Here is a 52,586-nt window from a genome sequence, read left to right on the forward strand (position 1 = left end):
AGACCATAGATCTTCGCTCAGATGAATGAAGAAATATGTATACCCTGCTAGACAGGGTTTAAAGACACTACTTGGGCAAGCCACCGCTGCTGCGTTTGCATATTAGGAGACATATGATTTTGTTGATTTTCTTTAAGCCGGTCACATGGATATGGTTGGATGTTGTTTTTCAAAGTCATTTTGCTTAAGTTCATATTAAATTAATTATATTATATCAAACGCATAAACGAGAATCTGGTGCCTTGATTCATGTTGTCCGTCTCATCTCATTGCTCCATCTGTTGCCACAAAAAAAATCAATTACAATCAACGAATCAATTAAATATATAAAAAAATTAAATTGTCTCAAAATGGAAAAATTCAACCAAAATAATTAAACAAATTAAAATCAATTAAATATGAAAAAATTAAAATAATCTGATACAACCCAAAATGAAGCTCAAAAGCCACCTACCACAGAATCAGAACCAATCGGAAAGCCCTAATCACAAAATAAACCCTAATCAATGTGGGATGTATTTCTGGAAATCCTACCCTACTCACTAAGCACCTACTCACTAAGCACCCACAAAAGCATAAGCTTGCAAACCTTAGATGATACAAATGAGGGGCGGAGATCCTTTTATACACTAAAGACTCTATCAGAACCTAGAATATTCTAGGTGTTATCAAAGGATCCATAGCGTTTTACAACCTTCCATAAAGATTTTAGAATATTCTTAGAAAGATTCTCGAATATTCAGTTTTTTCAGAGGGTTAAAAGAGATTTATAATTTTTATTTATTTATTTATTTATATTGTAAATTTATTCTAAATTATTCTTTAATTTTTTTATTATTATTATCTAATGGGTTTAGTTATTTTGTTACTATATTTATATTATTAAATTATTTCTTTATGTATCTTTGATTACTTTATTAATTATATTTTATATATTTTATTTTATTAATATTTATATGTATGTTTGTTAAGTACGAAATTTAGAATTAGGTTAAAAGCCCAAGGTAAAAAGAAGAATGGGTCTGGCAATAGAGTTGATTGAACTGGCTGAAGGATACCGTGGAGTAATCAAGGAAAAATAGATTTATTTCTAAGGAAAAATATAAGACGGAAAGTCCCCAGGACGGAAAGACCTCAGGTCGGAAAGGTTTTTAGGCCGGGAGGTCCTCAAGACGGAAAGTCCCCAGGACGGAAAGACCTCAGGTCGGAAGGTTTTTAGGTCGGGAGGTCCTCAAGACGGAAAGTCATCAGGACGGGAAGTCCGCAGGTCGGGAGGCCCTCAGGTCGGGAAGTCCTCAGGACCAAAAGACTAAAGGGCGGAAGGTCTTCAGGTCGGTAGGTCCTCAAGACGGAAAGCCATCAGGATAGGAAGTCTGCAGGTCGGGAGGCCTTCAGGTCGGGAAAAGGAAGAAAGTTAAGATCTCAAGAATTGATCCAAATCCAGACCGAAGTCGGGCAGACGCGGAGGTCTGTCGAGAGGAAGGTCGGGCAAGGAAGAGGTACGGACAGACGCGGAGGTCTTCGGTCAAAGACGGAGGGCGGCTGATACAGAGGTCGGCCCAAGTGAGGTCGGGCGAAGAAGCAGGTCGGGCGAAGGACGAAGTCGGGCCAAAAGGGCGGAAGGTCTGTGGCCGGCTCAGAGAGGGAAATATAAGGATAATTTTGGTCTGCTGAGGACACGTGTCAGCAGGAGAAGGGTTGGAAGACGGTTGGGAAGGAGACGTTGTAACCGTTCGGGCGACGGTTTTCAGTACAGTTTCCTAGAGAATATTTAAGGATTTGGATCATCATTTGGCAAGGTATCTTCAATCAACTTCAACAAAGCAAAGTCAGATTTGGGGATCACCACTTTAAATTTCAGTCTTTTATTTTCCAGTTTATTTTCTGTACCATACAGTGTTTAGAGATTCCTAATCTCAGGCACTAATTAATCAAGTTTAAGGATATTTTCTATATCTTTGAATTTTACTTTATTTTTGTTGAAAAATTACATCAACAAATTGGCGACCACAGTGGGAGCAAGCCAAAATTGCTCATTCCAATTCCGGCGATAATTTCATACGTCTAAGATCCGGCCGTATCATCGGAAGGGTCCATATGGCAGGTTCACAACCTCAATCATCTTCGGCACCGGTGGGAGAATCCGTTCCACCACCTATTGTGCCAAATGCCGGGGAAATCCCACAACCACCAACTGATTGGTGGTCTTATGTTCAACAAATCAACAACCAGCACACTTTGGTTATGCAGAATATGTTGCGTGAGCAACAAACGAACATGTTGCGTGAGCAACAGAGTCTGATGCAGAACATGATAGATCAAGCACTGTCAAGGGTTAGTCTTCAACCCACTCAGACTCCACCAGGAGTATCACCGTCCAGACCACAGGCAAATTTCGCAGGGCCATCATTCGTGGATAGTACATTCCCAAGTGCCACAAATCCCAACCGAATGGATAGGGGAAAATCTCCTCTGACTTTTCCCAACACTGTTCCACTGGGACCAAGGGTTACCAATCCGCAGCCGAACAATACAAGGGAGGACAGGCCTGAAGGATATATACATGATCCTCTTCATATTCCTGTGCAGGATCCGTTCCATGTTCCTGATCATCAACGCTTTCATGTAGATCCTGATGAGATTGCACATATATTAAGGGATCAGTATGGATTAACTCCTCAGATGGCTAACCGCCCTGCATATCAGAGACCTTTCCCAGAAAGGATCATTAATGAACACCCCCTCCCAAGGAATTATCGACCACCCGATTTTCATGCATTCTCAGGGGAGGACGGATCTTCCACCATAGAACATGTTGGTCGGTTCACAGCACAATTAGGAGAAGTTGGCAATAACCCTTTTTATAAGTTGCAGCTGTTTGGTTTATCTCTTACTAGAACAGCATTTTCGTGGTTTGCAAGTCTGCCTCCTGGACAAATTCAGACATGGGAAGGACTGGAGATGGCATTTCATGCTAGATTCTTCAATCCTTTACCAACTGTTTCTTTAACTGATCTACTAGAATTGAGACAGTATCCAGAAGAATCTGCTTCACAGTTTATAGAAAGGGTGCGATTGATGAAGGGACGATGTCCTACGGTAATCAGTGAGAAAGAAATGACCAATTTAGTGGTCCGGAATATGCATACTCGCTTAAGAAAGGCACTCACTGCCTTGGACGTTGAGGATTTGGCAAGTCTTGCGTCTAAGGCAGGACGTTTAGAGTCTTTGTTCAGAGAGGAAGATCAGCATAACAGGCGTAATAGAGGCCAACATATGGCGAGTATGGGAACAGAAACATGTGACTTTGATTTTAATTAGTCAGAAGAGATGGCAGCCGAAATCCTTTCTGGGAAACCTTATGTATGCCCCAAATTGAAGCCAGTACCAGGGTCTGAAGGAAAGGATCAACCGATGTTTGATAGTTCGAAAGCTGATGAAATCTTTGATATCCTATTGACTGATGGCCAGATCCGTATTCCAAAGGGGCAAAGATTGGCCACTAAAGAAGAAATTAAAGGGAGACCATATTGTAAGTGGCATAACTCTTTCACACACAATACAAGTCAGTGTACTCATTTCAGGAAGGAAATTCAAAAGGCCATCAAGACAGGTCGGCTCAAATACATCACTCTAGGTGTAGACCAGCAACCGTTTCCGAAAGTAACAACGGCAATGGTTGACATCCAACCAAGTTCGGAAACAGGGAAAAGTTCGGCCAATGATGGACAAACAGGGGAACGAACTCAGGCAAGCCCCGGAACAAAAAAAGGAAGTCAGTCAAACAGTGGCCGACCGGAAGAACGACTCAAAGTTGTTGAAAGGCCAGTCGCTGAAAAATGGGACCGTCCAGACGGTTCTTTTAATGTGGAGTTGAAAGAAAAGGTTTTAGTGCGTGACCACCCGACCAGAAAAACAGGTTCAGTCGGGAACAATTGGGCTCGAAATAAAAAGCCTTTACCCGTTGATATAGATCCTCGTTTCCCAGGTATGAATCGTACACAGATTCGCAATGCCAAACGCAGGTATGCTGCAAAGTATGGGAAACAAGTTCCTTCAGTAAAACAACGAACCGACGAACAAAAAGCAGCCGACCACTTGGCAGGAGATCAGTCCATTAGAGTCTTTACAGAACAAACGACCAACGAGCAGGGAGCAGCCATTCAGTCTCCAAAAAGTCGGTCCAGTCGGGTCTGTTCAAGAAAGCAACCGAACGACAGATTAGGCGCTTCCGACTATATCAAAGGAAGTTCGTCGGGACAGGGGAAAGGTAAAGGAATGGCAGATGAAATAATTAGAGGTTTTCGATGCCAACATTGTGAACGGATCAACATTAATCCATCTCCTGAGGAATTCCGTATAGAATCTTTGACGGTTCAATCTCGAGATAAGACAAAGGAAGAAGTTGTAACTACAGAGGAAAGTTCAAGATCTGTTAAATCTCGTCTGGGACCACGAATCCCTTGTCGAATGACAGAGATTAATCAGATTAGAGATGAACCGATGTGGGCGAGTCTGGTAGATGATACTATGGACGAACCTTTATGGGCATTCTTGGCAGATGACGAATTAGAGGAAACAGAGTGGGCAAAGACTTCAGAGTCCGAGCCTCAGCCGGAGGCACCTTCGATTGTTTTTCCTCCTATTCCAGAGGGTGCGATCTCCCATTTGAAACCTCTGTATGTTAATGCTCACATTTGTGGGAAACCAATCACAAAGGTTTTCGTGGATAATGGAGCAGTCTTTAATGTTATGCCATTGAAGACTCTCAAGAAGCTAGGGAAAGGAATTCATGATCTGTCTCCTGTGGAATTCGAAATGACAAGTTTTACAGGGCAGCCGACTAAGCCTGAAGGCATGATGGTTGCCACAATCGAGGTCGGACCAAAGAAGATCTCCACTGTTTTCTTTATTGTGGACGCAGATACTACATACTCTCTCTTGCTGGGAAGAGACTGGATTCATGCCTCTCAATGTGTGCCATCAACCTTGCACCAACAATTAATGTTCTGGGAAGGAAATCAGGTCTTCAAAATGGAAGCGAATGACAACCCATTCGATGTAACAGAACAAGTTGAAGAGTCAGTGTTTTATTCCAGTCATTTGGCTCCGATGTCTCAGTTGTATATGGCCAGGGAATACCCAAACAAGGGTTATAAAGTCACTGGCCAGAACTCGATGTTCTATTAAAAGAACACCTTTATTGTATGGCTCATGATAAAGCCACACCCATTCCCATATAATTTGTTTGTTATGGATGATACAAGTTTAGAAGTATGTAGTTCTCTTATTAATAAGTTCTATTTAAAGCAGTTATTACATAAAGCAGAAAATAGTAAAGAGATTCTGGATGTTCACCTCCAAGAAGATGAACAATTTCGTTGGCCCGATTTATTAGAAAAAACAGAACCAACAGCTTCATCACAAGACCCATTATTGGAGTTTAATTTAGGAACCGAATTGGTTCCAAAAGTGATCAGGTTAAGTGGTTATTTGTCTAAAGAGCAACAAACAATGATGCTCGAAGTTATTAGAAACAACATTGATTGTTTAGCATGGGATTATTCAGAGATGCCTGGTTTGACAAGAAGTCTAATAGAGCATCGATTGCCTATCAAAGAAGGTTGTAAACCTTACAAACAACCTCCAAGGCGAATGAGCCCGGATCTGATGCCTCAAATCAAGGAAGAGATCCAAAAACTTCTCAAAGTGGGTTTCATTCAACCTTGCCGTTACGCGGAGTGGCTGGCTAACATTGTGCCAGTGGTCAAGAAAAATGGTAAGATAAGGATATGCATTGATTTCAGGGATTTGAATCTAGCTACCCCTAAGGACGAATATGTGATGCCTATGGCCGACATGTTGATAGATGCAGCAGCAGGGCATAAAATCCTTAGTCTGATGGATGGTTATGCAGGTTATAACCAAATATTTCTGGCAGAAGAAGACATTCCTAAGACAGCATTTAGGTGCCCAGGGGCTTTAGGTATCTATGAATGGACAGTCATGCCATTCGGGTTAAAGAATGCAGGGGCAACTTACCAAAGAGCCATGAATTCAATCTTTCATGATTTAATTGGCAGATCTATGGAAGTTTATATTGATGATGTTATTGTTAAATCTGCCAGTTTTGACGAACATTTGAGAAATCTTGAAGAGGCATTCGAAAGAATGAAGAAGTACAAGTTGAAGATGAATCCAACCAAATGTGCTTTTGGAATATCAGCCGGGAGCTTTTTAGGATTTTTAGTTCATGAGAGAGGAATTGAAATCGATGCCAATAAGGCTAAAGCCATTCTTGACAGTCGGCCACCCAAGACGGTTAAAGAAATCCAAAGTCTTTTGGGTAAGGTGAACTATTTGAGGCGTTTCATTTCTAATGCTGCTGGCAAGGTCAGACCCATTACTAAATTGTTGAAAGCTGGAAAAAATGCTTTCGAATGGGGTCCCGATCAACAGACGGCTTTAGATGCTATTAAGCAGGCATTGGTTCACCCTCCAGTCTTGATGCCTCCTAAACAAGGTCGGCCACTCAAACTTTATTTGGCAAATACATATGAAGTGGTTAGCTGTTTATTGGCACAGGATGGTGAAGACGGGAAGGAAAGGGCAATCTACTATCTCAGTAGAACCCTTACAGGACCAGAACTGAATTACACTATGCCAGAGAAAATGTGTTATTCATTGGTCTTCGCTTGTACTAAACTCGAGCATTATTTGTTGCCCAGAAAGATTGAGGTCATATCAAAGGTGGATCTCATCAAATTGATTTTGCAGAGACCTACTATGAAGGGCAGACTCATGAAGTGGGCCATCAAATTGGCTCCTTTTGATCTTCAACATTCCCCTTTGAGGGCAGTCAAGGGACAAGCAGTAGCCGACTTCTTAGCAGAATTTTCACAAGTCGGGTATTCTCTTTGTGATAGCGTCCGACCACTTGGTTGTTCATCATATTTGAATAATCTACAGGTCGGATGTGTACCTTATATAAGTACCAGAACATGGTTGATGTTCTTTGATGGTTCTACCTCTGGAAACAAATCAGGGGCAGGGGTCTTTTTGCAAGGACCTGACGGTCAAAAGATCAACTTACAACTACGATTGGAAGCAATGACCCATAATTCGGCAGAATATGAAGCTTTAATTTTGGGTTTGGAGGCTTTAATAGCCAGGAAGGTCCAGTCTGTAATCATAAGGGGGGACTCTCAATTAGTAGTCAACCAGGTAAACAATCAATATGTTTGCAATTACCCTCATCTTCGCAGATACAGGGATATTGTGGGTCGGTTACTGACAAAAATCTCAGAAGTAATAATTGAGTTCATTCCGAGGAAAGAAAACCAACGTGCTGATGAGTTGGCTCAAAGGGCCTGTAAAGGAATTCTGGAGGATATGTGGTCGGAGGTCAAGTCGGGCATAGAAGAAAAGACAGACCCAATATGTGATCGAATGGTCGGGCAGGAGACTGTCGGACAGGAGTCCGACTGCGAAGTTACGGTCGGGCAGGAGATTGTCGGACAGGAGCCCGACTGCGAAGTGGTCGGGCAGGGGACTGTCGGACAGAAGCCCGACTGCGAAGTTACTGTCGGACAGAAGCCCGACTGCGAAGTTACTGTCGGACAGAAGCCCGACTGCGAAGTTACTGTCGGTCAGGAGCCCGACTGCGAAGTTATTGTCGGACAGGAGCCCGACTGCGTAGTTACTATCGGGCAGGAGTCCGACGGCGAAACAGTGCCCGATTGGAGAACAGAGCTTATCATGTATTTACAGAATCCAGGTGCGAGTGTTTCAATTGCGACACGATTGAAGGCTTTACGTTTTCAATTGATAAATGGAATTTTGTATAAGAGATCATTTGAAGGTTTACTTTTGAAATGTTTGGGGTCTAAAGAAGCTCTAGAGGTAATGACAGAAGTACATGGTGGGATATGTGGAGCTCATCGGGCAGGTCTGAATATGAGATGGGCCATTCATCGTTTGGGTTTTTTCTGGCCAAAGATTTTTGAAGATTGCATACAATTTGCCAAAGGCTGCCAGGAATGTCAGAGACATGGAAACTTAAACCATTTGCCAGTAACCGAATTGCAATTTTTGGCAAAACCATGGCCTTTTAAATCATGGGCTATGGATATTATTGGTAAGATACATCCTGCGTCATCGAAACATCATTGTTTCATATTGGTCGCGACTGATTACTTTACCAAATGGGTAGAAGCGGTTGCTTTGAAAAATGTGGATCAGAAAGAAGTGATAGACTTCGTTTTGAACCAAATTATTTACAGATATGGTATTCCTCAGTCTATAACAACCGACCAAGGCCTGGTTTTCACAGGGGAAAAGTTCTCTAGTTTCTTGGCAGAATTCGGTGTTCGATTACATCATTCGTCGCCTTATTATCCCCAAGCCAATGGACAAGCGGAAGCAGCAAATAAGATTATTATTGGGATTATAAAGAAGATAGTTGAAGGGAACCCAAGAAAGTGGCATTTGTTATTGTCTCAGGCTTTATGGGCACATAGGAATACCAGAAATACGGCCACAGGGTTCTCACCTTACCAACTCACGTTTGGCCAAGATGCTGTTTTACCAGCCGAAATCTGAGTATCATCTGGCCGAACAGAGTTTGCTGATGGTGATCTTACAAAAGAATACCAACAACTTATGATGCAACAGTTGGAGGATTTAGATGTTAACCGACTTCATGCAATAAGTCGAAGTGTGAAACAGAGTGAAATCAGAGCAAGGAATTACGGAAAGAAAGTTCTTCACAGGACATTCCAAAAAGGAGACCTAGTCTGGAAGACCATCCTTCCTACATATAAGAAAACTGACCAATTGGGAAAGTGGTCACCGAATTGGGAAGGACCATACATTGTTCAAAAAGATATTGGGAATGGCGCTTTCATTATTGTAAATCATGAAGGTAGAAGAGTACATGATTGTATTAATGCTAAATATCTGAAGAGGTATTATCCTGCCTTTTCAGATAACAAAACTGCCTGAAACAAAATATTATTCAGAACCCATTTGTGGGGTTCGAACCTATTTAAAGGTTCCTTTCTGTTAGTCATCATGTATTTGTGAGAAATTTTCTGCCTCTGAATCAGAATGTTCATCCCAGTGAGTGGATATTAGTTCTGGTTCCTCTTCAATAAGATCTTCCAAATCTGGTCGGTACCTTTCCCATTGGCTTTGCATTTCGTCTAAATCTTGATTGGTACGTGCTTGCATGTCTGTTATGGCTTGATATTCACGATCAACAATGGTACGCAATCTTGAAAAGACTTTTCGTTGATTGGAAAAGATATTATCCCAACCAAGATCTGGAAGTATGGTGGCTGCGTGATTTTCGATCATTTCCATGTGATGATGGAGGTCAGGAATGCGACCAAGGATGTCACGAAGAGGTTCATACCCCTCAATGATTTTTTCCATTAGGCGGATGACGCGATGAATGGTTCTTCTACCTCGTTGGGAGAATCGGAATTTGAAGTCTAGTTGCTTGAGTATATGTAACAAGTCTTCTGCATGGCCTCCAATAGGGTGATTACCTACAAAGAAGGGTTGAAGAACACCCTCCCAGTTGCTTGATGGAACATGAGGTCGGTCATTCGCCATGTTTGTTAACACTTCAGTGTTTGATTTTCAAAGTATGCCTTGGAATGTGTTTCTTAAAATGAGAGAAACAGTGTTCTTTTAAAGAAGGAGTTTGTTTCGGTTCCTACAAAGTTGGAAATTGAAAGGTGATCCTTGTTTTGAGAGAAGAAGGAAAAATATATTACTAAGTCAAATGTTACAGAGGGGGAAGTGTTACAAAAGTGCCCCTAGGGCAGTTTTTATATGTGTCCATTTGACTTCATCCCTGGATAGCCTTCTGGTATTAGCAGCCGTCTGATATCTTCTGATGAATTGGGATCGAGCTTGGGTTTTCAGCTCTTGATCCAATTCGGCCTCGTTCTTTGTATACTTCTCAAGCAGACGTTGCTCATTGATAATTTGATTATCTAGGATAGACTGTTCCTTCCTTAGCTCCCGCAATTCTGCCTCCTTTTTCTGGATAGACTCATCAACTTGAGCCTTCGTGCTAAGGAGACCGCCCAACCGTCCAGTAGTTTGCTGAAGGGATTCTCGGGTCTTGGCCAAAGAATTCTCCAGTGTTGTTTGATCGAAGTCAGGCTGGGGGGTTTCGGCTGACAGGAGTCCAATAACTAACACTTCAGTCTTGAGCTCCGTAAGTCTTTCCATCAGCCGATGCAGAATGGGGACGGCTGGCGATTCCGTCGGAGTGTAAAAAAGAAGGCCACCAACCGTCTGAATGAGTTTGTCCAATAAATCGGATCTTAATTCTGACAGGGGATGGTTAATGGCCTCAGTGAATATAGTTTGGGCCTCCGCTGGAACCGGAACAGTCGATAGGATAGCTAAGTCCGAAGGCCCCTGCAAGTCTTACAGTGTCAGTAAGTATTCCAAGGGAGGTGCAAATTTATTCAGATAAGATATGTGTCACCTCTGGGCGAACTGCTGTCAGTGAGGGGGGCAGCAATGAGGTCGGTCGAGTAGGGCGGACAGCTGGTATAATAGCAGCCGACTCGTCGGCTGCTGTGAACGGTCGCTGAGGTGCCGACCTGGGTCCCTATGGAAAGTAGTATATAAAACAGTTAGTGTTTTCCGAAAGAAATATTATGGTATGGATTGTTTTAATCGTACCAGATTTACAGAAGTCTCCGAATCGGATGAAGAAACTTCTTCTATTTCTGGAGGTTGGGCTGCCACAGGTGGTTCTTCTGCCTGCCACTCGATTGCTGGAAGGAGCGCCGCTGCTGGCTGGGCGGCTGCAGGTTGGGCGGCTGCATCTAGAGCCACTGCAGCCGGGATCTCTGGAGCAACTGAGATAGCCGCAGCTGGGGCACTTTCGGTTTCCAGCACGGCTGCATCTGATTGGACGAGTTCGGGATCAGCAGCATCAGGGATGTCATCTTGAGGGTCAGCTTCAGCAAGGGCGGCTGGTTCTTCCTTCGAAATGGATGAGTCTGATGCCATGTATGGCGGTCGACCCATCTGGGAAGTAGTCCCTTCGCTGTCTGAAGAGACCCCTGCTGCTGATGCAATGGGTGAAGGTGTCTGTGAAAAATCATGGAAATGTTGTTGTTGAATACACCAAGGTTTATCATCGGAATTCTAAGTATTGCTGATAAGAGGACTTACTGGTTCTATAGGTACTGCTGGTAAAGATTGCCTCCTGGTCGGGTGCCTGGCCCGACCACTCCTCGGTACGGGAGGAAGAGTTTGCCTCCTCGTCGGGTCCTCCGCCCGACTGCTCATTGGCAAATTGGTTGGGACCAAAGGTCCGATTGAATGGTCGGCTGGGGCTGGCGTCGTTTGTGTGGTCGGTGTCACCAAGGTCGGTTCTGGTTAATGAAATAGGTGAAATCAAAGTTAAGATATAGTGAATTGGTTCACGGTTTTAAGAAAAATTACCTATTCGAGGTCGGGTCCTTGCTGACGTCCTAGTAGTTCCAAGGTCTGCTGGAGCTTGCTGGTCGGCCCCAGAGGTCGGGGGTGTTTGCAGCTGGGAAGCTTTCCTTTTTCGCATTGGAACACTAGATCCGATTCCCGGGGCGGCTGTTTGTTGCTGAGTGCTAGTATGTCTAGCTGCCCCTAGAACCAATCCTTGGGGGGGAAGGAGTATGTTCAGCAACCGATCCTCATTAGGGGAAATCAGGGGCCATACAACCGACCACCATTCATTGAATGTATCTACAGTCTCAGGGTTGGAGCGGAAAGGAATATAAGAATTGGAAATTATATACGTGGTGAGCTGGGAGATATAAGAAGGGATTGAATTAGGTAGGACTCGTCGGTCAGGACTTTGAAAAATTATATGCGGACAAGCGACGGGTCCAGGGATACCTTGACAACAGCCGAACTGGCGCGCCATGAATTGAGGTTCATAATTAAAGGTGCAAAAAGTTTTCTGCCCCTTTTTATCAAGTTTTTTGCTGCTAAAAAGAGACCTGGGTTTGAGGGCAACGTCCCAGGCAAAAGGATAGGTGGGATGAGGACAAGGCTCAGGAGTCGGAAGAGGATTTGGTGCTGGAAAGGGCCAAAAATGGTCGGGAGCATAACCCGCATATTTTTTATACATAGAAAATCGAGAGTTACTGCGGGTATCCGTTACAATTGCGGCTATTATTGGATCGGAAGATTGGAGTTTATTGCGTCCTGAGCAGAGTCGGTTGAGGGCTAATCCCAAATGTTTTTCGGATGTTGGCATAGTGGGCGGAGATCCTAAGTTGAACGCGTTGGGGAAGTAAAGACGGAACCAAAGTTCTAAAAACCAAAAAGGACCCGATGCGGCAGTGTCTAACTTTTTACTATCATTATCTGTTAGATGAAGGCTAACTCTAGTAAGTCCTTCAAACAGATTGGCTAAAAACAGAGTGCCAAGGGAAAAGAACCGACCATACGCGATATGAATGGCTAGGTCGAGATGAGAAGGAAGAACACATTTAGAAGGGGAAACAATGACGTACCTACAAAGCCAAAAAAGGATAAAGGCAGTATGCTCCCGGTCGGTCACGGGGGTCCCTGGAGCCCCTTGCTGATCGGTTGCGAACTTTGTCCAGCCCCATTCCTTCACACCTTGTAAAGACCACCCTGGATGGTTTTCTGATGGCTCCTGCCCATCTAGGGCTCCCATCACAGGGTCTTCACCCACGACTGGGAGATGCGCGATCATTGCCACATCCATAAGAGTTGGACCAAAGGGGCCAGATGGTAAGAGAAACGTCCCATTTTCCGCATTCCAGAAGGCAGACATGGCCAAAAGCACCTTCTCATGCAGGTTGATAGGCAGGGTGGACAATAGTATGGCTTGGTCGATTTTTTGAGATCGCCATTGGGTCTGGAAGTGTTCTGCTACCCGTCGATACCAAGCGCGGTAAGGATCTTTTGGGTCCGTGAGATGGGTTTTGATGCTGTCTCGAATGCGAACTGCTTGGTAGTTAGGGTTGTTGATAGCCAAGGAATTTCGGGATTCCAAAACTTCCCTCATCCGGTTTGAGTCTTCAGGAGTCGTGCAGTATGGGCGGATCGTCGGAGTTAGTACTTTCGAGGCGGAAAACGGGCTCTCTGGGAGGTTTCCGTCGAAAGGAAGGGCAGGAATGCATTGATTCGCCATGGTTAGAGTGTTTTGGGATTGTGATTCACAAAAGCTCGTATTGCGGAGAAGGAAGTTAATCAGGAGTGTTGCAGTAACTGGGGCAGTTGCTAAGGGAATTTTTCAAGAGGGTGGTGATTTATGAACTTCCAAACATTGATTGTTAAATGGCGTTTGAAAGTCCCTTGGCGGCGGGCAAGTTGTTAAGTACGAAATTTAGAATTAGGTTAAAAGCCCAAGGTAAAAAGAAGAATGGGCCTGGCAATAGAGTTGATTGAACTGGCTGAAGGATACCGTGCAGTAATCAAGGAAAAATAGATTTATTTCTAAGGAAAAATATAAGACGGAAAGTCCCCAGGACGGAAAGACCTCAGGTCGGAAAGGTTTTTAGGCCGGGAGGTCCTCAAGACGGAAAGTCCCCAGGACGGAAAGACCTCAGGTCGGAAGGTTTTTAGGTCGGGAGGTCCTCAAGACGGAAAGTCATCAGGACGGGAAGTCCGCAGGTCGGGAGGCCCTCAGGTCGGGAAGTCCTCAGGACCGAAAGACTAAAGGGCGGAAGGTCTTCAGGTCGGTAGGTCCTCAAGACGGAAAGCCATCAGGATAGGAAGTCTGCAGGTCGGGAGGCCTTCAGGTCGGGAAAAGGAAGAAAGTTAAGATCTCAAGAATTGATCCAAATCCAGACCGAAGTCGGGCAGACGCGGAGGTCTGTCGAGAGGAAGGTCGGGCAAGGAAGAGGTACGGACAGACGCGGAGGTCTTCGGTCAAAGACGGAGGGCGGCTGATACAGAGGTCGGCCCAAGTGAGGTCGGGCGAAGAAGCAGGTCGGGCGAAGGACGAAGTCGGGCCAAAAGGGCGGAAGGTCTGTGGCCGGCTCAGAGAGGGAAATATAAGGATAATTTTGGTCTGCTGAGGACACGTGTCAGCAGGAGAAGGGTTGGAAGACGGTTGGGAAGGAGACGTTGTAACCGTTCGGGCGACGGTTTTCAGTACAGTTTCCTAGAGAATATTTAAGGATTTGGATCATCATTTGGCAAGGTATCTTCAATCAACTTCAACAAAGCAAAGTCAGATTTGGGGATCACCACTTTAAATTTCAGTCTTTTATTTTCCAGTTTATTTTCTGTACCATACAGTGTTTAGAGATTCCTAATCTCAGGCACTAATTAATCAAGTTTAAGGATATTTTCTATATCTTTGAATTTTACTTTATTTTTGTTGAAAAATTACATCAACAATGTTATAATTATTATATTTTCATTGTGCTTTGCTTTTTAATTTAAATAAAAAACTACACCACAGTCTGCTCGATTCCAATTAAAATATATTATTTTATCTAATAAATTTATTAGACATAGGAAATATTATTTTAAAAAAATTCAAACAAAAAACTCACTTTAAAATCAAAACAAGCAAACTCTTTATACAAAAAATATTTTAAATTGTTATTTTTAGCATAATTAAAATAGATATATGAATACATTAAATACATATTAATTTTATCATTTATATGTATATATATTATTTCTGAGATTTTAAAATATAAATATATGTATATGCACATAGTTGAAATGATAAAAGAGAAAAATCTTATGATTTATTTGGTTTTAATTTAAAAATTGAATTTTTTATTTTACTTTTTGTTTAATAGTATATAAATGTGATATTTAATATTGATATGTATATAAAATAGAAAAACATACAAACTTTTATTTAATATGAAATACTTTTTATTTTGAATAATAAAAGGAAAAAATATATATTGTGAATATAATATTTTATTACAACATCGTTTCCAAAATATGTGTTTGTTTGAGGTTTTGGATTTTGGATTTGGGATTTAATTGAAAAAATTTTAAATTTGAATAATTGTACGATGTGATATAACTAAGTGTTTGAATATAAAATTGAATTTTAAAATAATATAAAAAATTAAAAATAAATATTTAATTTGATATTTTAGGAGAAAAAATTTGATGAAAAGCGAAAGTTTAGCAAAATCTTTGAGAAGAACAAATTCTAAAAATACATTATTTTCTTTCACTAAAAAGTACTTCAAAATACTATCTAAATAGTCCGGTGACGTCTCCGGTCCACCTACCACACATGATTATTAGGTTAATAAATCATTGAGGACCATATATATATATATATAACAAGATAGGAAAACGATTGTGCAACATATCACCGGAATTAAAGGTGCAAATGAAGAGGCACTGCAATTTGTTTGGCATTGAAATATCGTAATTTATCAAAGTCATTTGTAACTGATTGTAACCCAATATTCAATTTGTATATTTTTTACTATAATGACAAAAATGATAATATATATCACTCACTATAATTTTTAATCTCATATAATATCATATCATTTAATTACAAGTGTTTCATTGTTACTACTTGCACTTTTGTTAATTTAATTAATTAAGACATATACTGTTACATTTTTGTCGAGCATTTAAGTGAACTAAGCTTTATTTTTGTTTAGTGTGGATATGTGCTCATACATGACCTATGACTCTACAAACAAACAACTGTGGTTGTTGATATAGATTCATTGTCATGGAAGAAGAAGATAAAATAATATATGCATATATATTTCGGATGAAAAAGGTTAAATATTATAATTGATCAAGAATAATTAAGATATAAAAAAATAAAAATAAAAATTATAAATTTTAACTTTAAATTAATTAAAATAGGGATTAAGATTTTAATTGCATTGGGGCTGAGGATCTCACCCCTTATTCTATAAACCTATTTCTCGTCTTCTAAAACTTGGCTTAAAATAAAATACACGTACTTTAACACATATTGCTATTGTTCCACTCGCAAAAAAGATTTACGTAATGCAAATAAAGGTTTGAAGGTTTGAAGGATCTTAAATTCACTTTGGAATATAAGAGAGGTTTTTCTCAAACCAATTAGCCAATTTGTAAAATTACTATACATTGCTTCAGAGGCTACGCTGCATCAACCTCGAGCTCGCCACCACCATCTACCGAACACAGAACCTCACAATATGATAAGAATCGAAGTAATGAATTGGTGACATTAACCATTCATTTACCAAGGCAAGGACTTATTTCCAGCTATTGAGCTATTGCAACGGTGATTTGAATTATGAATACCAAATGTATTAATGTGATATTAACTATCCAACATCCTAGACATTATATATATTAGTGACTACAATATGCTGACGTCAACCAGGGCCGTCAAGACACAATGTTGATGCATTTTTTGTCGTATTGTACTATGAAATCTTTCCAAACCATTGAAAGGAATGACAGACTCTCCACACCACATGAAAAAATATTGTATTAAGAATAGAGTAGCTAGTATGACGACAAAAGTAACTAATGCAGCCAATCATTTATAATGCATCCGCATTATGTTTTAATGTTTTGCATCCGGAAAAACGCAAGCACTTGGCATTGTCAAAAGCACGTTTTGAAAAGAGGAACTAGGTATCAGAATTTGAAAATGCCAATTGGCAAAACATGGAAACGAACTAATGCAGCCACATGTTACATTACAAAACTGGGGTTTTGTAAGACAGGATTTCATTATCATAACATGGAACAGCCAATTGGCGAAAGATGGAAACTAACTAACTAACAGCCACATTATGTTTTTTGACACCAACAAAATGCAACCAGGTAGCATTTTCGAACTGCGGTTTTCTATGATCATATATTCAAACAGCCAATTGGCGAAACATGGAAACTAACTAACTAATGCAGCCGCATTATGTTTTTTCGACTCCAAAAAGATATATGGCATTGTTCAAAACTGCGGTTTTTCAATGGAGCTGAGTTCTTGAAATTCCAAAAAACCAAAACATAACCCTTTTAGCTGTAAAGGGGATGGAAGTTAAAATTAGTATAAACAGATTTTAAGCAAATACGAAAACGGAGTATAAATATGTTGGGTGGTTTGGGCAGCCTTGTTAGTTCTAGGGTACACAGCCACTCAGCATATATTTGGATTTACAACATCTAATACATTCAATCAAATTAATTCCACACACTCAAACATATATATATAATACATTTAGCTAGATTAAAGCTTGCTTCCTCCATATATATCTGCACACATAAAAGAATTCCAAAGTTGACCTATAGCTGCATATAATCTAATATATGCACTGGAAGCATGATATATATAAGAAAGTAGAAGGAGATATGATTCTTCATAGACTCATTGTATTATATATAGTTAATAACTCAATGTACTCCACCAATCTAACAGATGGGTTGCAATTTAGGAAATGAGAATTGTAGAATTTACTTGGTATACATTGAACAAAATAGAAAAAATGCATACATTGTTTGCTGAAATTGATCTTAATTGAAAGGATAAGTGATTCTTAGCTCGAAAATATTACCAGCCAATAATAATGGAGAATACATTTTTTGGGTCAATTGGGGATGTTGAACAGAAAATTGTTTGAGGAATGTTGGGCTTGTCGATTTCCCAAAATCGATTGTGATCTTCTTTTATGTATATATCTGGTTTCCACTCTCGACCCGCTTCACAGATGAAGGGGCATGCCACAATGTGCTCTCGGATCTTCTCATACTATTTCCTTCGTCAAGCTTTGTCTCCATTTGAACAAATGGCACATCAGACTACAAAGGCTACTATAGTCGGCATAGGTTTCCTTGCTGATGGTGGAGTTTGAGAAACAGGGGATCCATTGAGTATCTAGTTTCACCTGCACGATAGTTAGACTAAAAATCAAATAAATGATTGTTTTAAATCCCTAATCACTATTTTTACAGAACCTACCCAGCTGTAGTATTTGATTCATCGTCCCCGAAGTCAAATCTATCTGTCCGCTCAGATGAACGAAGAAATATATATTTTCTCGCTGAGTGACAGGGTTTAATCTTCCTACAGATGTACTAGTGTTCATATTTACCCTGTTGAGCTTCAGGGACACTGCTCGGGCATCTGGTGTCTGCAAGAGATGGCGAGCTGCTGCAGCCACTGTCCAGAATTTGGGCAAACCACCGCTGCTGCATTTCCATCTTCCCAAATATAGCTTTTTGATATATGAATTTGTTGATCTTTCTCTAAGCCGATCACATAGATGCCATTGGATGTTGTTTTTCAAGACCAATCTGTGAACATTGACAATAAATTAAATATATCATATCACATATGGACTACTGTCACTTATCAATCCCACCTCAACCTACCTTTCACTCTCCCTTTCATGTCGTCTCTCTCTCATCTTATCTCATAGCTCCAACTGAAGTAACCAAAACAAACAATCAAACTAAAATAAGTTAAATAAAAAAAATAAAAAATAAAAAGAAAAGAGAAAACTCAAAATCAATCAAGATTGAAAGCAACCTACAGCTAGCTGAATGGGAATCGACAAGGCTCAAAAAACCCTAATCACCGAACAAGAGTATCTGCGGAACAATTTCCAAACGTGCATCTAATCTTTCACACCTTATGTACTCATGTTTTTCCATTGTTCAGTTCATCTTCTTTTATAGTGTTACAAAGATGATTCTAGAATTAATATGGAATTTTTATTTATTCAGTATTTTGAATATGTTTTGACTATTCCTAATTTCATTCCTTCTTTTATTATTATTTAAGGTAGGCATTTATAATTTACTATATTTATACTAATAAATTCATTTCCTTATTTTCTCTATAATTACTTTATTAAGCTTGTTTTATATTATTATTCTAAATATTTGCTATATTCAATATATATTATATGATCCTATAATATCTATGTTGAATACAACCCCTATATTTATACTAATAAATTTATTTCCTTATTTGCTCTATAATTACTTTATTAAGCTTGTTTTATACTCCTTCCGTTCCGGAACTAAGTATCCATTTGCTTTTTGCACGTAGTTTTATAAATATTAGTATTATATTGGGATATAGTAGAAATAAAATAGAAATGATTAAAATAATCTTATTAGTACGTGTCATATAAAGGTAATGGTATTTATGTAATATATTGTAAGGATATTTGTAATGTTATGGAATGGTATTATTATTCTAAATATTTGCTATATTTAATATATATAATATGATCCTCTATTTCATTATCTCTTTAATATCTGTCATCTACGTACTATTTATCTCTAACATTCAAATTATTTTATTTATCACTTCTTATGTTAATCACTTTCAACACATTACTTTACTATTCTATAAAACCCGCAAATATTTATTTATTTTTATAGTATATTTTTATTACATAATATATATATTATTTATATATTTATTTATACATACTTCTATATATTCTTATTGTCTAATAATATTTTTATATAATTTTATTTTAATTTTTAAATATTAATTTATATAAATTTTAATATCTTAAAACATATTATTTACTATTTTAAAAATTAAAATTATTCGAAATAAATCAACATATATATTAATTAAAAATAACATTAAAAGAATTGTAGTATAATATAAACGTATAAAATAAATATACGAAAATATAGAGAACAAAAAACACTTGATAAAGTGTGATAATTTGTTAATAAATTCTAAATATATTTATAGATAATTTTTATTAAATTTAAAATTTAAATTTTCAAATTTTTTTGAATAATATTTAATCATTTTTTTAAGGTAACCAATAAATATGTAATAACTAAAGTAATAATTAAAAGTAATGAAAAATGTAACTATTATTAACTGGAAAGACAATCCTCAAGTAATAAGGAAAGTAACTACAACAGCTCCTATGTTCTTATAATTATTATACTCCTTCTATCCCGTAGAACGGTTACCATTTATTTTTTTGCATGTAGATTTTTTAATATTATATTGAATTGTAATAAAAAATAAATAGATAAATAAAAATACTCCTATTAGTATTATGTAATATAAAAGTAATGATAGTTGTGTAATATAGTGTAAATTAGAAGGTATTTATTATATTAATTAGGTAGTACAATTGCTAAATTAGAAAATTGTAACTTTGTTTTTAAACGGACGTAAATAGAAAATGACAATATTTCAATGAAACGAAAAGAGTATTTAATTTGTGTTTATTGTTTATTTTAAAGTAACAACTACACCACAATTCATACAATTCCAATAAAAATATATTATTTCTTATAATAAAAACTAGCATATAACCCGTGCACGGCTTATTACATATAATGTTTAGTTTATTTTTAAATCATACTAATAAGTTTTCTTTTAATAACAATATATTATGTATGTTAAATTTAGATATGGAAATATTTAAAATTGATTCATTAAAAAAATAAGCTATATGCATAAATTAATATACTAAAAAGCTTTAACAGATAGAAAAATAAATCATAATATAAATAAAATTTGAATTCAACTTTTATATAATAGTATATTTTATTTGTCTATAATAATATACAAACTTAAATATTGTTAGAATTTCATGTATGATTGATGTATTCATATTTTAATTGATATTTTAAAATTTTATGATAAATCTATTGCTAAAGTTTTTTATTGTTTAAATATACTTCAACAAATACATTAATTTGCATTAATAGTAACATAATTATGAAATTAAAAAATTAAATTACTTTGAACTAACACAAATATAGTTTATTAAATTATTTATCAATTAATAGTATATGTTGTATGATTTAACTATATGCAAACATTTTCTTAAAATTTATATACTAAAATATATATAAAAATATTATTCAAATAAAATAACAAAGAATGAAAAAATAAAAACAATACTATTTAATCATAACAAATAATAAAACATAACAAATATAAAACTAGATAATGAAATAAAAATATTAGATATGATTAATAATCAAATAACAAACTAAGTTTAAAATAAAAACAAAGAAACCTTTTATATATAAGATATTTTAAATTGCTCTTTTTAGCATAATTACTATTATATATTAGATACATATTACTCATATAATTTATATATATTATTTACGTTATTTTATAATCTAAATGTATGTGCACATAATTTGAATGGTACAAAGGGAAATTCTTAATTAGAATTTATTTGATTTTGATTTGAAAATAAAAATTTTATTTTAATTTTAGTTTTAAATAATATATTGATTTGATATTTAATATTGATATGTATTTAAAATAAAATAAAAATAAAATTGTTTAATATGAAATTTTTCTTATTTTGAATGATAAAAGAAAAAAAAAATCAATTTATGATAATATAATATTTATATTAAAATTATAATTTTGAATTTATGTATTTTATAAAAAAATAAAAAAATAAAAAAAAAACTATAACTATTAACATTATTCTCAGTACCAACAACTGTATTATGATACAATAATAGTAAATCACTAGACCGCCTAGTTTGCAGGGTGCCGGTAATCACTATAAAAAAAAATAGTAAATAAATAACGAGATTGAAAAATAATTGTACAACATCCCTACATAGGTAATTATGAATAAATCGTCATTAATATCAAATGTCACTCCACTCAAACGACAACCTTTATCTTTCTCTTCAAGTGGGTTTTGTCAAGAAATATAATACCTCACGAACAAATCAAAGTAGGCATGTTGAGAAGCAAATGAAGAGGTGGTGCAATTTATTAGTCGAAATTAGAACTATATTATTGAAAAATTATCGAAATTTTCATATAAAAAAATAAAAAGACTAAAATTGACACAAATAAAAAATAAAAATATCAAAATCGTCATTCGAATAATATAAGGACACTACAAGAAAAAATCATTTTTTTAACAAAATTTTTTTGTCTCTAAATCTACTTTTTCCGTTACTAATGACATTAGAGACGGAATTAGGAATGGAATTACGTTAGCTACGTGAACTTTAGGGACGAAATTATATTACAAATATTACAAATAGATTTTTTTTTTTTTTTTTTTTTTGTAGTGAGACTAAAATTGACACAGATATAAATTAAATGAACCAAAAATATATTTTACTTGATAAAATAACTTGTAAACATACCAAACATCAAAAAAAAATACTTCATTTGTCCCAAAACAACAGGGATATTTGAGATGGGTACGAGAATTAAGGAGTAATAGTATTATATTGATAGTAGGGAAAAAGTATTTTTAAAAAACTAAAATATCGTTACTTTATATAATTATTATGAAAATGTGAATGTAGTTTTGTATAAAAGTGGGGAGTTAGTTACGAAATTAGACTATTGTTTTTTGGGAGGAACGAAAATGACAAAATGAAACTATTGTTTTTGAACAGATAGAGTATATGTTAAACGAATGGACATACATGTTTATTGTGCCTAATCGACTATGTTTCTAAGGTTGTGAGTCTGATAGGTATAAGGAAATACGACATAAATACTTTTTAAGCATGTTTAAGATGCCAGCCAAATAAAAAGATAAATTTACTTCACCCCTTGAATTATTATATTCAATATAATCTCCAATTTAAAAGATAAAAATGACCTATCACTATTATTGTTATTCTACCAGCAATCACTCGGGACGATATATATATATATATATATATATAACGAGATAGAAAAATAATTGTACAACATATCAACAAAGATAATTATGAATAATCATTGTTAGAATCAAATTTCACTTCACTCAAAGGACCACATTTATACTTTCTCTTCAAGTGAGTTCTGTCGGGAAATACAATTTCTCTACATCCACGAACAAATCAAAGTAGGCGTGGTGAGAAGCAAATAAAGAGGCCATGGAAATTATTAGTCGTTGGCTCAATCTAGAACTCTACAACACTTCGGATGGTTGTTTGTTTCACGGCATTGCAATATCATCGTAATTTATCAAAGTCATCCCCTTCAAAACCATGTATACTTCATACGACATCTCTTTCGCTCCTCATGCCTGCATGTTTGTAACTTATTTTAACTTGATATTCAACTTGTCTATCTCTTACCATAATGGCAGGCCTATAGGCTTGTATTATTTCTTAACTTTTATTTCACGATCACAGCTACCCAAGGGAAGGCAACACATGGGTGACTTTGATCTTGAAGATTTTTTTCACTTATGTTGCAAGTACCTGTCATTCACAATCCCCTTATAGAATGTATAAGAAGATTGTGTATTTCTGATATCAATCAGCTAAAATAATTTTTCCTCTTTCAGGTTTAAAAAATTACGAATGGCTCTCTCTCAATTTTTTTTGTAGGTAAATGACAAATAGGATAATATATATATATATATATATAGATAGATATATATAAATACAATTTTTTTATCACATATAATGCCATTATTTTATAAGAGTTTCATCGCTACTACTTGCATTTTTTTATTTTAATTAAGTCATGTACTTTTACATTTGTGTCGAGCATGTAAGTGAAACATATGGTCTAAGTTTTTTCTTTTTATTTTTGAAAACGGTTGGTCGAAACTTTATTCTTGTCCACATGGATATGGGCTCATAAAAAACTTGCTACATGAACCATGATTCTACAAATAAACAAATATTGTAATTGATCTAGATGCACAGACATATTTTGGATGAAGAAGAATAAATATATATATATATATATACATATATGTTCCGGATGCAGAAAGGTTAAAAATAATAGTTGAACAAGAATAATTAAAATATGGAAAAAACAAAATTTGAAAAATTATAAACTTTTAACTCTGAATTAAAATAAATAATCCTTGTCCTCATTTCATTTAATTAATATGGCGGGAAGAGCTTAATTGCACCGGGTGCTGAGGATCTCACCCCATATTTTATAGACCTATTTTTCGTCTTCTAAAACTTGGCATAAAATAAAATAACCGAAGTATAACTTGTAGAAAAGTTTTATAATGCAAACGAAGGTTTGATGGAGTTTAAATTGACTTTGGAATATAAGATAGTTTTTCTAATGAATTACTCAATTTGTAACATTGCTTCAGAGGCTGCGCTGCATCAACCTTGCCACCGCCGTCATCAAGAAACATCCCGTGGCAGACGGACACAATCTTGAGATTGTTCCTGCTGTACAAGATTCCTTCAATCTTGGGAAAGTTGGGGCCGTATCCTCTGGTAGCGACAGACATAGGACATGTTGAAAACTAGCTGACTCTAGTTGCCGTCCTGACTTGGTCTGTTACCGGCAATCTCGACTCCAGGCAATTAAGGCAGAGAAATCATTACAACTTGCCTTCTAACCTAGGTTAGAGTCGAACACAGAACCTCGGAGTATGATAATAATTGAAGTCTTGACTTTATGATAATAATCGAAGTCTTGACTTTTTATTATTGACAGTAACAATTCGTTTACCAAGGCAAAGATTTATTTTCAGTTGTTGAGCTATTGCAACGATGATTTGAATATGAATACCAAATGTGTTAAAATATGATATTAACTAACCAACATCCTATACATAATAAATGTTAGCGACTACGTTGACGTCAACAAGGGCCGTCAAGACACAGTGCTGATGCAACTTTTGTCGTATTGTACTATGAAAACTCTCGAAGCCATGAAAGGAACGACAGACTCTCCAGACCATGTGGAAAAAGATTAAATTAAGAATAAACTAGCATGATGACAAAAGTAAGTAATGCAGCCAATCATTTATAATGCATCCACATTATGTTTTCATGTTTTGGTTCCGGAAAATCGCAAGCACGTGGCATTGTCAAAAGCACGACTTGAAAATAGAAATTAGTTATCAGAATTTGAAAACGGCCGATTAACAAAACATGGAAACTAACTAACTTAGCCACATTATGGTTTTTCGTCAAAATAGTGATTTTTAAAGGCAGGTATACGGCATAAGAATACTAAAGAAAAGCCAATTTGTGAAACATGGAAAGCAACTAATGCAGCCACATCCTTGTTTTTTTATTACGACAAAACGCAAGAATGCGGCATTCTCAAAATAAGGGATTTTGAAAACAGGAATCCGTTATCAGAATTCGAACCCACCAATTAAAGCTCAGCCACTCCGTGCATCCTTGGATTTAGTACAATATCCAATGCATTAAAAACGGATAAACATTTGCTCTAAATAAAATCATAGACGGATCAAAACACACACAGACACAAACAGAACACATTTGTGTGTTTGTTTGAGAGATTGGATTATGAGTTGGGATTTGAATAGTAAAAACTTTGAATTGGAATAGTTGTTTGATGTGAAATAAATAGGTTTTGATGTGATGTTACGAATATAAAATTAATTTTTAGTATAATATAAAAAAATAAAAAATAAGTATTTGATTTGATATTTATTGGAGAAAAAATTTAGTGAATACTAAATTTGGGGTAAAACTTCCAAACGAAGATATATAAACACAAGATAAAATTGAAGTTACAAAAACACTTGGTTTGATCCATAACTACATAAAATTGAAAATATGCACAAGATATTAGGACAGACGATACTATCACAACCACAGTAAAACCAAGATGATAGCCATTACCAAAAACCATAATGATAAATGAGATCAAAGAACAGAAGGTTAACTGATGAACAACAATTAATTAACAAAGTAGTAAGAGATATGATTCATTATTCAGTTTGGAGTCTCTCATCTCTCTCCACTTTCCTAGTAGCTGACTCCATTTTCGTAAGAAAAAATCCGTTCGAGCGCAAATCCGAATCCTTCCGTCGATGGATCGAATCCGAACCGACCGTTAGTTGATAGCCTCAAACTCAACTTGGTTTCGTCGTCCGCCTGCGCCGCCGCTTCTGCATTCCTACTATCTCCACTAACCGCGGAACTGTTTCGGCACTCGAAATTGTTGCCTCTCATGCTGCCTCCTTCCATCGCTCAAAGATGAGAAAACTCAAAATCAAAGTTAAGAAGCAACGCCTGACCCTCCTGCAGTGCAAACCGAGTCGAGCTAGAACTCAGAAATCCGAAATCCAAAGCCCATGTATTATAGTGTTCCGTAGAAACACGGCCGTATTCCATATAAACACGCCCGTGTTGGAGTTTCAAATTCGGTCAGCTGAGGTGCATTATAAACACGGGCGTGTTGTGTCCGAGTTAACTTCCAAGTCAGCATCCGTAACAGCAACGTCAGTCAAAACCGTCAAAATATAAGTAATTTTTTTAGTGGAACTAGTTTTGATAATTTTTTTGTATGAGACCAAAAATGAAAAAATTGGATTTGAATGGGACTAATGATTTTTACTCTAAAAATAATTTCGGACACTGAAATTACAAAATGTATAGATTAATTCCAAAAAGAAGACTTACTTAAAATATACAATAATTATAATATATATAATTTTATTTACTTAGTCCACGGCTAAACTGTCTCATTATGGGTTAATCTACTAATAATTTACAGTCTACATGAGTTGGCTTATATAAATAACGTATTTTTGTGGGCCTAAAAAATTAATACACGATTCTCTTTAAAAATAAGGTGAGACAGGTTATCGTATTGGTTCAATCTATTTTGACAATTCTAACATTGTGTTTGAATTATTTCTATTATATACTTTCTCCGTCCAATTTCAATTGTCCTAAAGTATATTTGTACGATTTTTTAGGTGATTGTCTTTTTAGTATAAATTGACAAATTTGCCCTTAATTGTATGGTAGAGATTAAAAATAATAAATAAATTAAGGGAAAAAAATATAAAATTTGTGTTTAAAAAAAGAAATAAGGACAATAGTTGTTGGACGTCCCAAATAAGAAAGTAGGACAGTAGTTTATGGACAGAGAGAGTAGTTTTTATTGTAATTTAAGTATGAGTCTGTTTTGAATTTATATTTGTGTACGCATTATTACTTCTTCCGTCCCAGAACTATAGTCTGAGTTGTGTTTGACACGAGATTTAAAGAATATTAATATTATATTGATAGTGGGTAAAATGTACGAGTAAAAGATTTTTTTGGCCTTGTGAGTGTATTGGTGTAAAAAGCGGCAATTGTGTAATAATAATGAAAAAGTAAGGGTGATTTTACAGTGCTATGATTATTTATGGAAATAAGACTATTGTTTTGAGACGAACAAAAATGGTAAAAAGGACTGTTGTATTGAGATGGAGGGAGTATTATTTTAGACTAAATACAACTTCATATTATTCTCTATAATATGAAATTTATATTATACGATTTTTTTTAAAAAAAATAAATTTTACATTACTATTGCTAATCCACAGGATTTAGTAGTTGTGGCCATTTTTATTAGATTCGAATGTACTCTAAACAATTGATTAGAATAATCTCCCCCTGTACCACTTCAATGACTACTTATGTATTTTTGTAATAAATTTAAAAACAATAATATTTTATTGATAAATGAAAATATATAAAAAAAATTTAATATTTTGTTATTTGTTAGTTATGTATAAAATATTTGCAAGTATGATTTATATATTTATAATTTACGTAAAAATTAAATAATATTAGTTGATAATTATTTTTATTATAATAGAAAATAAATAACAGATAAAAATATTAAAAATAATATTTTTAGAACTGAAAAATATATATATTTGTGATATTATATTTTCTTAGCCGTCAAATTTTATTTTATTTGTTATTGATATTTAAATCTATGTTTATTTCTTTTTTTAATTTTTATCTGTTTATCTTAAAAAAATTATTTTTATCTATTTTTTTAAAAATTCGTGACAACATTTATTTTATTTTTACCAAAGGAATAATTATACAATAAATAAAATAATAAATATATGGTTGGGGAGCGAAAATTGAAATAGAGAAAACGAGTAACGCGACGCTTGGTGAACGAACAGTCAGGTGGAAGCTTGCATGTGTCCACCACGTGGGATTTCCTCTTCTGCCACGTGTCCCTTCTCTCTCCATCTGATTAAATCCCATTCTTCCCCTCTCTACCGTACTGCAGTTCTGCTCTTGCTCCCCTCCCCTCTCCTGCTGTGGATTACGGATTTCTGAAGGTTGGTTCCGATTCGGCACTGCGTTAGAGTGAACCGTTGCTTTCGAACTTGATTTTGGTTTAGGGTGTAGGATCATCTTTGGTTGATTTGTTTGCGTGATTTTTGGTTTGTTTGTTTATTCGTTTTTGTTGCTGCAGTTGGAACAATGGAGAGAGGCGACATGAGAAGCAACAATTTTGAGTACAGGAACAGTTCGGTGGTTGGGGGAGATAGTAGGAATGCGGAAGCGGCGGCGCCGGCGGACGGCGGAATCGAGTTGAGTCTGGGGCTTTCAACGAACGGTCGGTTCGGAGTCGATCGATCGACGGAAGGATTCAGGCGATCGTCTTCAGTATCCGATTTACACTCCAATGGATTCTCTTACGTTAATGGAGTGAGCTACTCGGCAAATGGAAGCGGCGCGCCGCTAGTGAGGGTGAGCTCCGTCCCTACAGAGACGGATGAGAGGCCCCAAACTGAAGTGCAGGCTCGGCGTAGTACAGAGACTCGAGGGCACGGGAGAGAGAGGATTCGTGACGTGAATGGATTGCGCGAGGGAAATTCTTCATCCTCTCAGCTGACAGAGAGTGGATTTGTTAATGGGATTGAGAATTTGATTCTAGGGCAATCATCATCATCACCATCGCAGGGGCTCATTCTCATTCCACCAACATCTGCTGCCGGAATAGATCCTGATACAATTGAGGCCTTACTGTTGCAGGGTATATGAATCATATCTCTTACTTCTTTGTTAATTAATCGTTGTTCGTCAGTTAATCTTCTATTATTTGATAACGTGGATTCCTTCATTTATCACTATGGTTTTTGGTAATTGATAGCATCTTGTGATAGTATCATCTGTGCTAACAATTTGTGCTTATTTTCAAGTTTATATATAGTTTTGGATCGACCAAGTGCTTTTGTAAGTGCATTGTGTGGAATATATGAAGGCTTTGGCCATTGCAGGTGTTTAAATGTGCTCTGTATGTGTATGTGTATGTGTGCTATGTGGTTTGATCAGTCTATGTTCCTGTGATTTTCTTTAGAGCAAATGTTTCTGCCTTTTTAATGGATTGGATATTGTACTAAATTCAAGGATGCAGGAGTGGCTCTGCTGTAATTGGCTGGTTCGAATTCTGATAACGAATTTTTTGTTTCCAGAAATGATGCCTTTGACAATGCCACAGATGCTTGTGTTTTGTCGGAGTTGAAAAAACATAATGTGGCATTAGTTTGTTAGTTTCCATGTTCCGCCAATTGGCTGTTTCAAATTATGATCAACGGATTCCTGTTTTCGAAAACCATGGTTTTGACAATGCCACATTCTTGCGTTTTGTTGGAGTCAAAACAAACGAAATGTGGCTGTGTTAGGTAGTTTCCATGTTTCGCCAATTGGCTGTTTTATATTCTGATAACAAATACCTGTTTTTAAAAACCCCAATTTTGGCAATGTAGCATGCTTGTGTTTTTGTTGGAGTTGAGAAAACCATAATGAAGCTGGACTAGTTACTTACTTAGTTTCTGTGTTTTATCAATTGGCTTTTTCAAATTCTGATAAAAGAATTCCTATTCTAACAGACTGCAGTTTTGACAATGCCACCTGCTTGTGTTTTGTCGGAGTTAGTTCCCATGTTTCTTCTATTGGCTGTTTCATATGCTGACAACAAAATACCTGTCTTTATAAACCCCAGTTTTGGCAATGTAGCATGCTTGTGTTTTCTCCTGAATCAGAAACACATAATATGGCTGCATTTCTTAGTTTCCATGTTTTTCCAGTTGGCTTTTTCAAATTCCGATAACTAATTCCTGTTTTCAAACCGTTGTTTTGACAATGCCACGTGCTTGCGTTTTGTTGGAAGCAAAAGATAGAAACATGATGTGGATGCATTATAAATGATTGGCTGCATTAGTTGTTTTTTTGTCATTATGCTAGTTTATTCGTAATTCAATGTTTTTCCACGTGGTGTGAAGAGTCTGTCATTCCTTTCAATAGCTTGCAGTGTTTTTGTAGTATAATACGACAAAAAATCAATCAGCATTGTGTCTTGACGTCAACACACTGTAGTCGCTAACATTTATTATGTCTAGGACGTTGGTTAGTTAATATCATATTTTAACATATTTTTGGTATTCGTAATTCAAATCACCGTTGCAATAGGTCAGCAGTTGGAAATAAGTCTTCACCTTGGTAGTGCGACGAAAGGTATCCAGAAGGGTAATTTTCCAATGAAACCTGATCATTTGAGATAGTTTGGTCAAAAGAATGCTTAATGTCAATAAGAATTCACTGACTTCGATGACTAAAATGGTTATTACCTGAAACTGAAATGTTATATGTACTGTGTTCTCATCCATTGTCCTTTTTCACAGGTGCGGACCCGTATACTGCAGGCAATTCCTCTTCGAGCCCTCCTAATCCTCTTGTCGAAGTTGTTGAGGGTCTCTTAAATGGCGCCCCTGTCACTCCATCTTCACCCGGCTTTGATGCACCCGACGTGCAAGCTCCATTTGGTATTAATGCACATCCTGTTCAACCTGCCGGGAACAGGAACGGTGCCCCCGTTGTATCTATTACTGGCAATGATTTCTCAGCTAACAGCGACGCATTGCCTGCCGGTGAGATTGCCAATAACAGACCAAATCAGGACGTCAACACGAGGCATGCAGTATTCGACATGCCCTATGTCTCTACCAGAGGATACGGCCCGAACTGCCCCAAGATTGCAGGGATCTTGTACAGGTACCGGAGCGGGAACGACCTCAAGATCGTGTGCGTCTGCCATGGGATGTTTCTCTCGCCTGCCGAGTTCGTTAAGCATGGCGGCGGCAGCGAGGTTGCAGCGGCGCAGCCGCTGAAGCACATTGTGGTAGTCCCTTTCCCCTTTCCCTAGAGTTTAGACAGATTGGACTTATGCAAGCCCATCAGATTATAAGTATTTTTTTATAAGTATTTTTGGACTAGCTAAATTCTTGTAGATCAAGTGGTAAAATATTTCCGCTTGGAGACTATGATTCGAATTCGATACCGAGTGGGTGCGTGTTTGCTGACTGTAGGGTAAAAAAAAGGAAAGAGTAATCTTGGACCAACAATCATGTTAAAGTTTTGATTCAGTTCAATTTCATAACAGTTCAGGTCTAGTTCAAGTTTAGTTTACAAGATATTTAAGCTCGACTGGAGGTTTACCCAGAGCGCACTCAACGGCTGCGCGGTATCTCACATTAAAAAAATAAAATAAAATAACATGGCCATGGGTAGGGCAAAAAAATAAAAAATGGAGACACCCCAAAACCTACACTACCATAGATGTACAAATTCTACTCAAAAATATTATCGACCAAACAATGAATTAACGTTATTATGGAGTATAAGAAATCATTACAACTTGCCTTCTAACATACGTTAGAGTCGAACACAGGACCTCGGAGTACGATAATAATCAAAGTTTTGACCTTTTAGCATTGACATTAACCATTCGTTACCAAGGCAAAGATTTATTTTCAGTTGTTGAGTTATTGCAACGGTGACTGAATTATGAATACCAAATGTGTTAAAATGTTATATTAACTAATCAACATCCTAGTCATAATAAATGTTAGCGATTATAGTATGTTGACGTCAACCAAGGCCGTCAAGACATAGTGTTGATGCAACTTTTGTTGTATTGTACTATGGAAACTCTCTGCGCCATAAAAAGAATGATAGCTCTCCACATCATGTAGAATAAACTAGCATGACGAAAAAAAGTAACTAATGCAGCCAATCATTTATAATGCATCCACATTATGTATGTGTTTTTTTTACCCGATTTTGGAGAAAGTTACTGTGCGAGCACTGTAGGTTTGGGTTTGAGCACGAATTTTACGTTAGGAGGGACAACTCCGATGACGGCAGACAGTTCCTGCAAAAGCTGACATTGTGCAGGTATATTTTTTTTTTATATTTTTCTGTTTAAAAAAAAATTAAAATATAATTTAATATTTATTATAATTAAATGAAAAAATATATATATACAATATATATATCATTTTGTAGAGAATAATTTTTTCTATAATACAAATAAATAAAAATTTAAATATATATGTTGGTATAATATAAATTTATAATCAAATCATACAATATAAATTTTATCAATTAAAGTTAATACACATTTATATTATTTTATTCATTATCCATCGAATCAATACACATTAAAACTCCTCAAACCCCAGCCAAACCCAAACACAAAAAAACAACAAAATTCAAACTCATCCCAAAATTCAAATAAAAACCAAACCCAAATCCACTTTCCCCAAACTCCCCTAAAGAAACACACCCTATATTTTTATGTTTTGGTTCCGGAAAAACGCAAGCACATGGCATTGTCAAAAGCACGACTTGAAAATAGAAATTAATTATCAGAATTTGTAAACGGCCAATTGGCAAAACAGGGAAAACTAACTAACTTAGCCACATTATGGTTTTTTTGTCAAAATACTGATTTTTAAAGACAGGTATTCGTCATGAGAATATGAAACAACAAGCAATTGGCGAAACATGAAAAGCAACTAATGCAGCCACATCATGTTCTTTTTACTACGACAAAACGCAAGAACGTGGCATTGTCAAAATTGGGAATTTTGAAAACAGGAATCCGTTATCAGAATCCGAACCCGCCAATTACAGCTAAGCCACTCCGGGTGTGTTTGTTTGGAGGGTTGGATTTTAAATATACTATTCATCATATTTTTTTCCCCAAAAAACATCAAATCAAACATCTATTTTTTATTTTTTATATTATATTAAAAATCATTTTTACATTCAAAACATCACATCAACACCTATTTATATCACATCATACAACTATACAAATTCAAAAATTTTACTATTCAAATTCCAACTCAAAATCCAAACCCCCAAACAAACACTTTGTTGATCCATAACTATATAAAATTGAAAATATACACAAGATATTAGGACAGAGGATACTATCACAACCAGGAACGGACCTATTAAGGGTCCTCGGGGGCAGGCAAACTTTTTTTTTTATCTTTTTTTTAAAAAAAATAAAAATAATTTTTTTAAATCTAATTATGTAATTTTGTCCTCTAATTCAAATTTTTTATTCTATTTTATCCCTAAATTCATTATTTTAATTAATAATATTATATAATAATTCTAATTTTAAATATTTATATAAAAAATATAATTTTTTATTCTAAATGTTACTATAATTTTACTATGTATATTTTTTTTCTATTTTGTCTTCTTTTTATTTATTTATTTATATCATAATTTTACTATAGTGTCAAAAGAAATTAAAAAAAAAGAAGTTAAAAGTGACGTTAAATTAATCCTAGTGAACTGATGAATAGGTTCTTATAAAAAAAATTTCACACATAAATAAGCGAAATTATCGGTTCAAATAAAACGTCAGAAATTAGCGATTCAAAATATAAAATTGAAATCGAATAATAAAAATAGCATAGCAGAACTACAACCATCTAGAAATATCAAAACAGATTGGCGAGGCAGATTAGTCGTTATTTGCGGGCCAATCCACGGCGGGACGGACTAAAATTTAGGCAGCCTAATCCAACCCACCTCGGGTGATGAGCTAAGCGAACCAACACACGGACTTTAAAAAATATATTTAAAATATTATTTTTTTAATATTTTTAATATAAGAAATAATCATATTTTAGAATTGAAATAATAAATATTTAAATAAATCTATAATATAAATTGATTAAATATTTTAAATATCATTGATCCGTTATTTTTTTTAAAAAAATTGTTAATAAAAAATACTTAATTAATAAATAGGTATTATTTTTATAAATCTTTCAATAAATTTTATAAGAAAAGATATCAAAAGACAATAAAAAATAAATAAAACAAACGAACAAATTAAATAAAGAAAACATAGCTGGCCAAAACAGTTATAAAAAGGAATAACATCACATCTACTAGTTAATTAGTTTAACGTTGGAAAGTTTTTAATAAATTAATTATTTGATTTAACTTAATATAAAATATTTTAAAAATTATCATAAATTATAATATTTCATAAATTCCATATTTATATATCTATTTCAATTTTGTTAAAAATTATGAATAGTAGTATTAAATAATGATGATTATTATTATTATAATAATATGGAAGTGGTAAGAATTTTTACTAACTACAATTACTAAAAATAAAATTAATTAATTAATTTTCGACATGCTAAAATGATAAAAATTGATAAATTCATTTGAAATATTAAAAATATAATATAATTATAATTATATGTATTTGATGGACGGACTAACCTGCCCCAATCTCGGTTTACCCGCTTCTAACCGCAGCTCACGTGAGTTGACTTGTTTAGATTCGCATTATTACGGGTCTAAAAAATTAAGATTCAATCCTTTTTAAAAATAGCGCGAGGTCAACCCGACGGATTACGCATGTTGACAGCTATACTACAACCACAGAAGAACCATGGATAGGAGAAAGAAAAGAGAATTTAATATTAATATTTTTTTAATGAATAAAATATACTCCTTCCGTCCCATACAATATGGGTGTATTACTGTAGACACGGGAATTTAGATAAAGTATAATTAGTAAATAATTAAGAAATGTATTAGTAAAAATAATTATTATTTAGTAAAAAAATTATAGATTAAGATTAAGATAACTAAATAGTTTAATTAAGATTAAAAAAAATTAAATTTTAAATTTTAAAATATGATTAAAGTGTATAATTAATTTTTAAAAAAGAAAATGACAAATTATGTGGGAGGGACGAAAATAAAAAATAGGGACAAATTATATGGGACGGAGGAAGTATATATTATATATATATAAGTATTAGTGTGTGTATATATATATATTTAATAATATTTAAGAAAATAGTTGCGCTCAAAAACATTAAGTAAATAAATTTTATATTTTTTATATACTTAATTAATAAGTATTATAATATTTTTACTTTAATAAATTATGTCAATTAAATAGGGATAAAATTATTTTTTTATTTAATTTATTTATCCAATTCAAATTTCTTCTAGTACAATTATTTGCAGCTTCTATTGTTGTTCACGTCACTGCTATCATCTCCATCGCCGCCGCTACTGCTGCTCCCACCACTGTTGTATGGCGGTGATCTCCATATCAATCGGTGGAAAGCCATTGGTGTTGGTGGTAGACGGCGGATCGTTGTTGTTGAACAATATGATGATGATTGAAAGCTCTCTGTTCTAAGATGAGGAGAGGGGCGGGCTCCAACCCACCCCAAATCCCCCTAGAAATCTGTAGATCAACTGCATTTTTACTGTAGCAATGCAAAAATGGAGTGGAGGGTTGGAGATAGCCTAATAGTATGGGAGAATTTAGCGGAAGGCGTCGGCAATGGTGGAAGACGAGTAATGATGGTGATTGGAAGAGTAGTGAGAAAAAAAACCTATGTCAGATGTCGTGCTGAATAATTTAATGTAAAATGATATCTCATCCACACGTAAATTCTGAAATCAATGAAACAAAATGCTGATTATTTTATATAATAATTAATGGTGAATTTTTCTACATTTTAATATTAATCGCAAACTTCTATTATATGCATACTCACAATAGAGATTATAAATATCATCCGGTTCAGTGAATTTTATTGTATGACAATCAATGGATCATATTTATATTAGATGCTGAAAAATATCAAACAATATGATATCTATTGAATAATAAAATATTGTGTCTCGTAAGAGATGGCCAGGTGGAGTGGGGACTGGAGGTTGGACGTGGTACCGTTATCGCTAAAAATTTATAAGAAAATTTTAATTTTTTGTTGTATGCGTATAAATTAATTGCGTTATAATTATATATTTATAATTTATATAAAAATTAAATAATTATTATTTTTATAATAAGAAATGAATCACAAACAATAATATTAAAAAAATAATATTTTCAAAAACTAAGAAATATATATTTGCGATTTTTTTTTGTCATCCAAATTTATTTTTATTCTTTTATTGATATTTAAATATATTTTTATTTCTCTTTTTTATAAAAAAATTCGTGACAACATTTATTTTATTTTATTTTTACCAAAGGAATAATTATACAATAAATAAAATAATAAATATTCGGTTGGAGCGAAAATTGAATTAGAGAAAACGAGTAACGCGACGCTTGGTGAACGAACAGTCTGGTGGAAGCTTGCATGTGTCTACCACGTGGGATCTCCTCTTCCGCCACGTGTCCCTTCTCTCTCTCCATCTGATGAAATCCCATTCTTCCCCTCTCTACCGTACTCCAGTTCTGCTCTTGCTCCCCCGCCCCGCATTGCTCTGGATTACGGACTTCTTCTGAAGGTTGGTTCCGATTCGGCACTGCGTTAGGGTGAACTTGATTTTGGTTTAGGGTGTAGAATCATCTTTGGTTGATTTGTTTGCGTGATTTTTGGTTAGTTTGTTTATTCGTTTTTGTTACTGCAGTTGGAACAATGGAGAGCGGCGACATGAGAAGCAACAATTTTGAGTACAGGAACAGTTCGGTGGTTGGGGGAGATAGTAGAAATGCGGAAGCGGAGGCGCAGGCGGACGGCGGAATCGAGTTGAGTCTGGGGCTTTCAACGAACGGTCGGTTCGGAGTCGATCGATCGACGGAAGGATTCAGGAGATCGTCTTCAGTATCCGATTTACACTCCAACGGATTCTCTTGCGTTAATGGAGTGAGCTTCTCGGCAAGTGGAAGCGGCGCGCCGCTAGTGAGGGTGAGCTCCGTCCCGACGGAGACGGATGAGAGGCCCCAAACTGAAGTGCAAGCTCGGCGTAGTGCGGAGACTCGAGGGCACGGGAGAGAGAGGATTCATGACGTGAATGGATTGCGCGAGGGAAATTCTTCTTCCTCTCAGCTGACAGAGAGTGGATTTGTTAATGGGATTGAGAATTTGATTCTAGGGCAACCATCATCATCACCATCGCAGGGGCTCATTCTCATTCCACCAACATCTGCTGCCGGGATAGATCCTGATACAATTGAGGCCTTACTGTTGCAGGGTATATGAATCCTATCTCTTACTACTTTGTTAATCAATTAATCATCTATTATTTGATAGCATGGATTCCTTTCATTTATCAGTATGGATTTTTGGTAATTGATAGCATCTTGTGATAGTATCATCTGTGCTAACAATTTGTGCTTATTTTCAAGTTTATATATAGTTTTGGATCGACCAAGTGCTTTTGTAAGTGCATTGTGTGGAATATATGAAGGCTTTGGCCATTGCAGGTGTTTAAATGTGCTCTGTATGTGAATGTGTGCTGTGTGGTTTGATCAGTCTATGTTCCTGTGATTTTCTTTAGTAGAGCAAATGTTTCTGCTTTTTTAATGGACTGGCATTTTACTAAATCCAAGGATGAAGGAGTGGCTCTGCTGTAATTGGCTGGTTAGAATTCTGATAACAAATTTTTTGTTTCCAGAAATGATGCCTTTGACAATGCCACACATGCTTGTGTTTTGTCGGAGTTGAAAAAACATAATGTGGCTGCATTAGTTTGTTAGTTTCCATGTTTCGCCAATTGGCTGTTTTAAATTATGATAACGGATTCCTGTTTTCGAAAACCATGGTTTTGACAATGAAATGTGGCTGTGTTAGGTACTTTCCATGTTTCACCAATTGGCTGTTTTATATTCTGATAACAAATACCTGTCCTTAAAAACCCCAATTTTGGCAATGTAGCATGCTTGTGTTTTGTTGGAGTTGAAAAAACCATAATGAAGCTGGCCTAGTTGGTTACTTAGTTTCCGTGTTTTGTCAATTGGCTTTTTCAAATTCTGATAACGAATTTCGGTTCTAACAGACTGCAGTTTTGACAATGTCACCTGCTTGTGTTTTGTCGGAGTCGAAAATACATAACGTGGCTGTGCTAGTTAGTTCCCATGTTTCTTCTATTGGCTGTTTCATATGCTGACAACAAAATACCTGTCCTTATAAACTCCAGATTTGGCAATGTAGCATGCTTGTGTTTTGTCCTGAGTCAGAAACACATAATATGGCTGCATTTGTTAGTTTTCATGTTTTTCCAGTTGGCTTTTTCAAATTCTGATAACTAGTTCCTGTTTTCAAACCGTTGTTTTGACAATGCCACGGGCTTCCGTTTTGTCGGAAGCAAAAGATAGAAACACGATGTGGGTGCATTATAAATGATTGGCTGCATTAATTACTTTTTTGCCGTTATGCTAGTTTATTCGTAATTTAATGTTTTTCCAATGTGGTGTGAAGAATTTGTCATTCCTTTCAATAGCTTACAGTGTTTCCGTAGTATAATACGACAAAAAATGCATCAGTGTTGTGTCTTGAAAGCCTTGGTTGACGTCAACACACTGTAGTCACTAACATTTATTATGTCTAGGGCGTTGGTTAGTTAAATATCATATCTTAACACATTTGGTATTCGTAATTCAAATCACCGTTGCAACATTTATTATGACTAGGGTGTTGGTTAGTTAATATCATATTTTAACACATTTGGTATTCGTAATTCAAATCACCGTTGCAATAGCTCAGCAGTTGGAAATAAGTCTTCACCTTGGTAGTGCGACGAAAGGTATCCAGAAGGGTGATTTTCCAATGAAACCTGGTAATTTTAGGTAGTTCGGTAGTAAGAATGCTTAATGCCAATAAGAAGAAGTCACGACTATGATGACTGAAATGGTTATTGCCTGAAACTGAAATGTTATATGTATTGTGTTCTCATCCATTGTCCTTTTTCACAGGTGCAGACACGTATACTGCAGGCAATTCCTCTTCGAGCCCTCCTAATCCTCTAGTCGAAGTTGTTGAGGGTCTCTTAAATGGCGCCCCTGTCACTCCATCTTCACCCGGCTTTGATGCACCCGACGTGCAAGCTCCATTTGGTATTAATGCACATCCTGTTCAACCTGCCGGGAACAGGAACAGTGCTCCCGTTGTATCTATTACTGGCAATGATTTCTCAGCTAACAGCGACGCATTGCCTGCCGGTGAGATTGCCAATAACAGACCAAATCAGAACGGCAACATGATTCAGGCAGTATTCGACATGCCCTATGTCTCTACCAGAGGATACGGCCCGAACTGTCCCAAGATCGCAGGGATCTTGTATAGGTACCGGAGCAGGAACGACCTCAAGATCGTGTGCGTCTGCCATGGGATGTTTCTCTCGCCTGCCGAGTTCGTGAAGCATGGCGGCGGCAGCGAGGTTGCGGCGGCGCAGCCGCTGAGGCACATAGTGGTAGTCCCTTTCCCCTTTCCCTAGAGTTTAGACTTATGCAAGCCCATCAGATTATTAGTATTTTTGGACTAGTTAAATTCTTGTAGATCAAGTGGTAAAATATTCCTGCTTAAAGACTATGATTTGAATTTGATACCGAGTGGTGAGTGTTTGCGACTGTAGGGTAAAAAAGAAAAAGAAAGACTAATCTTGGACCAACTATCATGTTAAGGTTTTGATTAGTTCAATTTCATAACAGTTCAGGTCTAGTTCAAGTTTCGTTTACAGGATATTTAAGTTTGACCGGAGGTTTATCCAGAGCGCACTCAACAGCGACTCGATATCTCACAATAAAAAAAATAAAAAAAAATAACATGGCCATGGGTAGGGCAAAAAAATAAAAAATGGAGACACCCAAAACCTACACTACCATATATGTACAAACTCTACTCAACAACATTATCGACCAATCGATGAATTAACGTTATTACGACGGAGGCTGAAGCTGCTTCAGCCGTCTTACGACTTGTTTCATAGTCGGCCGAGTCGAAAGCGAATCGACCGTGCACACCACTGCCAAATGCAGCACTTCGACAAAGTCGTCGTGCGGCCCGGCATCCCATAACCCGGCCGCGAAAAACTCCTTTGCCCGACCCTGCCGCAGGAGCATGCAGGCCCATGCGACGATGTTGAAGCCGTTTCCGTAGGACGAAAAGGACGGGTCGAGCGCTTTCTTGTCCGAGAGCAGCTCGAGCAAGACGACCCCGTAGCTGTAGACGTCGGCCTTGTCAGAGACGCGACATGTCATTGCATATTCCGGCGCTACATATCCAAATGTTCCGGCCACGCCGGTTGTTGCGTGGGTTTCCGACGTCCCGAGCAGCCGGGCCAGCCCGAAATCCGAGAGGTACGCGTTGTGATCCTCGTCGAGCAATATGTTGCTCGGTTTGACGTCGCGGTGGAGAACTCGCGGCACGCAGTGGTCGTGGAGGTAGGCAAGGGCCCGGGCGACATCCAAGGCAATCTTGTGGAGAACCCGCCAATCGACGGCTCGAGTCGACCGATCTTGGATGAACTTCTCGAGGTTTCCGCCGGGCAAGTAGTTGTAAACGAGGAACATCTCGTTTTCGCTCGCGTGGTATCCGATCAAGGTGACGAGGTTCCGGTGGCGCAGCCGACCCAGCGTCTTGATTTCTGCGTCAAATTGTTGGACACCTTGAAACCGTCCGACCGCAAGACGTTTGATTGCTACGAGGACACCCGGCGCAATCTCCGCCTTGTACGTCGCCCCGAACCCTCCGCTCCCGATGCAATTGCTCGCGTTGAAACCACCCGTCGCGAGCACCACATTGTCGAACGTGAGAGGGACGCCGATTTCGGCGAACACAATCACTTCCTTCCGGATGGTTCCGCTCACCCTCGACCTCGGCTTCCACTTTCTCGTGTAAAAGAAGAGCACGACGAGGGCGAGAAGAGCCGAGAGAATCGCAGCCGCCGACGTTATCGAAGCAATCTCAATCGAATTCAGCCCGTCGTTCCATTTTTTCCGGCTCGAAGGCGAGGATGGCGTCGAGCCCCCATTTCCCGAATCACTTTCTTGTTGATCCGGAGAAGACGACGATGACAACGAGAGAATCGGGCAATGCAAGAACGGATTCCCGACAAAGCTGCTGCATCAGATCGTATCGTTTTCCGGTGCTAATTCCCCCGTCAAATTATTGAAGGAAGCATTAAAAGTCGCGAGCGACGATCCGTTTGCCAGCTCGGGAGGAAGCCGTCCGGAGAGCTCGTTATCGTCGAGGAGAAGCACTTTCAATTTCCTCAAGTTCGCGAGATCTTTCGGGATTTCGCCGGTTAGCAAATTCGACGACAGCTCGAGAGCTTCCAACGAGTACAACTGCCCGAAGCTTGCGGGGATCGAACCATTAAGTTTATTCCCGCTCAACGAGAGCCGTTCGATGTTCTTCATCCGGCCAATGCTGCTCGGGATCGAACTCCGCAGCGAATTCCCGCTCAAGTTAAGACCCACAAGCGAATTCAAGTCGCCTATCCCGGGCGGGAGAACTCCCGAGATTCGGTTTCTAGAAGCATCCAGAAGGACCAGAGACTCACAAGTCGACGCTATATCCTCCGGAATCTGACCGTACAAGGCATTGTCGCTAACATCGATGATCACGCCTCTCGCCTGACTGCACTTATCGAAGAAATCTCTGGCGAAAGCACCGGAGAGATTATTTCCGGCAGCGAGAAATGCGTACACAGTCTGCTTCCCGAGTCTCTCAGGCGCAATCGGCGTCGACGGCAGGGGTCCGGTGAGGTTGTTAGAACTGAAATTGTGTATCATAAAGAAAGTCGCGGAATCATCCGAAAACGGCAACAAGGATTCCATCTGTGTTCTCCGTCGGAAATATTTTACGTATTCAGAAGCCAGATCGTAAGGCCATTCCGAATCGAACTGAATAGGCGAGCAAGATCCGAAACTAAATTCCGGGATCGATCCTGACAGATCATTGCCGCTGATATCGAAGAAAGCCATACACGGAACAGGCATTTCGTCGCTGATTTCGCCTTCAAATTTATTCGAGCTCAGATCAAGAAAACTCAGCTTCTTGCAGCTCCTAACGAACTCCGGAAACAGCTTCCCGGAGTAATAATTCTGCGCCAAATTCACCGTCTCCAAATTCTTGCACGATCCCCAACTCGCCGGAAAGTAGCCCTCGAGCATCGCTCGAGGCGCCCACACCATTTTCAGCTCCGGGAGCGCCGTGATCCCTGTCGGGATCGTCCCTTCGTAAAAATTATACTCATCAGTAGTTAAAGCGACCTTCTCGACGCCAGAAATGTTGCCGAGAGGATCCCATAAGTTCGACAGTACGAGAATCGACAATTTCATGCAATTCACGAGCGCGGCCGGAATAGGGCCGCCCAAATTGTTCCTCGAGACGTCGAGAACTTCGAGCTGCCGAAGCTCGCCGATTTCAGTCGGGATTACGTCCTCCAACATGTTTGAGTATAGCAGAAGAGCTTTTAGCCCTTTGCAGTCGCAGAGGCTTCTCGGAATCCCTCCGGTAAGGTAGTTTCCGGCGAGCTCCAAATACATTAGCTTCCTACAGTTATCTCCGATCTCCGGCGGGATCGGACCGGCGAGATGATTGAACGACAAGTACAGCCCTGCCAAATTGCGGAATTGACCAACAAAGCTCGGGATGGATCCGTTAAGCTGATTCCCGGCGAAGTTCAGAATTCGAAGGCCGGAGCAATTCGACAGCGAATTTGGTATCCCGCCGGAGATCTGATTGAACCCTAAATTAAGAAATTTCAAACGCTTCAAACCGGTAATCTGCGAGGGCAAAGAGAATGAGATTGAATTGCCTTCTAGGTCTAGAACTCGGAGCTTCTCCAACCCCCAAATTTCTACAGGGATTTCGCCGCGAAATTCGTTGAAAGGAAGTGACAAAATCTTGAGTTCGGTGAGTCTAGCAATGGCTTTCGACAGATTGCCGGATAATTTAGCATCCACGGCGGCCAAACATGGCCGCCTGATTCCGAAACCGTAAAGGGGAAACTGAGAAATTCTGGCGCAGGAATTCTTACCTCCGCCGGAGATGTTCAAAGCGGTGACCCGAGAGCCCGACCCGCAGGAGACTCCGGGCCAGGAGCAGTGGTGCCGTCGGGTCGGATCCCAGCGGCGGAGCAAGCCGGAGGGGTCGGAGACTGAGGACTTGAATTCCAGAAGCGCAAGTTTGTCCGGATCGGAGACGGCGGCGTTTGGGGAAGGGAAGAGGACGGAGAGGAGAATCAGGAGGTGCAGCGGCGGCGCGTGAATGTGGAACGATTTCGAGAGCAAAAGAAGACGACGACGACCCATTTATTTGACCCGCCGGAAAAGGGCCAGGTGAAGCGCCACCAACCGTTTCTTCTTCTTCTTCTTCTTCAGAATGAAACCCTAACCCTAATTTGATTGAGAGGTAAGGTTTTCTGTTAAGAATTACAGTTGGGAGAGGGGAGGAGGTCAGAGGTGAGGTGGGGGAGATGAACAGTGGATCGATTGATTTTTTTGGATTTTCTTGGACTGCAAAATAGCTTTGCTCGTGACGGGTCGATTTTATTTTTTATTATCATTATTTTTTTTGATTTATTTGATTTTGATTCGTTGGTTTTACCACCATTTTAATTTTGACAGAGAATTTCAGGTGGACTTGACTAACTCACTGACCGACTGTATCAACATCACTGACTCTGCCTGTTCTTCCCTCCATTCTTCTTTCTTCCTTTTTCGCAAACCACCAATTTTTAATTCTACTTTTCAAATTTTCATATAATAATAATAATAATAATAATAATGAAGAAGAAATCGAATGGAAAAGCTTTTTAAGCAATAGTTGCAGTACACGCAGCAAGTCTTATTCATAAATTTTCTAAAACTTTCAAAATTTAAATTACTTCGTGTGATTTGTCTTTTTGTTTTACCATTTTAATTTTTTTTTTTAAATATCAAATCAAATATCTATTTTTTTTTATTTAGTATATTACATTAAAAAAATAATTTTACATTCGAAACATAGTATCAATACATATTTATATCACATCAAATAACTATTTCAATTCAAAATTATATTATTTAAAATCAAAACTCAAAACTAAAATCCCACCAATAAACAGCTTATATTACATCACCATCAAATGATTTATTAGTTTTTATTTTACTTTAATACTATATCTGTCCGTCTTTAATAATCTTATTTATTTTTTGTGTGTTGATATTTGAATATTAATTATTATATCAAAACGTAGTACAAATTAAGAAAAAATTACAAAAATACTTCTGTGTTTTATAATATTAATAGAATAACATTTCTACAAAAAAATTATATAAATATAAAAATATTTTTAATATTAAATACAATTACTCAAAAGATAAATATGACCAGACGGACGGAGGGAGTATAATACTCCGTCGTCCATGGAAATTAAAAAAGATAAATAAATAATTTATTGAAATAATAATAAAATTAAAGAGATAGATTAAAATACAATATTTTTGAAAATTTAATTATTAATTAAATAAAAATAAGAGAATATAATAGAAGTAATTAAATAAATATTGATTGAATGATAATAGTTAAATGTGATATTTTTTTACCTTATTAAAATTTATAATTAAATCAATTTAACGAACGGACTAAAAAAAATAAATTTAATTCACGAAAAAAATATTATTAATTGTATGATACAGACAACATATCAAATATATATATAGCTCTTTTTATATAGATATTTTTGCTAACTTTCGTCATTTTTTGTTTATAATAATTTTAATAAGTATATTATTGTTAACACTGAGAGTGTAATTAGTATAATAACGATCGGCTGAATTATCAAATCATAATTTTTTTTGCTTCTACGACAAGTTATGACGACTACAACCGAATAATAATGATATGACCACAAATACATAATCATCATCGCCATAATTTGTTCGGTTGAATTCGCCAAAATTTGACTACAAATATCCACAATTCAATCTTGGCATCGAATTGACATACAAATAACAATGTTGATCGATTACCTGAGCAATCGAAATGTTGTATAACTCAAGATAGTCATATTTGGGTGTTGGCCTTAAAAAGCCATTACAATCCGGCTTGTAAGACATCTACAAACACATATTTGGTAATGAAAAATAAATATGTATGTAATCCTTCGTATTGAAAAATAAACATAAAATAAAATAATTATACTAGGGGTAACCAAAAGATCTAATATCCGTAGATTTCGTTTTGATGATTTGGTGAGTTTTACGTTATGATGACATTATAGAAAAATTATCTTAAAAGAGTTCTTTCTAGAAAAAAAAAATAAATAAATAAATAATTGTGAACTAATAAGTATATTAGAAAAATTAGAAAGACAAAAATGTCCATAATCTCCATGTGATTTCGAAATTCAGCATAAATTCTCTATGTATTTGTTGGTGTGAAAATTAATTTTTGGCCTAAAACTTCTCGCTGGGAGTATTGTTGAGTTCCCGGGCAACTTGATGTGAATGTCCGGTGGTATGCGATAAGTTTAAAAACAAATTACCCAAAAATAATCAAAGAAAAGATTGCGCAAATTAGTTGTATTGATTCAAAATTTATTCAACATTATTCTAAAAAACAAAAGAAGAAAAATACAAAAAAAGATGTAAAGTAAAGAAGATAATTTTGTGGATTGAGATGTATGTTTCCTCCCTTGCTCTTGCTTCTTTCATAACCAAAAGCCATCATTTGCCATTCCGTAATGCTTGCATTTAATTCTCTGTAACGTTCACCAATTATTGCCTTCACTTAGGGTCACTACCTGCTTCTTAATTAACCGATTAATGGTCACCACTCTCGCCACAAAATTGATCTATTAATGGTTACTTACTCTCTTCATAAGATTTAAGGTAATGATCAATTAATCATTGAGTTGAATAAGAATATCAACCAATTAATTGGTCAATCAATCCTTGAGCTCCATGAATAATCGATTGAGTTGGACCATAGTTTTTTGCACTTGTATACATTGGCCATTAATCTAAGTCGATTTGATCAAATCGATTGACTTTCTTCAACATTGGTAATCCGTTATTGTCAATAGAATTTATTTTCGTGTGACAACAATACTTTAAAAATTGCATGGCATCCCCTTATACTTTTAAAAATACTGCATAGAACCCCTCGCCATGCAAAAAATATAGATAGAAAATAATTTTCTCATCATACGAAAATTATATAAAATGAATTCTATGCAACATTTTTTAAAGTATAAGAAGGCGTCATGCAAATTTTTAACATACAGAAGAATCTATGTTGTGTTTCGAAATCACAGAGGAGTTATGGACAATTTTACCAACTAAAAACAAAACAAAATAAAACGAGAAGCAAAATAAATAAAATTTGATCAAGAAGAAAAATTACTATACTATTGTGATTGAAGAAATCATATAAACTTGGGTGAAAGTTTAAATTATATATAAAAGAATATTTATTTATTATAATATAATTATATTAATAATATTAATATTATAGATAAAATTTGATAATTTCAATTTTATATAAATGATAACTTTTTGTACGTTAATTATGCATATTAATTATAATTTTATATAATTTTTTAAAGCATGTCCATGTGGGACACCCCAACCCGCAAGCCACGCAAATTTAGGCGTGTCGGGTTCGTAAACTTGCCCCATAAGTCAACACGAGTTCTTCTAGCGCGCTTTTGTTCGCACTGACGTGCACCCTGGAAGACTTCTTAAGTGGTCACCCATCCTCAAATTATTCTAAGGCAAGCATGCTTAACTCTAGAGTTCATTCAGTAGGCTTTCGAAAAAGAATGTACACGTTGTTGACATGAGTAGTTTATTCAATCTATTTAACCTATATTCAACCTCAAATAGCTTGGTACCGGCTCATTCACAAAAGTTGGCATAGCACCGGTTCAACTCCAGGGGTATTACACCATGCTTAGAGAGGGTTTGGATAAGCTAAGACTTGAATGATAAAATTGAAATTTCCCATCAAGAGGAATTTTGGGTAGAGCAAACAAAAAAAATATTCGGACCATATTCTGAGGGCTGCACGGCATTTTACTTGAAAAATGAAGAAAGAAATCAAGGATTATCTTAGAGAAAAAGCAAGAAGCGCGCAGACGTCTAGGGCGATCAAGAAATTGTTGCGCAATCCTGCATCATTTTCTGTTAAGTAGAATCCTTTTGTTTTTTAATTCTAGTTATGTTCAGTGGCTAAGTTTCTTATTATAGTTTAAGGTTTGATTGAAATTTTGAATTATAGATTTGTGAGATAGTTTTGTATTTTAATTGAATCTTTCGATTAATTGGTATTTGTGCGATTTCTATGTATCGTGTCTACAGTCGTTAGGTATGAATTATTATTGTGATCAGATTTTATGTATATCTATTGATTGTGTGCTAATTGAAAAACTGCATTCATAGTTGTGTATTTATTCAAAAAAAAAATAATAAATAGGTTAACGAGCTTAGCCTAGGAATTGTACGATTAAATAGAAAATCTTTTGTAATTGATTAAGTATTCGAATTGGGTTTTTCTTACGCTATTATCAATCGAAGAACTTTTACTACTGTTGTACCTAGTTTATTTCTTTCGATTAGATAATGGTCAATTGGTCATACAGTTGCTACCGACAAGGTTAGAAAAAATTGGGTGTTCGATATGATCGAACACCTATAAATAATTTATCAATTGATTGATTAGATTATTAAATTCGATGATCAAATCCACTATTTGATTTTTCACTCAATTCTTGGACTAGATATTTTATTTCTTGATAAATCAGTTTATTTCTTTTGTTGATTGCTTGATTTTATTTGGTTTAATTTAATTCTCTATGATAATTATTTTAACTCTTAACTGAAAATTCTCCATTTTAATTAAATAATCAACAAAGAAACACAATCTTAGTTCCTGTATATTTGACGGGTTGTTATTATTCTACAATTAATTAAGAAGAACAAGTAATATTTTGATTGGCAGTTCACACCTGTCAATAAACTTTATATATATTCAATTTTATCCTAAATCAAATAATTATGATATATAATTATGATAATATTATGACTTAATATAATAGTACTTGCTAATTTATTATAAATATATTAAAACATAATAGTAAAATGAATGGAATTCGACTATCTCAGTAACATTAATTTTAGTATAATAAATAATTATGTTCTTTCAACACTATTTCTCAATTAGGATTCCCCAAAAATAATATGAACAACACAAAAAATCTTTTGCAAAAGTGAAAAAAAAAAAAAAAAAAAAACTTCAAATACTTACTAAAAAAAAATAAAATCAAATATCCAACTTAAAATAATACTCTCTCCGTCCGCCTCTAAGGGTCATATTTACCTTTTGGGTCATATTTACCTTTTGGGTCATTGTACTTAGTATTAAAAATATATTTATATTTGTATAATCTTTTGTACAAATGTCATTCTATTAATATTATAAGACACTATTGGAAGTATTTTTATATATAATTTTTTTAATTTGTATTACATTCTAATATAATGATTAATATTCAAATATCAACATGAAAAAAAAGTAAATGAGACCCTTACTGCCCGACGGTGATAGTATATTTTATATTTTTTATACAATTTCTCATGCTACACACCAAAAATCAATATATCTAAAAATGTTGCAAGAACGGAGCAATATTCATGTATTAAGTTAATATATCCATATGTATTACTACATTCGTCCGGCTCTAAGGGTTCCATTTATTTTTTGTTTGTTGATCTTTGAATATTATTTATTATAAAAAAATTTAGTACAAATCTGGAGAAAAAGAGCAAAATACTTATATTAGTGTCTTATAATAGTATTATAATGACATTTATGAAAAAATTATACAAGTATAAAGATATTTTTAATGTTAAGGTAAATGAGACCATTAGAGTCGGAATGAGGAAGTATAATCTAATACATTTTAAATTAATAATTTATTTTATAGTAAAATGTAATAATATGTTAGATAAAATGTATACATATTTATTGTGAAAATTTATATGACGGCTCGTTAAAGATAATTTTATCCACTTAATATTTTGACATAATATTTGACATAACTTATTTGCTAGAACAAAATTATTGATGAAAAATTATTTGTGGCTAATATGCTATAATATTATTGATTGAAAAAGTTTATGATAAATTTTGTTATGAAAATAGTTACGAGTAAATATATTTTTTATATTTTTTTTTATGTTGTGTCAAATCATGTGACAATTTTGTCATATAATTATTTCATAGCAAAATTTCATAGCTATATTAGTGTTTTCTTGTAATGAGCTTGATCAAATTACTAAAAAAAAATTAATAGTGAAACAATACATGCATACATCTATATATATCAATTCGCAAATGGATTAATAATATAACATTATATCAAATTCATTCATTAACTAATAGGTCAGTTTACATATATCTACAAATGGATCAATTTAGACAATTTTTTAAAGCATTTTGAAGCATTTTAAACTTCCATTAAAATTTACCAATTATATGAGATTATTAAAAAAATTTCATATTTTTTTAACTCATTCATATATGAGCATATTACACTCAAATTCAAAATTTTCAATTGCTCCTGCATTTTTTTTTCCTATTTTTAAATTCATTCCGTCGCTAAGGGGACAATTTACATATATATGTACAAATTGATCAATTCAGACAATTTTTTTAAGATATCATGGAACATCTTATACTCCAATTCAAAATTTCAATTACTTGTCTCAAATTATTGCGCTTTTCTTTATATTTTTAATTCATTCGTCCACCACTAATGAGACAGTTTCCATATACATACAAATTGAAAGTCCAGACATATTTTTCAAGACATCATGCAACATCTTACATTCCGATTCAAAATTTTCAATTATCTGTTTGAGAATATTGCATTTTTTTTTAATTTTTTAATATATTCATTCACTAATGGAGTAGTGTACATATATTTATAAATTCATCAATCCAAACAGTTTTTCAAGACATCTTGGAACATCTTACACTTTGATTCGAAAATTTCAAATATCTTATACTCCAATTCAAAATTTCAATTACTTGTCTCAAATTATTGCGCTTTTCTTTATATTTTTAATTCATTCGTCCACCACTAATGAGACAGTTTCCATATACATACAAATTGAAAGTCCAGACATATTTTTCAAGACATCATGCAACATCTTACATTCCGATTCAAAATTTTCAATTATCTGTTTGAGAATATTGCATTTTTTTTTAATTTTTTAATATATTCATTCACTAATGGAGTAGTGTACATATATTTATAAATTCATCAATCCAAACAGTTTTTCAAGACATCTTGGAACATCTTACACTTTGATTCGAAAATTTCAAATATCTTATACTCCAATTCAAAATTTCAATTACTTGTCTCAAATTATTGCGCTTTTCTTTATATTTTTAATTCATTCGTCCACCACTAATGAGACAGTTTCCATATACATACAAATTGAAAGTCCAGACATATTTTTCAAGACATCATGCAACATCTTACATTCCGATTCAAAATTTTCAATTATCTGTTTGAGAATATTGCATTTTTTTTTAATTTTTTAATATATTCATTCACTAATGGAGTAGTGTACATATATTTATAAATTCATCAATCCAAACAGTTTTTCAAGACATCTTGGAACATCTTACACTTTGATTCGAAAATTTCAAATATCTCTATAAGATTATTGCAGTTTTCTTCATATCTTTTTAATTCATTCATTCATTAATTGGACAGTTTTCATATATGTTCAAATTGATCAATTCAGACAGTTTTTCAAGGCATCTTGTAGCATATTAAACTCTTATTCAAAATTTTCAATTACATCCATGAGATTATTGAACTTTTCATTGTACTATCTTTGTCTCAATTCAAAGTATTTTCTTTACTATTTTCGTTCGTCTCACTCAAAAGTATTCATTTTTTTATAGTAAAAATAATCATACACTAATATCAAAATACCATTAACTTTTATTTAAAATACAAACATACCATTACACATACAATTATTTTTCACAGGCAAAAATGTCAAAATCTCTTACACACTTTCACTGATCAATAAAATACTATTATTTTTTTAATCTTACAAAACCCAGAAAAGCCTCTTGCAAATGAGACGAATGGAGTATTTTTTAATTCATTCGTCCACTAATTGCGCAGTTCACATATATATACAAATTGATCAATCAAAACACGATTTCAAGGCATTTCAACTATTTTACATTCCAATTCAAAATTTTTAATGACTTGTTTGATATTATTGCAGTTTTTTTTTTTTTCATATTTTTGAATTCATTCATTCACTAATGAGATAGTTTACGTATATGCCTTAAATGATCAATTCAAACAATTTTTCAAGACATCTAAAAGCATCTTACAGCGATTCAAAATTTTCAGTTACTTGTTTGAGTTTTTCTTTTTTTCTTTTTTTGTCATAAGAAATACATAATATCTCAATGGATAGATCATAAATACCTTTGTTCTCATGTCTACCGAGTTTATAACGCAACACACAATTCCAAAGTGACAGTCATTAAATGTATTGTACAACATATTTCAAATGCTTATAGAGTTTTGATACATGACTAATACTTTATTATAGATGATTAATGTTAGGCATCACCACTAATCTCCTTGTTGCTGAAAATGAAACTAGAGTTACCCAGAAAGTAACATAAAAGCCAATACCATTTGATGTAGGAGTGGCGCAATCAACATTCTTTTTTACTAATGTTGTATGGTGATGTATTCATGATCCCCTCCTTGTATTTCTTCAAAACGTGAATAAGGGATGTCTTCTGCGCTAGTGGCTGATGAAATTATAGTTGACACACCCATAGATCCCATGGGTGACATCACTTTAGACAGCTTGACCTTGGTGCCACGATTGGCGGGCATACCAAAAGTCTTTGATTCTTTTACATCATTATTGTTTGAAGCTTTTGGTGTGCCATGCTGGTTGGTACACACCCAACTTCAGCCAAGTACAATCACCTCAAATTTTTAGGGTGTAATGCCATCAAAGACATGAACATCTCCACCGTAGAAAATGGTCAATCGAGTAGAAATAGTGAAAATCATATAATTAGTCCATAGCTCAGTTACTCCAACCATTACGGCTAAAGTAAGATGAGGTGTTGAAAATTGATTCCCAACAAGAAATTATTGTTTCATTGAAGTATCTCCAAAATTCTTATATTCATGAGATGCAAGCTCAGTGTTCATTTTTTACGGTTTCTCATCTTGCTTCGACTTTAACGACATAAAATGAGGAAAGCAGTAACCTTGTCTGACAATGATAATGGTCCTACGTAACTCCTTTTGCATTCATAGTCTTTGAACCTCCGTAAAAAAATTCATCATTCACAGTCTCAGATTCCTTAGCATGCAACCCCATGAAATCTCTCTTCATATAGAGCAAAACCCTCAAACAATCTCGAATAGAGAGTAAAAACGCCGACTCCAACAAGAAAGAAGACCTCCAACTACCTGTTGGAGTTTATTACACTTTTCTTTGTAGTTTTTAATCAATTCATTCAATAATGAAATAGTTTACATATATGAAAAAAAGTGATCAATTTAGATTTTTTCAAGACATCTTTGAGCATTTTACGCTCCAATTCAAAATTTTCAATTATTTTTATGAGATTATTGCAGTTTTTTTTTTTTTTTTTAATTCATTCATTCATTCACTAATAGGTTGGTTTACATATATGTACAAATTATCCAAACAAATTTTCAAGACATCTTAGACTTGTCTGAGATTATTGCACATTTTTTCATATTTTTTAATA

At 35.5% G+C, this 52,586-nt stretch overlaps 2 protein-coding genes and 1 pseudogene across 2 annotated transcripts; 2 read left to right on the top strand and 1 right to left on the bottom strand.

Moving 5' to 3' along the window:
• The first annotated feature begins 27,951 nt into the window (after positions 1-27,951).
• Positions 27,952-31,078, top strand: LOC127240525 (ninja-family protein 6-like). The gene is made up of 3 exons (XM_051259244.1): positions 27,952-28,004; positions 28,142-28,705; positions 30,354-31,078. Exons 2-3 carry the CDS (start codon positions 28,150-28,152, stop codon positions 30,872-30,874), a joined length of 1,077 nt encoding a protein of 358 aa, XP_051115201.1. The 5' UTR covers positions 27,952-28,004; positions 28,142-28,149; the 3' UTR covers positions 30,875-31,078.
• A 5,133-nt stretch (positions 31,079-36,211) lies between these two features.
• LOC127240524 (ninja-family protein 6-like) lies at positions 36,212-39,373 on the top strand. The gene is made up of 3 exons (XM_051259243.1): positions 36,212-36,321; positions 36,445-37,008; positions 38,729-39,373. Exons 2-3 carry the CDS (start codon positions 36,453-36,455, stop codon positions 39,247-39,249), a joined length of 1,077 nt encoding a protein of 358 aa, XP_051115200.1. The 5' UTR covers positions 36,212-36,321; positions 36,445-36,452; the 3' UTR covers positions 39,250-39,373.
• A 41-nt stretch (positions 39,374-39,414) lies between these two features.
• On the bottom strand, positions 39,415-43,285 carry LOC127240646 (LRR receptor-like serine/threonine-protein kinase RPK2; annotated as a pseudogene).
• Positions 43,286-52,586: the final 9,301 nt, after the last annotated feature.

This window comes from Andrographis paniculata, unplaced genomic scaffold (assembly GCF_009805555.1).
Source record: "Andrographis paniculata isolate CXL003 unplaced genomic scaffold, ASM980555v1 Contig79END, whole genome shotgun sequence".
NCBI classification, from domain to species: Eukaryota; Viridiplantae; Streptophyta; class Magnoliopsida; order Lamiales; family Acanthaceae; genus Andrographis; species Andrographis paniculata.

Bases quoted from the DNA above. Each gene is read 5' to 3' on its own strand.
- LOC127240525 (XM_051259244.1), top strand. From the start codon at position 28,150: ATGGAGAGAGGCGACATGAGAAGCAACAATTTTGAGTACAGGAACAGT. The intron at 28,706-30,353 runs GTATATGAATCA...CCTTTTTCACAG, and splicing joins TGAGGCCTTACTGTTGCAGG to GTGCGGACCCGTATACTGCA.
- LOC127240524 (XM_051259243.1), top strand. From the start codon at position 36,453: ATGGAGAGCGGCGACATGAGAAGCAACAATTTTGAGTACAGGAACAGT. The intron at 37,009-38,728 runs GTATATGAATCC...CCTTTTTCACAG, and splicing joins TGAGGCCTTACTGTTGCAGG to GTGCAGACACGTATACTGCA.